Below are 72089 nucleotides of genomic sequence, written 5' to 3' on the forward strand. Positions count from 1 at the left end.
TACACATTTCAACCAAATCTCAACTTCCAAGGAGAATAACCCCAGCCCATTCCATTATTGCTGGGCAAGTGCATCTTTCCTATTAAGCAGAACTGCATGCAATAATCAAATTACAGCCAAATTAATGATGGTGCAGTTCCAACATAACCTCATTATGGTGGTATTTTATAGCAAAGCTAATAAAAGGACACTATTTTGTGTGCCATCTTCATCATCTTTTATAGACCTGTTGTGCTATTTTGACGATCAGTGAACATACAGCGCAAGGTTTCTCACTTCCTCTACGCCACTCATATTCCATCATTTATTGTATATTCCTTTAAGTTACTTTACATTTTTAATGTATCACCTCTTACTTTTCCAAGTTGGATTCCATTTGGCATTTTTTGCCGAGCTGGCCAGTCTATTGGGATCTTCCTGCAGTTAACAGATATCTTCACAATCAACCACATAGCCAATTTATACATCACTGCAAGCTGCTCAATTTACCCACATGCTTACATTCAAATTATTAACATATACCACAAAAGACTGGTGACCTAATGCTGAACCCTACAGAATTCTGCTTTTAAGTTGGCTTCTAGTCACAAAACACCTGTCAACAATTATCGTTTTTAGCCCCCAGCCAATGTTTGTCTTAGATAACAAGGTGTAGAGCTGGATGTCAAGCAGCATCAGAGAAGCAGGAAAGCTGACATTTTGGGGAAGGATCTAGGCCCAAAATGTTAGCTTTCCTGCTCCTCCTGTGCTGCTTGTCCTGCTGTGTTCATCCAGCTTTGCGCCTTGTTAGCTCAGATTCTCCAGCATCTGCAGTTCCTACTATCTCTGAAACAATTTTCATCTTATTTATTCACTCATGGGATGTAGGTGTCTCTGGCTGGTCAACATTTATTGTCCATCTCTAGTTTCCCTTGAGAAGATGATGATAAGCCGTTGCCTTGTACTGCTAGAGTTAGTGTGCAGTGGGTTGACCCACAATGCCTTGGGAAGGCATGTCCAGAATTTTGACACAGTGACAGTGAAGGAATGGTGTATAATACTAAGCATCCCATCTGGATGGAGTTACTTTATTCTACTTTGTGGACTGTCAACCTTTTGAGTACTTCCACTTAATTTTTAATATAACCAACATCACCACTGCTTCCTCTTTTATTTCTGTACTGGCAACATCCTTTATGTAAAGAGATAGATGTAAAGTATTCATTTAATGCATCAGTCATCTTCACTCTTAATTGGCCTCCTTCTTCATCTGCATGTTTATTTTAAATCAGTTGTCAGTTTTTCAAAACATTTGGGTTCTGTTTTAAATTAGCAACAGAACTATTTCATACTCTCTCTTTGTCCCTCTCATTCCTTTTTCGACAATTTTTTTGCACTTTTGATATTCAGCTTATTATTCAGAATTGTCTTCTGTAATATGAACATTTATGTCCCTTTGTAAGCCTCATTTTCACTGCTATGGGAAGAAATTAATTTACATGGTGCAGTGCTATGCAGGATTGCTTGTAATGTTAGAGGATGAGCTGCTGATTGTATGTTACGCAATCCACGGGAAATGTGGCCATTGGAGTTGCTTGTGAGTAAAGTTGGTGAATGTGCTAGACATTGATTTCACTGAAGTTAGCACTTGGGTGCTAAAATTGGTCAATGAATGTGTCATGCTTTTTGTGTCAAACACCACTGCCAGTATGGTCTAAACTTGTGTTCAAGTGACAATGTGCCCAAAATTGGGCCTGAGCGAAAATTGGCCAAACTAAACATCAGCCAGCAGCTATCAGCCACAGAGCAGTGGAAACCAAGGTCAAAGATGTCATAAAAGTTCACTGGGAACCAGATACAACCAGTCTGAGTGGTGTGCATTGAAGGAGTATCGGCCAGAATTTCTGGCACCTTGACTTTAAGCCAGTTCCTGAGGATGCATGCTTTACGCCTCTCCTGCAGTGGTAACAGCTAAGGGTGTTGGTACAATGCCATTGGATGTTTTGAACCCTGTTCGTGACCCCCTTGACCACAGGTTGTGGAACATTTCAGGGAGGTCTGAGGTGAGGAGAATAAAAACACAAAACTGGAAGCGACCCCCTCAGAGAAGACTCATAGCAAGACTTGAGGCAGAAGAACATGCAGCAACCCAAGAAGGCCCAGGAGAAGATAGTTTCTGAAGAAGGGTCCAGACCCGAAATGTCAGCTTTCCTGCTCCTCTGGTGCTGCTTGGCCTGGTTGTGTTCATCCAGCTCTACACCGTGTTATCTCAGAAGATATACCCTGACCTGTGAGACCCACCTCCATGGAGGAGAGCCAGCCTATATCAGAATGACCCATCCCAAACACCATGGATCAATGTGTGTAATATCCTTTCACAGGTGCATAGGGCCAGATAGAAAGTAAATATTGTGGGAATTTGGCAATTGCTCACATGGTGTGTTTAATAAGTAACATTTTGTTTACAAAATCAAGTTGGATCACAAACCAAATTCTATATCCCCTTATTCGCCTCACTGAGTGCTTGGGTAAAGTGTTCTTAATACAAACTGCGTGAGGTGTCTAAGGCATGGATCATAAAGTGCTCCCTGTAGATTAACCCATGTAAAGTAAACTATGAAGAATGTTGAGACAGACATCTTGAAGTTCATTGACACTATTGACCAATTATATCATTTTGAGATCTCCAACTCAAGCATATGGTGTTCTGTGTTTACTGGATGTATGGAGGAAATTTATAATTAGACTTGTACAAATTGATACTGAAGGGGAGGTTTATACTTTTTGTATTGGAACATTGCATGTTGTGAGGTCAATTAACACTTACTGCCTGTCTGAATGGAAGTCTATATGTAACACAGGAGTGTACAGGAAATGGCATTCTTGTTGCATCTGGAGTAAACCAGGTTTATGAAGATAGTTCTTGTTGTGCAATTGTTTTAAGGGGCTAGTCAACAGCTCTCACCTGAGATATGGCTCACTTCTGCTCTGGCAACGTTGGTGAGTTGCCGTGTAATTTGAAAGATTTGCCAACTGCATAAAGTCAGCAGATACTAATTTCTTCAAGGTTTGTAGCAACATCAGTGCTACAGAGGGAGACAAAAAGAAAAGCCTCTGTTCAGGGGAAAGGGGAAGGTATGCTCTTCTTCTCTAGAAAAATTCTGCACAGAGACTCTGCCAGAAGCTGTATTTTCCAAATTGCAAGCAGGTGGAAATCAGCCTTAGGAGGCCTCACTGTACCAAGGATGTAGTGCTGCAGTTGTCAGATCTGTCAGATGACCTGGAGCCTCAGAGTAGATATAGGATGGCCCTCCTAAAAATAACCAGAACACTTTTGTCCAAAAATAAAACTGGACACTTTCAGGTGGGAGCTGACTACACCAATACCATGCCACAAAGTGTGACACACATCAGCATTTGGGAGGTGACAGAGGCTCTCTGCAGAAAAAAAAGGGGTATTTCACCCTTTCGTGTAAACAAAGGAAAACCATCAGAATTGAAACTTGAATTTGCAAAGGTAATGGACTTTTCATTGGTGCAGAATAAAATTGCTGCATGGCTCTGGGTCCATTAGCAAAACTGCAAATGCGAGGTTCTTCTGTGCAGTCAATATACAGTTTGCCTGCTGCCACACAGAAATCTGTGTATGACACCTGCCACTTTTCAGTTCAAGCCTGAACACTGTTCAGGTCTTGCTGCATTTGGACATGGACTTCTTCAGCAGGTTGAAAAGTCACAAATTCTGTTATACATTATGTGGCTTCAGGTAAATGTTCCTCATTTCCAGTCTGCTCTTTCCATTCCTTCACAGCGAATTCAATACAGATTCCTGATCATAAAGTCCCTTTAGCCTACATCATCAGTCAATAAAGGATTTTCTTATTCATTCATGGGATGACGGCATCGCTGGTTCGGCCAGCATTTACTGCCCATCCCTAATTGCCCAGAGGCAGTTAACTGCCAATCATATTGCTGTGGTTCTGGTGTCATATGTAGGTCAGACTAGGTAAGGATGACGGTTTCCTTTCTCAAAGCACATTACTGAAACAGTTGAGTTTTTCCAACATTTGACAAGGGGTTCATGGTTATCAGTAGACTCTTAATTACAGATTTTTTTTTATTGAATTCACATTCCACCATCTGCCATGGTGGGATTCGAACCCAGGTCCCAGAACATTATGTAAATTTTTGAGTTAACTGTAATACCACTAGGCCATCACTTACCCTTAAACAGTGAAGACATTCATACATCACCACATCAATGATAAATTCTAGGACCTGTATACCTCCTTCATGCCTATTTGCAGGCTCCTTTTGCCTGGCCTTTTTGTCTTAGGCAGAGATACTTTCAAAGCTGCAGACAGTTGGCAGAAGACTACTGACTACAGGTGACCTTGTAAGACACTTTGGAGCAGCTCCAGGTCCCTGGGCCCAACTTCAGACCCAGCTGAGCTGACAGGCTGAAAGCCTAAATCTGTAGGGATAGGGGAGGATGAAATCATGAAGCATCTTCAACATGAGGGCCAATGTATGATGAATAAGACAGAGGTGGTGAATGGAGTTTGTAGAGGGTTTGATGAATTGGAGTTTAACAAAGTGGAAGATAGATGGATTGTCAGGGAAATAATGGAAAAGTCGAGATGGAATCGTTGAAAACACAGATAAGCATTTCAACAGCAGATGGGCTCGAATGGATAAATGATCAGTGTGAGGAGAAATTGAATGTTTAGCTGAAACAAATTGGGGCACATTCAAGATTGAAAGTCAGCCAAGTCATTTTAAAATTCACAGCCAATGGAAGGATTAAGGCACGTGCTGTCATCAGTGAGTAGGTGGAAGATGACCAATGTCTGTGGATGATATGCCAAGGCTAGAATGAAGGAAAAGGAAATTAAGTACCAAAAAATTGACCTTGGGGTAGAATTAGAATTAATAGTGGTAGGAAGAGAAGCTACTGCTTGAAGTGTGGAATCCAAAGTTTGTAAACATGAGTGAAACAGGCAAATTCAGTGTCTCAAATCTGTTTGCAAAATATTTAGTTTCTTTAGACATTTATAATGGTTATTAGGAATTTTAGCTGGAAAAAAAAGTAATCTATTTCTAACTGGTACAGTGATAAATTTGCGTAGATAAAGTCCATTATGAATATTCTTGCCAAAAAATGTTGTTTACAGAATGCGGTCGTTGAGCCAAAAAGATATACTGCCAATCACATATAATTGAATGTGATATAAGAGTTTTAGTACCAGTGTGATGCCAAGTATGCAGGCCGTATGTCCCAGTGATTGGTGGATCATACTAAATAGCATATCCCATTGCCTGCTCACATTAAGTGAGATACTGGTCATATCCCACCAATGTCTAATATTGAATGCAATTCACATTTAGACAACATTTGTTAAATAATCCCAAGTTGACTACTGGTTCAGAATTGTCAGGCTCATGTATTGGAAGTCAGATAGTAATATATCCCACTCATGAAAAATTATTTCATGCATTATACAATTAATTGATCTTTCACAGGAATACAGTATTTGATTTAGGCTTTAATTGTTTTGTATCTTGCATCATGCGTTCAGCTTGAATCCCTTGTGTGGCCAGTGTGCAGCCAGAGTACTTAAGCAATTGCTATTAGATGTAACAGTGATAATGGGAGCTGCAGATGCTGGAGAATCCAAGATAACAAAGTTATCTGGAGCTGGATGAACACAGCAGGCCAAGCAGCATCTCAGGAGCACAAAAGCTGACGTTTCGGGCCTAGACCCTTCATCAGAGAGGGGGATGGGGAGAGGGAACTGGAATAAATAGGGAGAGAGGGGGAGGCGGACCGAAGATGGAGCGAAAACAAGATAGGTAGAGAGGAGAGCACAGGTGGGGAGCTAGGAAGGGGATAGGTCAGTCCAGGGAAGATGGACAGGTCAAGGAGGTGGGATGAGGTGGTAGGTAGGAAATGGAGGTGCGGCTTGAGGTGGGAGGAAGGGATGGGTGAGTGGAAGAACAGGTTAGGAAAGCAGAGACAGGCTGGGCTGGTTTTGTGATGCAGTGGTGGGGGGGCGGGGGGGGTAATGAGCTGGGCTGGTTTTGGAATGCGGTGGGGGAAGGGGAGATTTTGAAGCTTGTGAAGTGCACGTTGATACCATTGGGCTGCAGGGTTCCCAAGCGGAATAGGAGTTGATGTTCTTGCAACCACGCCCGCCACCTCCTCCAGGACTTCCAATTCCCCAGCCCCCAACACCTCATTTTCACCATGGACATCCAGTCCCTATACACCTGTATTCCTCATGCAGATGGCCTCAAGGCCCTCTGCTTCTTCCTGTCCCGCAGACCCGACCAATCCCCCTCCACCGACACCCTCATCCGCCTAGCCGAACTCGTCCTCACCCTCAACAACTCTTTCGATTCCTCCCACTTCCTACAGACAAAGGGGGTGGCCATGGGTACCCGGAAGGGACCAAGCTATGCCTGCCTCTTTGTAGATTACGTGGAACAGTCCTTCTTCCGCACCTACACAGGGCCCAAACCCCACCTCTTCCTCCGTTACATTGATGACTGTATCGGCGCCGCCTCTTGCTCCCCAGAGGAGCTTGAACAGTTCATCCACTTCACCAACACCTTCCACCCCCACCTCAAGTTCACCTGGGCCATCTCCAACACATCCCTCACCTTCCTGGACCTCTCAGTCTCCATCTCAGGTAACCAGCTAGAAACTGATGTCCATTTCAAGCCCACTGACTCCCACATCTACCGAGAATACACCTCCTCCCACCCACCCTCCTGCAAAAATTCCATCCCCTATTCCCAATTTCTCCGCCTCTGTCGCATCTGCTCCCAGGATGAGGCATTCCACTCCCACACATCCCAGATGTCCACGTTCTTCCAGGGCCGCAACTTTCCCCCCACAGTGGTCGAGAACACCCTTGACTGCGACCCCGCATTTCTCGCAACACATCCCTCACACCCCGCACCCACCACAACCGCCCAAAGTGGATCCCCCTCGTCCTCACATACCACCCCACCAACCTCAGGATACAACGTATCATCCTCCGACACTTCTGCCATCTACTATCTGACCCCACCACCCAAGCCATTTTTCAATCCCCACCCTTGTCTGCCTTCTGGAGAGACAACTCTCTCCGCGACACCCTTGTCCGCTCCACACTCCCCTCCAACCCCACCACACCCAGCACCTTCCCCTGCAACTGCAGGAAGTGCTACACTTGCCCCCACACCTCCTCCCTCACACCCATCCGAGGCCCCAGGATGACCTTCCATATCAAACAGATGTTCACCTGCACATCTGCCAATGTGGTATATTGTATCCATTGCACCCGGTGTGGCTTCCTCTACATTGGGGAAACCAAGCGGAGGCTTGGGGACCACTTTGCAGAACACCTCCGCTCAGTTTGCAACAAATAACTGCACCTCCCAGTCGCGAACCATTTCAACTCCCCCTCCCATTCCTCAGACAACATGTCCATCATGGGCCTCCTGCAGTGCCACAATGATGACACCCGAAGGTTGCAGGAACAGCAACTCATATTCCGCTTGGGAATCCTGCAGCCCAATGGTATCAACGTGGACTTCACAAGCTTCAAACTCTCCCCTTCCCCTACTGCATCCCAACACCAGCCCAGTTCTTCCCCACCCCCCACTGTATCACAAAACCAGCCCAGCTCTTCCCCGCCCCCGCACTACATCCCAAAACCAGCCCAGCCTGTCTCTGCTTCCCTAACCTGCTCTTCCACTCACCCATCCCTTCCTCCCACCTCAAGTCACACTTCCATTTCCTACCTATCACCTCATCCCGCCTCCTTGACCTGTCCATCTTCCCTGGACTGACCTATCCCCTTCCTAGCTCCCCACCTATGCTCTCCTGTCTACCTACCTTGTTTTCTCTCCATCTTCGGTCCGCCTCCCCCTCTCTCCCTATTTATTCCAGTTCCCTCTCCCCATTCCCCTCTCTGATGAAGGGTCCAGGCCCAAAACATCAGCTTTTGTGCTCCTGAGATGCTGTTTGGCCTGCTGTGTTCATCCAGCTCCACACTTTGTTATCTGCTATTAGATGTAAACTGTTCATAAATTATTCAAAGACCCCAGTTTTGCAGATGGAAAAACATGTATAGGCAGAGCACCTGTTTCAACTCAACAAAATAGGTGACAACCGTTCTCTGGTTTATTGGTCAAGGCATTGCCTTGCATATTCAGTGTCAACCTAGCTGATTTAAAATTTAATTAAAGCTTCACTACTAACTGTTAGCCATCATTATCCAGAGTTAATTTCATTAATTCTCTCCTCCAGTTTAGTGTAGCCCCACTTCCCACTCGATTAAAATTCTCTTCAGTTTAATTGGGGGCTGTTTTCATTTTATTTTAGTATCTCTTATGAATTAAACTGTTCTAACATTTCAACAAAATGGGTCAGTTTTCAGTAATAGTGGAAAACATTGACAGTTAAAATTTGACAGTGTGTAACCATATCCAAATTATGAATAGCACCTAGAAATAGTGGTGATGCTGAGGCCAGATTCATATTCATTTACTGTGTGTGAAATTGATATAATTGACAAAGGAAAATGTATTTTCCATGAAGCATTTCCTCAACCAGATTTTCTGTACCTCTCATTTGGCAGAGGATGATTTGGCTTTTTGCACTTTAAATGGAAGTCCTATCTATTTCTGGCTTATATACAAAACATATCTAACTGCTCACAGAAAACCAATCTTTTGGAACTTGTACTCAGTATTCCAAAAAAAAGTAGGAAAGCACACATTTTGTGGCAGGTGGTCAGATTTTTATAATAAGCTTACCTGTGAGGCTAAAACAATTATTCTCATCAAAGCCAGTGACAAAATATTGCATGGTTATTTTAAATTTCTCAATCATGATCACAACTGACAAATTAACACCAGTCCCACATCTGGAAACATTTAATTACGGCCACTTAAATCATTTCAAAACAGTTTACATTTTAATAGCAATTGCTTAAATATTCTGGATACACTCTGGCCATATAGGTGTTCAAGCTCATTGCACGAAGCATGATACAAACCAGTTATTCAAGCTTATTGAATATTGTACTGTGAGGAGACAACTTTCCATTAGTGAGATTTTAATGGTGCAGGCCAGATTTTACAGAGAAATTAAATGATTTCTAAATGATGCGTGCTATTATTACCATGTATAGCAATACCATGTCGTCCGCAGCTTAAGGCCAGGAAGGGATGCCCTGAGTTTTATGTATCAGTATGAGTTGTTGGATAATTTGCTCTCTTTCATCACAAATCTCTCAAAAGCACCCTCTCCCTTCCATTTTTTTCACCATGTGTTCCATGAACTTGTTGCCTTTCTGTAATAGTTGTCCTGGGTTGCCACAGTAAGTCAAGTCTGGTATTTTAAATTTTTCAGTGCTCTATTAATGACATAATTGTTGTTGACTGCCCCAGAAGTAAAGAGTGATCCATGTGGCATTTCATGCCTTCAGGCTATGAATGGTTTGAGATTTTAGAAAAGGTAAAATATAAACTTGTCTTTATTTTTCATCTACCTCTCTCTCTCTCAATTTATTTCTCATCCCGCACTTGATACGACATTGATGTCATTCACTCAAATTCACCCTCTTTCTAAAAATCTTTAATTCTATATTTCTATGCTTACATCTTAAAATTTTCCAAGTAATTGGTTAACGATGCATTAAGATGATGGTGGAGAAGATGGGCTGAGCCCCAAGGCTTGTCAACTCTGATCACCTTCTCTTTTGTTCTTTTTTTCCTTTAACTCTTTTCTTCTTTTACCTATTCTTTCTTTCTCTTCGCTTTTAAATCTGGAGAGTGGCAGATGATGGAGGAGGCCTCCGGCAGCAACACTAGGATGAATAGGGCCCCAGTATCTTGGTGAGCAAGGAGCAAGTCCCAGGCTGAATCTCCCAGCCTGGATTTGCAGGCTAGGCCGAGGCTCCAGGCCCACGCATCTAGGCCTGTGTGCCCGAAGGAGGAAAAGTGGCAGTCTTGTCCTGGCATGGCAGCCTCTTCCCCATGTCAGACTCTTCTTCAACTTCCACTTTCAGGTATTCCAACGGCCTGGCAGGTGGTTTTGAGGAGGTGTGACGGTGGTGTTCTCGGTTGGAATAGTTGTCTTCGGCGGAGGCTTGCGGCGCAGTATTCAAACGAACTCATGTGGTTGTCTCACCCTGGCTGCATCTTCAGGGAGTTTCATTGTTCCTTACTTGGCTTTCCCTGAGCCCAGGTGCCATTAACTTTACTCATTGAACTTCGTCTTAACTTTTTTTATTTTTATTATGTATAACATCTGTCGTTGACTTGATGCCACGGTGGGGCAAATTATTAAACTTTTCACGGTATTTTTCGCATAAAATAAACATGAGAAATTTATTTTCTATTCTAATGCATACCCTACTATTCACCAAGATCCAAGGATCTCAGTTCTCATCATATCACAATTAACTCACACTTTCAGCATCCTTCGGAGTAAACATAATTGTGTTTTAGGTTAAAAAACATGTCTAAAAGTGCACGCCAGCTAGTATACTGTTCCTAAAAAATCTCAGCAAACTGTTTTATCTGCTATCTTTATTAGACACACAGCATAACTATGAACTGTCACTCAGTGTCAGAGTCTCTTGTCTCAGAGTCAAGTAATTGTGGTTTCAAATCACACTCTAGTGACTTAAGTACCAAGATCTTTCAAATAAAATATTAATCCAAAGGTTTGTCCTCTCTCTCTCAAGTGAACATAAAAGATCACATGGTACTTGTGAGGAAGATAAGTGCAATTTTCCCCAGTGCCCAACAGTTAGCCTTCAATTAAAATTGCTATCTGATCATACTTTATTGCTGTTAGTGGAACCTCACCTTGTGTGATTTGGCTGATGCATTTCCTCTGGTGCAGCTGTGACTGCATTTCAGAATGTAATTCATTGGCTTGAAGATATCCTGATTGCATGGCAGGCACTACACAATTTTAAGTTTGTTCCTTTTTCCTGAATGCAATGATCACTAACAAAAACAGCTGGAAAGCATAAATGTGCATCACTATTTCAAGCAAATAAAAACTGAATATTTATTTCATCCTTTCTTTCCACTCCTTCAATTGCCTTGTCTCCTGCATTGAGCTGCACTTCTTCCCTGGGGACATCAATATTTTGAAACCGTTCTATCGTTCATTGTGCAAATTCAAATTGAGCATTGGTTAGATTTACTACCTTAAAGGTATCACAGTTTGATCCAATACAACTCTGTCCTTGGCTGAATTCAGGCATGTTACTTTCCAGCAGCATTTAATGGATAGCCATGGAAACACTAAATGCTTTTAAGCCTCCTTGACACAAGGCTACAGAGGTTAATATGAGCACTGCTATCTCTGAGTGAGATGAGCCAACTTAGCAGTACTAAGCCTTGCTCCATTTCACTCTTCATTTCATTTTTTTGTCCCAATCATGGTGCAGAATCTTCAGTTCGGGGACTGGATCACTTTTCTATTACTGACATCCATTCACAGTATCAAATATTGCCAATGTATTTGGAAGCTGAAACTCCATCTGCCATCTCTTAACAACATATCTTAAAACATTTCTGATAATTTGTGCATTTATTTTCCACAGTGTTCCAATGTATTTTCCATTGGCTTGCAGGATATAATTCTTTCAAACTTTGAATTTTAGAAAATCTGAGTACTTTTTTTGAATAGAAGGAATTGCAGATGCCATAAATCAGAAACAAACGTAGAAATTTCTGGAAAAAAAAGCCCCAGCAGGTCTGGCAGCATCTGTGGAGAGAAGCGAGAGTTAACATTTCAGGTCACAGGTGTTGTGAGAAAGGGTCACTGGGCCCGAAATGTTCACTCTGATTTCTCAGCACAGATGCTGCCAGACCGGCTGAGTTTTTTTTCCCAGAAATTTCTGTTTTGTCACTTCTTTCTATTCATTTACTTACAGCTGATAGTGTCATGGCTGTGTAGAAATGTAGAATTTTGTATTATACCTCCAGTGCTGCAAATCTCTCTTTGTTGACTTTCTGCATGTTTCCACAAAATGGATAAAGCTGTCTAAAATAACTAGTCCATTGGTTATCACAGATAGCACTGATTATTCAGTCCTGTGGATAGAACCGGTATAGGTGAGGTCCTGCGATACAATGATAGTGTCCCTGCTTCTGAACTAGTTGGAGAAAAATGGTAAACCTGATTGAATACAAACTGATTGCAACTCATGCATTTCAACATTGACATTCAGTACGACCAGTACACTGACTTCCAAGCATTACTGTCTTTCTTTTCCCACTGCATCTAGGTTCAAGTCTTACCTTATGACCTGAAATAATGGGAACTGCAGATGCTAGAGAATCCAAGATAACAAAGTGTGAAGCTGGGTGAAGATGAAGGGCCTAGGCCCGAAACATCAGCTTTTGTGCTCCTGAGATGCTGTTTGGCCTGCTGTGTTCATCCAGCTTCACACTTTGTTACCTTATGACCTGATGGCCATAGGGCAACTTGTCCTGCAATGCAATCTGAGGGGTTAATTATCAATCTACAACCTGCCCTGACACACCTATGGTAGGTGCTGAAGAATAGGCGAACATACTGATCAGCTTGAACCATATAATAACTTCAGTGAAACAACATCCCCACATTGTAAAAGATTTTTCACACTGTTTCCTCATAAGCAAGCATCACCCTCATGCTGAGTGACTACAACACATGTACTCTGATGCACATTGAATGTGGTAAGGTACAGGCTGCCCTCGACACTCCACATCCCAGGGAAAATGCTGGTGTTCGTGTGGTATTGGTGAAGCAAATACATTCTGATCATTAACTAACTAAACTGATGCTGCATAAATTATTCACATGAGACATGACCAGAGAACTCACGAGAGAACCCATGACATTCAACAGTCAGCCGACTGATTACTGAGAGAAAGGCATTATATAGTTTTGACGTTGAAACATGGATTGTTTTCAGTGCTGTTCTGTTCCTGGAGCTGATTAATCAGGTCTCTTTTAAAATATACTTGAAGCTACTGTTACTTAGATGTGAGGAGAGAATATGGAGGTGACTTAATAGACAATGAATTATGCAGTTTACTCTTTATTTCTTTCGCGCATTGACTGAAAAATCGCTTCCTCCCGAGAACAAAAGGAAATGTCAGTTGAGTCGAGTTAAGAGTGCTGTGCGTACTGCAACTATAATATAATGCATGTTGGTCATTGTCTGAACACAATTCCTTTAACCACAGTAGGTAAGCTTAAGAGCGTTACTCACACAGAATGCCAATCTAATTTTTTGCTTCAGCGTACACGAGTGGTAGAAACCAAATTGCCATGAACTCTTCAGAAAATAAATCATCTAAGGTTTTAATCACATCACCAGTAGCCCTGTCTTCAGTTTCCAAGGCTCTAAGTTGGAGAATTTACCCCCAGATTTCTCTCTGTCTCTCTTTCCTCCTAAAAGGTATCTCTTTTTAAACTACCTCTTTGACCAAAGTGTGTGTCTTTAGCTTTAATGCCTTCTTAGATTAGATTCCCTACAGTGCAGAAACAGGGCCTTCAGCCCAACAAGTCCACACTGCCCCTTGAAGCATCCCACCCAGACCCATCCCCCTATAACCCACACATCCCCTGAACACTACAGGCAATTTAGCATGGCTAATCCCCGTAGCCCTTTGAATCAGTTCTGTATCCAAACACCTAGTTCTCCTTCTATTCTGTGCAATCTAACTAATCTAGCAGTCTACCATGAGAGCCCTTGTAGAACCACATATAGATCACGTTCAGCGCTGTGCTCTCATTATTCATCTTTGTCACTTCTTCATAAAACTCAATCAAGTCAGTGAGACATGATTTCCCACACACAAAGCCATGTTGACTATCCCTAATCAGCCCTTGCCTTTCCAAATACATATAAATCTTGTCCCTCTGGATTCCCTCCAACAGTTTGCCCACCACCGATGTGAGGCTCACTGGTCTATAGTTCTCTCCCTTTTCCTTATCACCTTTCTTAAATAGAAGTGCCACATTAGCCAACCTCCAGTCTTCCTACACACCACCTTTGGCTAATGACACACAAGTATCTCATCAAGGAGCCCAACAAACACTTTCCTACCTTCCCACAGAGTTCTAGGGTACACCTGATCAGGTAGGAAGGTATATCTACCCTTATGTGTTTTGATACATCTAGCATCTCTTCCTCTGCAATATGGACATTTTCCAATATATCCCTATTTATTCCCTCACATTTCTAGCTTCCATGTCATTCTCCACAGTAAATACAGATGCAAAATACTCATTTAGACTATAAGACCATACGGCATAGGAGTGGAGGTAAGGCTATTCGGCCCATCAAGTCCACTCCACCACTCAATCATGGCTGATGGGCATTTCAATTCCACTTCCCTGCACACTCCCTGTAGCCCTTAATTCTTTGCCAGATCAAGAATTTAGCAATCTCCGCCTTGTAGACATTTAACATCTCGGCCTCCACTGCGCTCCGTGGCAATGAATTCCACAGGCCCACCACTCTCTGGCTGAGGAAATATCCCCTCATTTCCATTTTAAATTTACCCCCTCTAATTCTAAGGCTATGCCCATGCATCCTGGTCGCCCCGTCTAACGGAAACAACTTCCCAGCGTCCACCCTTTCTAAGCCGTACATTATCTAGTAAGTTTCTTTTAGATCTCCCCTCAACCTTCTAAACGCTAATGAATACAATCCCAAGATCCTCAGCTGTTCATCGCACATTAAACCTACCATTCCAGTGATCATCCGTGTGAATCTCCACTGGACATGCTCCAGCGCCAGTATGCCCTTCCTGAGGTGTGGGTCCCATGGGGCTTAACTAGAGCTTTATTAAGTCTTAGAAGCATATCACTGCTTTTATATCCCAACCCTCTTGAGATAAACGACAAATTACATTCGTCTTCTTAATCACAGACTCTACCTGCAAGTTAGCCTTTAGAGAATCCTGGGCCAACACTCCCAGATCCCTTTGTGCTTCTGCTTTATGAATTTTTTCACCCTTTAGAAAATAGTCCACATCTGTAATCGTTTTTCCAAAGTGCAAGACTTCACATTTGCTCACGTTGAATTTTATCAGCCATTTCTTGGACCACTTTTCTAAACTGTCTAAATCTTTCTACAACCTCCCCACCTCCTCAGTACTAACTGCCTGTCCACCTATCTTTGTATCATTGGCAAACTTCTTCAGAATGCCCCAAGTCCCTTCATCCAGATCATTAATATATAAAGTGAACAGCGGTGGCCCCAACACTGAACACTGCGGGACGCCACTTGTCACCGGTTGCCATTCCGAAAAAGAGCCTTTTATCCCAACTCTCTGCCTTCTATCAGACAGCCAATCCTCAATCCAAGCCAGTAGCTCACCTCCAACACTAAAAGCCCTCACCTTGCTCAGCAGCCTCCCATGGGGTACCTTATCGAAGGCCTTTTGGAAGTCTAGATAGATAACATCCACTGGGTTTCCCTGGTCTAACCTACTTGTTATCTCTTTAAAGAATTCTAACAGGTTAGTCAGGCAGAATCTCCCCTTACTAAATCCATGCTGACTTGTTCTGATCCGACCCTGCACTTCCAAGAATTTTGAAATCTCATCCTTAACAATGGATTCTAGAATTTTACAAACAACTGAGGTTAGGCTAATCAACCTATAATTTTCTTTTGTCTTCATCCTTTCTTAAACAAGGGGGTTACAGCTGCGATTTTCCAATCATCTGGGACTTTCCCAGACTCCAGTGACTTTTGAAAGATCACAACCAAAGCCTCCATTATTCCCTTAGCCACCTCCCTCAGAACTCAAGGATGTAGCCCATTGGGGCCAGGAGATTTATCAATCTTTAGACTTTTTCTAGCACTTTCTCTTTTGTAATGCTTACCATACTCAACTCTGCCCCTGATTTAGTATCTCATTTCCTCCAGTTTTACACATAATAGCCTTGCTGATCTTTGAAGGGCCCTATTCTCTCCATTGTTACCCTTTTGTCTCTAATGTATTTGAAGAATCCCTTTGGATTCTCCTTAAGCCAATTTGCCCAAGCTATCTCATGTTCCCTTTTTGGCCTTCTGATTTCCCTCTTAAGTATATTCTTACTGCCTTTCTATTCTTCCAGGAATTCACTCGATCTCTGCTGTCTGCCCCTGACATATGCTTTACTTTTCAAACACTGTGTATAATTACTTGTTGTTGGAATTCTTTAACTTTCCTCAACTGAGCAGTGCGTTTTTTAAATTCAAAATCATTCCCCCAATTCCCTCATCCCCAATCTCCATAATGGCAATATTATGCACTCATATTTGTAAAATTAATATGACATTTTGTTGTAGTATGTCATTACAGTAAGCAATAAATCATTCTTTTCAATCCCAGGGAAAATATAGAGAGGTGAATAAAAATCATTGGAAGGGTCGAGCTCATAATCTGAGGTTTGACATATCAAGGAGAGTAAATCTGCAGTCACAAGTATTGCTTACATAATGATTGAGACTGATGTGGGAGACCTGTAAGAGAACATACAATTAGTGAGGATAGTGGCACTGGAGCTTCAGTTGCTCTTGGGTTGTATTACAGATGAGAAAACTCCCCTCTTCTGTGCTCCAAACATTTACAATTCTGATTGTTGTGAGAAAGCTTGGCAATGCATGCATTCAGACTGCCAAACCCTACCTTTAAATTAGGTTAAATGTTCAGCTTAATGTGAGGTGAACAAAGAGAAGATTCTGCCTGACTGGAAACTGAACTGCCTTGCATCATTAGCTTGAAATATGAATGTTCCTGAAACACAGAACTCTATCCATACCAACATGGTCAGAAATTATTTGACACCAGGCTATAGTCCAACAGGTTTATTTGAAGACACAAGCTTTTGGAGCTTGTGGTGCCATGTGATTTCAGACTTTGTCCACCCCAGTCCAACACAGACACTTCCACATCATACATGCCAACACAGATTGAGCTGATTGTGATATTTTCTAGAGTGACCACTGCTGGCATATCAATGTTGCGGTCGGTTGGCTCACCGAGCTGGTTTCTTGTTCCATAGACGTTTCATTACCATGCTGGGTGGCATCATCAATGTAGCCTACGATGAAGCACTGTTGTGTTTTCCCGCCTGGTTTTTAAACTCTGGGGTCCTTTGAGCTTGATCACCTCATTTCCGGTTTTCATTCGCAATGGAGTGTATATGGGGTCAAATTCTATGTGTTTGTTGATGGCTTTCTTCATGGAGTACCAGGCTTCTAGGAATTCCTGTGCTTGTCTCTGTTTGGCTTGTCCCAGGATCCTGGTGATATCCCAATCAAACTGGTGGTTCTCCTTATCCATATGGATTGAAATGGGTGAGCATTAGTCATGTCTCTTTGAAGCCAATTGATGTTTGTGTACTCTTGTGGTTAGTTTCCTTCCTGTTTGTCCGGTGTAGAGTTTGTCACAGTCTCTGCAGGGGGTCTCGTAGATGACATTGGTCCTGCCCATATACAATCCATTGCAAAGGAAGACCAGGAGTGAGGTAATCCAGGTCAACGGACTCCACAGTTTAAAAACCAGGCGGGAAAACACACAGACACTTCATTGGAGGCTGCGCTGATGATGTTGCCCAGGATGGTAATGACACATCTGCGGAACAACGAACCAGTTCGGCGACCCAACCAGCCACAACATCCACAACCTGAGCTACAAATCTACTTTAAAACCTTAGAGACATATTGAAGTAATTGCTGCCTCTACCATTGTGCAATGTTGGATAAAGTTGGTTTAAAGTATTTTTACTCCACTAATCTTCCCTTCTCTTTGCCTTGTCTTTGGCCTATCCAGTGATGAAGAATATACCACTGTCCTGTATTTATGGAAGAATCAGTGTTCTTGGGTAACAGGAAGGTTTATCAGATTCCAGCAATAAGTACAGTGACATTGATAGAAAGGGTTCAATCGGTGTAACATGAACATTAACTTCTTCAGAATCATTAACTTAAATGATCTTTTTCAATCTCAGGGCAAGTGTAGATAGAGCAGCAAAACATTCTCAGTTTTCATTATTCTACATCAAGTGCATGATTATAGCATTGTCCCTAGCAATTTCAGCACTGCTATCTACTCATCAGAGCTGCTTGCAGCCAATGTACACATGAGGGGCCTGTGAGGATCACTTACTGATCATAGACTGCAATGATTCTCCTCTTCACGCTGTAACTTTATTATAAATTTATTGGAATTATTACAAGGTAATAACAATATCTTGGGTTATTGGGCTAACAGAGGGCTTCAGATTGAGGAATGCAGTACAACAGACAATGGTGTTTGAGGTGCACAGGAAGAAAAATATCATAAACACAAATCCTCTAAATATTCCAGAGATGGTAAATGTGATCTGTTCCTAGATATTGCACCTGATGTACAGGCAGGAACCCACAATAAACCTAATGTCCTCATTCATCTGATTAAATGATCTATAAATCTTCACATCTCCTTCTAACCACATCGCTGGCCTTTCATGCAGTTTGGTTCATCTGGCTTCTACCAATTGCCCAGAGCATCACTCAGGAGTCAAGTTGAATACGGCAATCATTGCCATCAGCCTCATATTCAAATCTTGCTAGACTCACATTTTATTTGTTCATGCAATGTGAGCATCATTAGCATTTATAGTCCATCCATAATGTAAGGGTTCTGGTTTGCGATCAGTAATCTGCTAATTTTTAAGTGGCTCAAATCACCCCTGAGATCCCTAGTTCTGACACTGGACTTAATTTAGGAATGTGAAGTGAAAAAGGCAGTAGACAGGGTGTTTCAGGGCAAAGAATCTCTGTTTATTAAATGCAAGGGTGAGTATATCACAAGAAATAAAAAGGCAAAAATAATAAATGGATCAATAAAACAAAGGTGAATAAAATCATAGAATCCCTACAGTGTGGAAACAAGCCCTTCAGCCCAACAAGCCGACAGCAAGCCTCATAGCATCCCACTCAGACCCAAGCCCCCCTAGTAATCACATATCCCTGAACACTGTGGGTAATTCAGCAAGGCCAATCTGCGTAATGTCCACATCTTTGGACTGTGGGAGGAAACCGGAGCACCCAGAGGAAAGCCACACAGGCATGGACAGAATGTTCAAACTCCGCACAGATAGTTGCCTATCGGTGGAATTGAACCTGGGTCCCTGGTGCTGTGAGAAAGCAGTGCTAGTCACTGAGCCACTGTGCCACCCTAAATACACAACATAAAAAGACAAGTGAAACTGACACTATTAGTTATTAACTGAATACAGGCTAATTACTATTGGGAACTAAACAGTAGTTTCAAACACAGATACTTTAATCAGACTTCCTGACCTCAGGGTTCCATGTACTGTCACCAACTCACCTTCCCCTTCCTGCTGGCTAGGTTGGATATTTTGGGTCTTGAGGAAATAGGCTCACCACTGGGAATGAACACAATTTTGAAATACTGCTGGCTGTTTCCGTTTGCCGTAGCCAGTGCTTTGCTGAAGGCTTTGATGGTGTAGGCCTTCAGTCTGGTTTGAGAACTTGGGTTTTTATTACTTTGTGGTGTTTTTAAGAGCCAATTTTCACCTCAGGATGTGTCTGAGGCTATGTCAGTTGTGCCAGTAGTTTTTGGAGGTTGTCGGTCATCAGATCTCCTGGTTGTGATCGGCTGCAATTGGTTCCTCGGATACAGAACCGACCTGTGTCAGTAGGTTTCAAGGAGATAGCTGTGCTGATAGTTCTCAGGGAGATTAGCTGTCTGAGATCCCTCTTCTATTGGTAGCTGCAGGGATGGTTCTCTCTGTCTCTCTCTCTCTCTCTCTCTCTCTCTCTCTCTCTCAACTCGCCCTCCCAGATCAGGGCCAGCAGTTTTACTGAGATAACAAGGTGTCGAGCTGGATTAACACAGCAGGCCAAGCAACATCAGAGCAGGAAAGCTAACTTTTCGGGTTTAGACTCTTCTTCAGAAAAACATCAGCTTTACAACTTATTGTTTCGGTTTGGAACCTTCATCAGAAATAGGGGAGGGGAAGGGCATTCTGAAATAAAAAGGAAGAGAGGTGGTCCTCTGGTGCTGCTTGGCCTGCTGTGTTCATCCAGCTCTACACCTTGTTATCTCAGATTCTCCAGCATCTGCAGGTCCTACTACCCCTACACATTGTTAGTTCAGATTCTCGACCATTAGCAGTTTGCACTATCTCTGCAGCAGTTATACAAACTGTGTACTCCATTATCACCTCACAAATCTGTGTTCTCCATTGTGTTTCTGTTGTCCCCTTTGAGGTGAATTGGCTTCCTGACAGCTTAGAGTAGGTGTAAGTGTGTTTTGATGAAGGGAAATGTCCAGTATTTCTGCAAATGAATATTAATTGATGTTGAATGCCTTGGTTCCTCTGAAGAGTCCAGGATGTCTGAAATTATTGTCTCGGGTCTGGTTTGGTGTTTCTTTAGGCCTAAGGTGTGAATAGGGTTTCTAACTGAGCTATGCTTCCAGACAGCTCTCCCTATGATTGTCTATTCCAGGGCATATCCCAGCTGCCTTTTTTTATTTTAAATGTGCTGTTAAAAATCCAGGATTTTGGTCCAGCATTCTAAATTACAGGGATTTTGGTTCACTCCTACACTAATTGCATAGAGAGCAATTAAACATCAACCGTAGATGGTAAGAACTGCCGACGCTGGAGTCAGAGATAACACAGTGTGGAGCTGGATGAACACAGCAGGCCAGACAGCATCAGAGGGGCAGGAAAGATGACATTTTGGGTTGGAATATTTTTAAGAAACATCAACGATATTGTGACTCTGCAGTCTAATTTAGTTCAGATCAGGTGAAGATGGTAGATTTCCTTCCCCAAAGGATATTAGTGAACTAGATTTATAAAAAAAAATCAATAATGGTTACATGGCTGCCATTAGACTAGCTTTTTCTCCCCTTAGGCTTTTTACTGAATTCAGGTTTCATCATTGACCATGGTGAGATATGAATCTACGACCCTGAACATTAATAAAAACAGCATTTTGGAGAAACTCAACAGTTCTGGCAGCACCTGAGGATAGAAAAACAGTTAAAGTTTTGAGTCCAGCATGACTCTTCTTCAGAACTGAAGCACAGAAGATAGAAGCAGGAGTTGGCCATTCGGTCCTTCAAGCCTGCTGTGCCATTCTTCACGATCACGGCTGTTCATCCGACTCAATTGTCTAATCCTGCTTTCTCCTCATAATCTTTGATCCCATTCACCCCCCAAGTGTTATATCTAATCGTGTCTTGAATACATTCAATGTTTTGACCTCGGTGTTGGAGAATGCTTTTTGAACACTTTTTGGCATGCAGAGGAGGAGTAAGGGAGCACTTGATATTGAAACTCATTGCAAAAGACAATGGGATTATTAGTGATGTTGAAAAACAGAGATGTAAAATGGATATAAATTACAACATGGAGGGGAGTCAACTGGATCCTCTCTACGAAGACCAACATGAACAAGACAAGGCTGTGAGTGGGTGGAGGACAATGTATGAAAAATGGAGAACAGATATAATCAACTCAGTTCATGAAGTTATGAATTCAATGTTGAGACTTTGAGGCTGTAAAGTGCCTCAGTGGAAAATGAGGTGTTGTTCCTTGATAACAAAGTGTGGAGCTGGATGAATACAGCAGGCCAAGCAGCATCTCAGGAGCACAAAAGCTGATGTTTCGGGCCTAGACCCTTCATCAGAGGGTCTCTGATGCTCTCTGATGAAGGGTCTGGGCCCGAAACATCAGCTTTTGTGCTCCTGAGATGCTGCTTGGCCTGCTGTGTTCGTCTAGCTCAACACTTTGTTATCTTGGATTCTCCAGCATCTGCAGTTCCCATTATCACTGTTGTTCCTTGATGTTGTGTTGTGCTTCATTGGAACATTGCAGCAGACCAGGAAAAGAAATGTTAGCATGGAGAGCAAAGTGTGCAATTGAAATAGCAGACAACTGAGAAGACAGTGCCATTCCTATGAAGAAGGCAGACTCAGCAAAGCAGTCCTGAAGATATTTTTATTGCAAAACATTAAATTGTGGCTCTGGATTATTGTTCCAGTGACAGAACCACTGCACTAGGACCTCCACATCCTTTCATCTAATTAGCAGGGGCAGACATGTCACACAAACACATTGCTACACAATCAATTATTTTCTGCAAAAGAAAGGAATTAATGACAGAAGGAAGCAGAGTAGAACTAATATGGAGCTAAGATGCTAGCATCTGCCAAACCCTATGTTTGATATTATCTTCTTCTCATAGACACAAATGTACAAATCTCACGTGAAGATTACTGAGGCTATAACATGGGTTCTTTATTAGAAAGTAAGATGATTTGCAGATAATGTCCTCTGGGAGATTAGGTTGGTGCATCTGACTTTGATCACACTTGCTTTACTCTGACTAAACAACGTCATGAGGTGAATAACTTACATTCTATTGAGATTTGTAATGATTGACTGCTTTTTAAGACATGCACTTTGTGGGTGTGTGAACACCTGATCATATGAATGGAGATAGTTCTTCACATCATGGGGCTGAACCTTAACATAAAGCTTGGCATCTGATGTTAAAGCTAATAACATGTTTCTACTTTATGACCCTTCTCAGATCCTAGCACATCCTTACAGTGCAAACTATCGTGATTAGTAAGAAGGTGTGACCACAAAATCCCTCTCTTTCCTGAAAGCAATCTTCTCCTTCTGATTCCAGCAACAGTAGGCAAGAGAGACGGGGGAAGTTGTGGTTGGAGTGGCGGGATGGTGTGGGGGGGTTATGCAGGATGCAGAACCCAATGTCATCTAACCTTCTGAGAGGAAGGAATTCTCCTCAGCTCAGTCCTAGAAGGGAAATCTATGTTTAAATACAATGCCAGTGCCTACTTCTGACCTCACTACCAAGAGGAAATATCCTTTCCACATTTACCTTGTTATGAGTATTCAGGATCGTGTATACTTCAATCAAGTCATCCTTATCTCTTCTAAACTCCAGTGGAAGTAAGCTCAGCCTGCTCAACCTATCCTCATAAAACAAAGCACTAATTCTAGGTAGCATTCTAGGAAACCTCTTCTACACCATCTCCAACACATTTCCATCCGTGCTCAAATAAGTAACCAAAAATGCATGCAGCACATGAGATATGAGGCCTTACCAATACCCTGCATAACTGAAATAAAACATCCTTACGTTTATGTTCAATTCTTCTCATGGTGAAGGATATCTTCCTATTAATTGACTTAATTACTTGTTGAACCTGCATTCTCATAAGCTCAAAAACTTTGGACATGTTTGCATCAATCTCTGAGACCATAAATCTAGCAGAGAAGCTGCCAATTTCAATCAGTTCCCATCCCTACTGAGAAGAAGATGATATGAGCCATCTTGTAATTCATGCATTAGCACATCTAGATTCCTCTACACCTTGAAAACCCTCAGATGTTCTTTGTTTAAGTAATATTCTGTTTTTTTTTAAGCTTCATGCCAAAGTGAACAACTTCATGTTTTCCCACATTATGTTTCATATGTCAGATTTTTGCACACCCACTCAACCTATTCATATCCATCTATAATCACGTTCTATCTTATTCAGTGCACACTTTCCTACCTATCATTGTGACGTCTATGAAGTTAACTCCATGTTGTTTTCCTGTCATCCAAGTCATTCTTGCAAATTTTAAAACTGGAGACCAAGCAGGCAATCCTACTGAACTCCACTCACCATATCCATGCTAATATGTTCCCTTCACACTGTGAGCTTCTATTTTCCTAGTATCTTTTTCCCCTGGAATTCCTGGTTTATTTGTTGACTCACCAGAGGTTAAGGTGGCCTACAGGTTCTGCTGGCCAGGACAACGATGTGAGCCTCAAAGGGGTGCCATACATGACAATATTGAAAAGCATGCATACTGAAAGGCTGGGTGCATTTGTAAACTTAAAGACAGTCTCCTATCACTCCATGGAACATCGTGGAGTTGGTGGCATAGGACATCACACTGGGCTTGTCCTCTCTGCGGGCTTTGTTCCACCTCCTTTTCATGCTGCAGACCCAGGAACACTGCCGTTGCTGCCCCATAGCCATGTAATGTTTGCCTGGACACAGGACCAAATCCTCTGGTGCCACCAAATGAGAAGATGCAACTTCACTCTCTACCAAATCCAGCAATTTACCAAAGCACCTCCAAAACGACTTCAAAATACTTGGCATTAAAAAAAATCCAAAATCATCACCTATCCACATTTTTAGTGCATGTTTTCTTAGACTAATATTAGCACAGGGCCTGATTTGTAGCTTCATGTTTATTGCTTGACAGAAACATTACTGAGTTCACACTTGTTCTTTAAGTTAGGAACCATGGAATCATGTTAGCCAATTAATATTGTCCATTCACAAAGGGTCACCACCCACATCATACTGTTTGTGTGTTTTTATTTTATTAACAGAGCTGCACATGCACAAACCAGTAAGTGAGGAAACAGATCAGCATGAGGTTTTCGTAGAATCTGGCTGGACATTTTTTGTTGTAAATCCTAAGACAGTCTATGTAATGTAATCCCATTCTCATGAACAGCAGCAGCGTTCTGAAAGTGATTCTGAGGCAAAATCAATCATGTCTCAAGAGTATAAAATGCCAGCCATTAAATAGATAATGGGAGCTCTGTAACAGTAAAAGATTATTGAAGTTTATTGCCTGTACATGAGTGCAAATTTCACTATGAAATATTATCACTTTTATATCAAACTCCTCTGGCCAGCAGTTTAATGGAGATATTAATTCAGTTACTTTGATTGAATGAATATCTCTATTTGAGTAGCAATGGAAGTTGATAATGTGGATAAACTAAAATCATATCCTGATCTGCCAAAAGGTATTTTTTATGAGATTAGAATTGAATAATGCGGTTGGAGAACATTGTTTATTACTAATACAAGATGCTTACAAAGGAAAAGCATCCAAATCTCTGATATACATGTTCGCAATAAGTCAGCTTTTAAGATTGGGCTTCCACTTGATCAGTAGATGAAAGAGACATTTGAATTTTGTATAGCTAAATGCAAGAAAGGTAGAAAACTAAAGAATGATATTCTCATAAAGGCTTCAATAATTTCAATAGAAAATAAAAATCTTATGGAGGTGAAGAAATTAAGGAAGGCAATTGCAAACCTAAGGACTGAGTCAGCTGATGGCACACCATTTACTGTTGTAACAATAAGAATTGAGGATGTTTGTAAGGTAAGTGTATAGAAAGGGTTCAATTCAAATGCAGATGAGACATTGAGGTCTGCAGTGATGTGACAGGGACCTCAATGTTCATGCGTGAGGAAGAATCTGCTAGAAGGTTGGAACTAGTGTAGCTTAGTATAGAGATGTCCACCTGAAAGGCCAACATACATGTTGTATTATGATCAGAGATAATGGGAACTGCAGATGCTGGAGAATTCAAGATAACAAAGTGTGGGGTTGGATGAACACAGCAGGCCAAGCAGCATCTTAGGAGCACAAAAGCTGACGTTTCGGGCCTAGCCCCTTCATCAGAAATGGTCTAGGCCCGAAACATCAGCTTTTGTGCTCCTGAGGTGCTGCTTGGCCTGCTGTGTTCATCCAGCCCCACACTTTGTTATGTTGTATTATGAAGTGTGTTTGCGGCAATACATACTGAGACAGTCAAGAATTGGAGGAATGTGGAGGGACCTAGAAGGATTTATAAATACAGTTCAGAATTTAAAACTGAGAATTTTGATTCAGAATATTTGTTGAACAGGGTTTCTAAGTTTTGACATCTGCATATTTGCGATTACTTAATAAAATTTATAAAGGCTGATGAACAATTGAGATTAATGTTCCAAGTTGTAGCTGTACTTGTGGATAATCATGCACACTCCTAATCGTCCAGTGCTCGGGAGAAATGGGAACTGACTGAAATGAATAGTTTCTCAGCCAGAGTCATTGTCTTAGAGATTGGGGAAAACATGGCCATTGTTCTCGGGTTCAATGACTTCTGTCTTTTCCGAGTGTCGAAAAAAAATCATGCAGATAATCTTGAAGTAGGAAGAAGTAGGAAGATGTCCTTGACCAAAAAATTCACAACCTGTCCTTAGAATTCTTAATGTGGCTCAGTATCAAGCTTTCTTTATGTTCCTTTGAAGCCACTTGGACCAGCTTACTGTGTCTAAGGAGTTTTATAAAAGTAACAGATAACATGCTGTAGAGCTGGATAAACACAGGAGGCCCAGCAGCAACAGAGATGTAGGAAAGCTGATGTTTCAGGTATGGACACTTCTTCAGAAAAGTAAGTTGTTTTTGTGATGAGATAGGTAATCAACTGCCCTTTATATACCAGTAGGAATTCCCTTGGATTGATGTGCACTGGGCCATTGAGGGCTGATCTCAATGGATTTCCATGGTCAGTCTCATTCATAGCAATGACAAATAGCTTCAGGTGAGGCATTGGTGGAGGCAAGATGGTGCAGATGAACAGCGATTTTAGTTCCAGTAGCAACGGGGTGGCGAAGGAGTCTTATGCCTGCCACCAGGCCCATGTCCTATGACAGACCACTTAACAAGGATGGTAAAATTGGACACTTCCTTTATTGCTTCATTTTCTGCCTTTTATTTTCTATGTTTTGGCTTATATTTCTGTATTTAAGATGGTGCCAGAAAGTGGCGACACTAAACAACATTTTTCACTGTGTTCTCCTTTAACTTGTTACAAAATAAAGAACAATATAACACAGGAACAGGCCCTTCAGCCCTCTAGGCCTGTGCCAACATGTTTTGTCCTTCCATACAAAAGCTGTCTTCACTTAAAAAGCTCTGTATTCTTCTATTCCCTTCCTATTCATGTATTGGTCCAGGTGCTCCTTCAATGTTGCTACTGTGCCTGCTTCCACCATCTCCTTTGAGAGCGCGTTCCAGGCAATCATCACCTTTTGTGAGAAAAACCTGCCTCATACATCTCTTTTAAACTCCCCCTCACCGCTGATCTTGAACCTGTGTCCCCTAGCAATTGACCCCTCCACCCTGGGAAAAAGCCTCATGCTTTCAGCTCGATCCATGCCATTCGCAATCTGATAAACTTTTATTAGGTTCCCTCTCAACTTCCTGCGTTCCAGTGAAAACAAACCCAATCTATCCAACTTTAGATTCATAGCTAAAATTGCCTATACCAGGCAACATCCTCTGTGATAATAAATAAATCAAAGAGTATGTATACAGGAAATGGCATGTAATTAATGTAGCAAAGTGTCCCACGGCACTTTACTATAGTAACGAGATTGCACAATACTCCCTGAATCTCTGCCACAAGGTCTTCTGATGTAATGGGTAGCATGCCTACCTCTGAGTCAGAAGGTACAACTTCAAATCATATCCCAGAAGATTACTGTCAAGGAAGGATTATTTATAATGTTACCAAATTTGAGTATCAATTTTGTAATGGAAAGAAAATTGGAGCCTCTACTGTCATTATTCATAGCTGTGGGCCACAACATGTATATAATGATGTATGCTGCTGCACTGTCTCAAAATCTTTGGGGGAAGAGTTGTTGGTTTAATGGCTGACATGGATCAGATTGGTGCCAGCAGCAGGGAGTTTGAGCCCTGTTCTCAATGTTTTGAATATTTGGGCCTGTCTGACTGCGCTGCCTGTGTCGATAATTAGATGGTTGTGGATTAGAACTACCATCAAGCAAGGATCTCAAGAGGATTTCACCCATGCACCAGTCTTTATAGATGTGCCTTGTGCTGTTATCATGACTAAATGGGGCAGCACGGTGGCTCAGTGGTTAGCACTGCAGCCTCACAGCGCCAGGGACCCAGGTTCGATTCCAGCCTCAGGCAACTGTCTGTGTGGAGTTTGCACATTCTCCCCGTGTCTGCGTGGGTTGCTCCGATTTCCTCCCATAGTCCAAAGATGTGCAGGCTAGGTGGATTGGCCATGCTAAATTGCCTGAGGTGTTCAGGCGTGTGTGGGCTATAGGGGGATAGGTCTGGGTGGGATGCTTCAAAGGGTAGTGTGGACTTGTTGGGCCGAAGGGCCTGTTTCCACACTGTAGGGAATCTCATCTAAAGTTTGGTTAACATTAACTGGTAACTATATAGTCCCTTAAAAACAAAGCTAACTGATAATGTATGCAAAGATGATGGGAACTGCAGATGCTGGAGAATCTGACATAACAAAGTGTGAAACTGGATGAACACAGCAGGCCAAGCAGCATCTCAGGAGCACAAAAGCTGACGTTTCGGGCCTAGACCCTTCATCAGAGAGCGGGATGGGGAGAGGGTTCTGAAATAAATAGGGAGAGAGGAGGAGGCAGATCGAAGATGGATAGATAGATGGAGAGGGGAGTATAGGTGAGGAGGTAGGGAGGGGATAGGTCAGGCCGGGGAGAACGGACAGGCCAAGGAGGTGGGATGAGGTTACTAGGTAGGAAGGAAATGGAGGTGCGGCTTGAGGTGGGAGGTGGGGATATGTGAGAGGAAGAACAGGTTAGGGAGGTGGGGATGAGCTGGGCTGGTTTTGGGATGCAGTGGGGGAAGGGGAGATTTTGAAGCTTGTGAAGTCCACATTGATAACATTGGGCTGCAGGGTTGCGGTCCTTGATGAACACGGACATCTGGGATGTGCTGGAGTGGAATGCATTATCCTGGGAGCAGATGCGGCGGAGGTGAAGAAATTGGGAATAGGGGATGGAATTTTTGCAGGAGGGTGGGTGGGAGGAGGTGTATTCTAGGTAGCTGTGGGAGTTGATGGCCTTGAAATGGACATCACTTTCTAACTGGTTGCCTGAGATGGAGACTGAGAGGTCCAGGAAGGTGAGGGATGTGTTGGAGATGGCCCAGGTGAACTTGAGGTTGGGGTGGAAGGTGTTGGTGAAGTGGATGAAGTGTTCAAGCTCCTCTGGGGAGCAAGAGGCGGCGCCGTTACAGTCATCAATATAATGGAGGAAGATGTGGGGTTTGGGGCCAATGTAGGTGCGGAAGAGGGACTGTTCCACGTGCCCTACAAAGAGGCAGGCATATCTTGGTCCCTTGCGGGTACCCATGGCCACCCCCTCTGTCTGTAGGAAGTGGGAGGAATCAAAAGAGAAGTTGTTGAGGGTGAGGACGAGTTCGGCTAGGCGGAAGAGAGTGTTGGTGGAGGGGGACTGGTCAGGCCTGTGGGACAGGAAGAAGCAGAGAGCCTTGAGGCCATCTGCATGAGGAATGCAGGTGTGTAGGGACTGGACGTTCATGGTGAAAATGAGGTGTTGGGGACTGGAGAATTGGAAGTTCTGGAGGAGGTGGACGTAGGTGGGGAGTTCCTGGACCAAGGGGAAGAAAATGGAGTCCAGATAGGTGGAGATGAGTTCGGTGGGGCAGGAACAGGCAGAGACAATGGGTCGATCAGGGCAGGCAGGTTTGTGGATTTTGGAAAGGAGATAGAAGCGGGCAATGTGGGTTTGGGGAGCAATAAGGTTGGAAGCTGTGGGTGGGAGGTGACCTGAGGTAATGTATGCAGTCAGGTTGCGATATTAATACACATGCAAAGGATTTAGTTACAAAAGTCACAATAATGCAGGTAAAGGAAACCAAAAAGAACATTCAAGTGCCTCAATCATTTGTTTTGCAAGTTACATTTGCTACAATAGAAATACTGGGTTAAAGGTAAAATGGCAATCAGAGGTGGCTAAGAGTGAACTGGAAGGGTTAGAACACAGAAAAGTGATGATATGTCAGGAACCCAACATCTTTTTGCCATTTGTGTGTTTGAGCTGGGCAAGTGTAGAGCTAACTAAGACATAAATCAAACACCCATTCCGGTGGAACTATGAGACAAGTAATTAAAGTATTCAAACAAATCATTGAGTTAAGTTTCACTTTAACTTAATTAATTAGGAGGTGATGATTTAGTAGTATTTTCGTTGATAATCCTGAGGCCCAAGTAATGTTCTGGTGACCCAGGTTTGAATCCTGCCATGGCTGATGGTGGCATTGACATTCAATAGAAAAAAAATCTGGAAGTAAGAGTATAGAGATGACCAATAATCTACTACTGAATGTTGAAAAAAAAATCTGGTTCACTAATATCCTTTAGGGAAGGAAACTACCATTTGTGTTCAGGTGTGTGTGGGTTATAGGGGGATGGGTCCGGGTCCGCCTCAAGGGGCGGTGTGGACCTGTTGGGCTGAAGGACCTGTTTCCACACTGTTGGGAATCTAATATATTACTGATTGTTGAAAAAACCCATCTGGTTAACTAATACCCTTTAGGGAAGGAAACTACCATTCATATCTGGTCTGGCTTAGATCTGACTCCAGACCCACAGCTGTGTGGTTGTGGAGCAAACAACCACTAATGGCGACCTTGCTTATGCTGCTGCTCATGCATTTTCTCCTGTTTAAATGTTGCATACTTTCTTTCTATTCCTCATTGAAGGTTGGCAGCAAAGAAGCTGAGATGAAACTGCAAATAATCCAAGGCACTTAAAAGTCACTCTCAAAGGGTGTAATTAACATTCAAAACAATGATTTCAAGCTAACAGAAGTAACCCTGAAAGCATAAATCATAAACTGTGGCTAGCAAGCTTTCAACACTTTTTCAGAGTTTAAAATTTTTCCAGCGTTCATTAAACAATTACTCCACTCTTTGTTCTCACTTGGTGGACCCAAACAAAATGTCAAGAGCTGAGGCAACCCAGGCAGTGACTTTTTTCCTTCATTGGATGTGAATGTCACTGGCTAGACCACCACTTATTGCACATTCTTAATTGCCCAGAGGACAGTTGAGAGCCAACCAATTGCTGTGGGTCTGGAGTCATCTGTAAGCCAGACTAGATACAAATGGTAGTTTTCTTCCCAGAAGAATAGTAGGGATTTGGAAAATTTTCTAGTGTTGGGTGCACTTTCAATTTTAACCGTTAATACACATGAGCAGCTGGGTTCTCTTGTCCCACTGGGACTGTAATGCGAACATGACAGACCAGCTTACTTATTCAGTGCCAAATCTTGCATATTTACCACATGAAAATCAAATCAGTGACTGATCTCAAGTATATACACATTTGCTCGTGCATTCACGAAGCTTATTGCTAGCAAGTTTGGATTCGGTTGCAAAGTATGAAGTCAAAAACTGAGAAGAAAATGGGGAACTGAAAATTGCCAACACCTGCCAGTCTGAAATTAGAACATAGAACAGTATAGCACAGTACAGGCGCTTTGACCAACACTGCTGTGCCGAAATATTGTCCTACTAAGATCAAACTATCCTACATACTCTACATTATACTATCATTCATGTACCTATCCAAGAATCGCTTAAAAGTCTCTAAGGTATCTGACTGTAAAGACACAAAATTTTCAAGACACAATGCTTTCCAAAAATGATAGTTGGAATGATTTTGTTTGGGGATTGGCAGCACAATAGTCAAACTGAATGAAATCTACAGTCAGCACAAATTGATTGTCACCTCCCATTAATGAATTAATTTTGCAAAAAGACACTGAGATGCTAGCATTCTCTGTAACAGCCATGACAGCACCAGGAAAACTAGAAAACTCTGAAGGATCAGTCATTTGGGATATTGCTGAGGGATGGTGTTAGTTTATCGGAGGTGTTAAAAGTGATTTTTAAATTAACCTGTTCAAATATGCTATAACATACTTCCATAGCAGATGGAATTTAAAGCCAATTCTTCTAGAGAGAAGGATAGCACTACTTCTCCAGGACCCCTGATTAAAGTCTAGAAGCAACAAATTTCTTATTGCTAATAAATACAAACAGGGATGTTACAGTCGGAAATACTGTTTAACAAACAAAATTTATGATGTTTCTTTGTTTGTGAGTTTAGGCTCCATATTAACCTTTATGTTTTAAATGGGTCAGTACTGCTCATAAAGTTATCAACGTAGGATTCTTCTTTATAAAAGGCATTAACTACCCTTCTGCCAAGCTTCCAATGGAACATGAGTATTTTCTCATTTGTCCAAAACTATGTGCAGTACTGTCAAACCATCGCTGATATTTTCCTTCAAGCATTGTCATTACAAATTATATTTGAGATATCCTATCATCACTTAGATCCTTTGGGAAAATTCCTGTTCATTTTCAAAAATATAACATTCATGTAACCAGGTGCTGAAGGCATTGTTAGGGGATTGAATGAATGCAGTCACTGAGTCTCTGACAGGATGAGGAAGTAAAATTATTGTCGACAGAATTATTTATTTTTTTTTAGTTACTTGAAGTCTGTATAGATAAAGTTTCCCTCTCTGTCAATTGTCGCAACAATTCCCAGAGAGGTCATCAGAGCTACCATGTCAATATTTGCAGGAAAAAAATGCTCAGTGCAAGGTGTCATGAAAGAAAATCTAATTATAATTATGTTCAACTATCATTACTTTATAGGAAGATACCCATCATTATGTCACAGAGTCTTATTGAAAATGTTTCTGAGTGATTTGTGAAAGTCTCTGGCTAATTGACTAGTTGAGTGTACAATTAATCTAACTAACAAACTGATCAGAGAGGCTCTTGTGGCACAATGGTAGTGTTCATACCTCTGGATTAGGAGGCAAGAATTCACAGTCAGACCATGTAGAAGCACATATAGAAAGACTCTAGTGTCTACTTTTTCAGCTTTATTTCTTATTTTCCTAACATATCTGATGTATATCTGTGACATAGTATAATTTTTTTTCTTTATTTTCTGTATTTTTTTGTAACTGAGATCGTCCCTAAGGTACTTTGTGCCTAAGATGGCACCATATGTTGACAACAGTGTACACTTTTCACTGCAGTCCTGTTCTTTTGTAACTTGAGTCCGCACGACAATAAATCAAATTCTAATGTTAATTTCTCATCTCTTCAAGATACATTTCACAGCTTATCTAAGTAGGTTGATTAGAAAATGAATAAACTAATTAGAGACATGAGCTGGTATCTAAAGTGCTGTGGATATACCTAAACTAGATGGACTGTAACCGTTCAAGAAAGCTGCTCCTCACCATCATGTTACAGGGAATTCGGGAAAGGCAACAAATGTGGGCCTCTCCAGGGATACTTGGATCCTCTTTAGAAAAGGAAAAAAGAAAATCTGATTTTCTGGATATTTAATATCCGCAACCACGGAGAAGCTATCAACCTATGGTTCAAAGAACTAATATGGTAGACTTTTCTTCCAGCCCCTGAACAACATAGGCAATAGCAATTCAATGGAAAAAGATGCGAAGACTAAAAAAATTTAGATTCTTGATATTAAGATAAAGAAGGCTGTACACAACTTTTCAATTGTGATTTAAACTTTGAAATACGCATATTATTTATACATGTTTTAAAATACAATCTATTGTACCTCTAGTTATCAAGTTAGTAACTTATGGGTTTTCTATGTCACAAAATGAACTCGTAAAATTTCCTGTAACCATGGAGATTTCCTTTAAAACAGGTTTTGAGATCTGGCTTTGGTATGAATGGGTTTGTATGCACCTCCATTTCTTTGCTGATCTTCAGTTTTTATTTAAACCCAGCGATGTAAATAACAGGGCCCTAAGGTTTGCTTAAAAGTAAAACAATTCTCAGAATTTTCTCAGCTTAAGAGGTTAAAGAGATAAATGTTTGGTTTCAGCTTTACTTTGAGTTTTAGAGCAATCCTGAGAAGTCCTTGGAACAGGAAGCCTATTTAGATCAGTGGTCCTGAGGTAAGAACTACAGTGAATTAGACTGACTTAATAAGAGTTAGAATCAGTTTTAGAACAAAAGTGTTCGAACAAAACCTTGAAGAGATTGAGTGCATTTAACGTAAAGTGTTATAGCTGCAGGAAGAAGTCATTCATAGTTCCAGTCTAAAAGTTGAAATCACAGACGCTTCAAACATACCAAGGTGCTAGACAAAGACACGCTGGAGTGAGTGGTTAATTTGGATATTGTACCAGAATGTGTTTTGGGGGATCATATAAAAGCTATTTTGTTCCTTTTCTTTTCAACTTGTGAGGATCATTTTTAAATTAATTGGATTGGACCTTTAATGGGTGTTTAAAAATCTTTGAATCTGTGTCATAAGTAGGTGATATGTTTACTTCCATTTTATCTGAAACAGTCCATCTTCACATAAAGCAAGACCTGGACAATATCCAGGCTTGGGCTGAAAAGTAGCAAGAAATATGTCTACTTCAACACCAGGAGCATCCGGAATAAGGTGGGTGAACTTGCAGCATGGGTTAGTACCTGGGACTTCGATGTTGTGGCCATTTCGGAGACATGGATAGAGCAGGGACAGGAATGGTTGTTGCAGGTTCCGGGATTTAGATGTTTCAGTAAGAGCAGAGAAGATGGTAAAAGGGGTGGGGGGGGAGGTGTGGCATTGTTGGTCAAGGACAGTATTACAGTTGCAGAAAGGATGTTTGGGGACTCGTCAACTGAGGTAGTATGGGCTGAGGTTAGAAACAGGAAAGGAGAGGTTACCCTGTTGGGAGTTTTTTATAGGCCTCCAAATAGCTCCAGAGATGTAGAGGAAAGGATAGCAAAGATGATTCTCGATAGGAGTGAGAGAGACAGGGTAGTTGTCATGGTGGACTTCAACTTTTCAAATATTGACTGGGAACACGATAGTTCGAGTACTATAGATGGGTCAGTTTTTGTCCAGTGTGTGCAGCAGGGCTTCCTGACACAGTATGTAGATAGGCCAACAAGGAGTGAAGCCACATTAGATTTGGCACTGGGTAATGAGCCTGGCCAGGTGTTAGATTTGGAAGTAGGTGAGCACTTTGGTGATAGCGATCACAATTCTGTTATGTTTACTTTAGTGATGGAAAGGGATAGGTGAATACCACTGGGCAAGAGTTATAGCTGGGGGAAAGGCAATTACGATGAGATTAGGCAAGATTTAGGGAGCATAGGATGGGGAAGGAAACTGCAGGGGATGGGCACCTTAGAAATGTGTAGCCTATTCAAGGGAAAGCTCCTGTGTGTCCTAGATTAGTTTATACCTGTCAGGCAGGGAGTAAGCTATAGAGCGCAGGAGCCTTGGTTTACGAAGGAAGTGGAATCTCTGGTCAAGAGGAGGAAGAAGGCTTATGTTAGGATGAGATGTGAAGGCTCAGTTAGGGCGCTTGAGGGCTACAAGGTAGCCAGGAAAGACCTAAAGAGAGAGCTCGGAAGAGACAGGAGGAGACATGAGAAGTTGTTGGTGGATAGGATCAGGGTAAACCCTAAGGCTTTCTACAGGTACTTAAGGAATAAAAGAATGACGAAAGTAAGATTAGGGCCAATCAAGGATAGTAGTGGGAAGTTGTGTGTGGAGTCAGAGGAGATAGAGGAAGCGCAAAATGAATATTTTTCAACAGTATTCACTCTAGAAAACGACAATGTTGTTGAGGAGAATACTGGATACAGGCTACTAGACTAGGTGGGATTGAGGTTCACAAGGAAGAGGTATTAGAAATCGTACAGAGGGTGAAGATAGATAAGTCCCCTGGGCCGGATGGGATTTATCCTAGGATCCTCTGGGAAGCCAGTGAGGAGATTGCTGAGCCTTTGGCACTGATCTTTAACTCGTCGTTGTCTACAGGAATAGTGCTAGACATAGCAAACGTGGTTCCCCTGTTCAAGAAGGTGAGTAGAGACAACCCTGGTAAATATAGGCCAGTGAGCCTTACCTCAGTTGTTGGTAAAGTGTTGGAAAAGGTTATAAGAGGTAGGATTTATAATCATCTGGAAAAGAATAGATTGATTAGAGATAGTCAGCACAGTTTTGTGAAGGGAAGGTCGTGCCTCACAAAACTTATTGAGTTCTTTGAGAAGGTGACCAAACAGGTAGATGAGAGTAAACCGGTTGATGTGTTGTATATGGATTTCAGCAAGGCGTTCGATAAGGTTCCCCACAGTAGGCTATTGTATAAAATGCGGAGGAATGGGATTGTGGGAGATAAAGCAGTTTGGATCGGAAATTGGCTTGCTGAACAAAGACAGAGGGTGGTAGTTGATGGGAAATGTTCATCCTGGAGACTAGTTACTAGTGGTGTACCGCAAGGGTCAGTGTTGGGTCCACTGCTGTTTGTCATTTTTATAAATGATCTGGATGAGGGCGTAGAAGGATGGGTTAGTAAATTTGCAGACAACACTAAGGTCGGTGGAGTTGTGGATAGTGACGAAGGATGCTGTAGGTTGCAGAGAGACATAGATAAGCTGCAGAGCTGGGCTGAGAGGTGGCAAATGGAGTTTAATGCAGACAAGTGTGAGGTGATGCACTTTGGTAGGAGTAACCGGAATGCAAAGTACTGGGCTAATGGTAAGATTCTTGGTAGTGTAGATGAGCAGAGAGATCTCGATGCCCATGTACACAGATCATTGAAAGTTGCCACCCAGGTTGATAGGGCTGTTAAGAAGGCATACAGTGTTTTAGCTTTTATTAATAGAGGGATCGAGTTCCGGAACCAAGAGGTTATGTTGCAGCTGTACAAAACTCTGGTAAGCCGCTCTTGGAGTATTGCGTACAGTTCTGGTAACCGCATTATAAGAAGGATGTGGAAGCTTTGGAAAGGGTGCAGAGGAGATTTACTAGGATGTTGCCTGGTATGGAGGGAAGGTTCTTACGAGGAAAGGCTGAGGGACTTGAGGCTGTTTTCATTAGAGAGAAGAAGTTTGAGAGGTCACTTAATTGAGACATATAAAATAATCAGAGGGATTAGATAGGGTGGATAGGGAGAGCCTTTTTCCTAGGATGGTGACGGCGAGCACGAGGGGGCATAGCTTTAAATTGAGGGGTGAAAGATATAGGACAGATGTCAGAGGTAGTTTCTTTACTGAGAAAGTAGTAAGGGGATGGAACGCTTTGAATGCAACGGTAGTAGATTCGCTAACTTTAAGTACACTTAAGTCATCATAGGACAAGCATATGGACGTACATGGAATAGTGTGGGTTAGATGGGCTTCAGATCGGTATGACAGGTCGGCACAACATTGAGGGCCGAAGGGCCTGTACTGTGCTGTAATGTTCTCTGTAAATATTCATGCCACACAAGTGCCAGCCAATGGGAATCTCTAACACAAGAGAAACTAAATAAAATTCTTGGCATTCAATGGTATTGTCATCACTGAATGCCCACTACCAACATACTGAGGGTTGTGATTGACTAGAAATGCAACGTGACCAGCTACATGCATATTGTTCCTACAAGAGTAGATTAGAGTTCAGGAATACTGAAGTGAGTAACTCACATCCTGACTTCCCAAATTCAGCGGACCTCTAGAAGGTGCAAGTTATCAGTGTGATGGAATACTCCGCACTTGACTGAATGAGTGTAGCTCCAACAACACTGAAGACACTTGATGTCATCCAGGGCAAAGCAACTATTCCCTCCACCACCAAAATTCAGTAGCAGCACTGTGTACCATATACAAGATGCACTGCAGAAATTCATCAAGGTTCCTAAAACAGTAACTTCCAAACCCACGATAATAAAATGTGAGGCTGGATGCATCCAGCCTCACATTTTATTATCTTGGAATCTCCAGCATCTGCAGTTCCCATTATCTCTGATACTTCCAAACCCACAACAATTTTCATCGATGAAGACAAGTGCAGCAGATACATGGGAATTCTACTATCTGCAAGTTCTCCTCCAAGTTGCTCACCATCCCTTCTTGGAAATATATTGCCTTTCTTTCACTGTAGAGTCAAAATTCTTGAATTCCCTCCCTTGCAGTATTGCAGGTCTACCTACAGCGTATGGATTTTCACAGCTCAAGAAGTCAGCTCACTACCACCTCGTGACAAGTAAACTATGTGTCTACTTTCTTGTATTTGCAGTTACAATGACAGTTGATCAGACAGTCGATGATGGTAAACAGCAATACCTTTATGAATGTAAACTTTTATTTCCAATGAAGTGTCATCAATGCAATGTATGTGCCATCAGAACCTTTTCTTTATCTTTCTCTCCAATTATGTATATTTTGAAGGGCTGTTCATGGCTGATATAGGGATAAACCTGATGCACAGTTGGGCTTTAAATAAGACACAAGAATCAGAAATCCTAGAGAGCCCCAACAATGGCAACTATTTATGCCACTGGATAGCATAGGGTAGTGAGACATCATCGAGGTGTGGCACATAAATAATGAAAGTAAGCAGCAGAGAATTGTGTGAAAGAGCTCATTAGAGCTCATTGTCTCATGGACACGATAACAAATTCCTGACTTCCTCATCATGCCTACAGCACCTAAGCATAGGATGATAAAGTAATCTTTGAATCTTTTTTACAAATAAAACATTGTTTTTGTGGGAGACTACAAAACACTGAGGGCATCAGCTCTTCTTCAGCTCCAGCGTTTTTTTTTCATTTTACACTCCTTTATTCATGACTTCCTGATATTTTAAATAGCTCTGTGAGACCTTGCTGAATGTGCATGCACCTTGGATGTGGATAGGTTAGTAATAATGTTCCTATCTAGTGAGGCCTCACTGTCAAACATAAATATCCAGATATGAGGGGGCTGAGGACTGATCAAAATTCTATAAAACGTGCTGTTTGGTTGAAAAAAAAATGAGTATTGCTGTAAAAGGCTGTTTCATTTAAACTTGTTAGTTTTGCAGTCATCAGTACAATTTACAAAAATACCAGATCTCGGGGTAAAAAACAACATTGATAGTGCATGAGAGGAGAGTTGTAAATGGTTGGCAAGTGAACTCCGGGAAACACTTTGTGGAGAATGCAAACATGCGCTATTGGCTTTCGTCATGAATTGGTATTCTTGCAAAATACCTTGATGAGTGCAAGATGAAAAGCTTTGATAAAATGTAGCTTTTTCAGCAATACTCAAATTTGTAATATTGCTGAAACTATAGAGAAGTTAACCAAAATATTACATTAAATGAATCTGCAGAAATAGAACAAGAGCAGGAAGATACTGGTTGATAAGAGAAGTTTAATACAGATATCCACAAATTCTTCTTCAAACAAAATGACGTTAAGGAAGAACATTTGTATTCTGACTCACAGCTAGATTATTAACTTTAAGAGACATGCTTGTGTTATCATCTGTGTCTCGTAACCTGGGATCTAAGAATATAAATATCTCAGTTTCCATCTTAATGGGCCATTTGTAGCATGATTTACTGATGAAAGTGAACTGCCATTTGTAACTGAAAAGCTTAGTATTAGCTCAAACAGTGAAGTGCCTGTGACAATTATTTGTACGAAGGAGCTCTTATAAATGTCTTCTGAAATCTTTCAATACTATTCTATGGACACTTACTTATGTCATGGGAACTAACATTAGTAAAGACCCAACACTACTCTGCTGGAGGCAAATTGCAAACAACACAGTTGCTGCTCAACACTCAAGAGTTTGCATGAATTAGTTTTACAATAACTTAAGAAATGTTACAATGAATTGACTTAGACACCTCTATGGATGGGTGAATCAAAATGGTCCACATTATTATCTTCTCCTTTTACTTTATGACATTGTGAAATATATTATGTGCAAATAATGGGCCTGTGGCCTTCACAATATTTGGAATACAGTTGGATTTGAAGAATGAATCTCCAGGTATGAATGAAGTACTTGTAAATAGCTTATTTACTCAGTCAAAGGCAACCTGAAGCCATTCAACCTGTGAGGCGAATTAGGTGATACAAAAATCCACCAAAATGACTAATGGTTTAAAGAGGCACCTTCCTGCAAGGTAAAGACTGTGCCTGCAACTCCAGTCACTGCTGTAAGTTGAATGTGTATCGTTCTAGTTTCCCAGATGGCATACCATACAAGCACTTTGTGCTGCCCACACTAATCAAATTTATGTCTTCCAACACAATGATGCACATTCAGAAATATTTTATATTATCAATAGGTTTTGAGAAGTGACTCTTTTTCATACATAATACCCATAATCAAAAATATTATATATGCAAACATGGCTCATACATTGTATAAATTGTGATAAGACAGTGTTGAAATTAAATTACTGTGCCAGTAACCTGGAGGTCTGGATTTATAATCCCTCAAAATATTAGCTCAAATGCTGCCGTTTGAGTCGAGTTTGCTCCTTGAAGTGGCCATCAAACCTCTCAGGTGTGTTCCATAAGTGGTTCAAATCGGCAATCCACTACAACATTTTCAGACCCAACTGGACTGTAAATACCAGCCCTGCCAAAAGCCTGAGAATAAATAAAATTTACCCAATAGCATTTTATAAATATATGAATCAGGAGCTGATAAAGGACATTTGGCATCCCAAACCTGCTCCACTGCTCCTTAAGGTCTCAGCTGATCTGTTCTCAATTACTTCCCCACCACCGGGTTCCAGTGAAACAGCTTGTCTCAGGAAGCAAAGTGACTTAACCCCGAGAGAAAAAAAAAAGTACATACTACATATATCTTTTGTAAAAGATGACCACTAATTTTTGGCCTGGTCCAAAAGAGAAAATATTATTTCAATATTCACCTCGTCAAGATAATTTGGGAACACATGGTCTTCAATTAAGTCACTCCTCACTGTTCTAAATTCCAGTAGAAATAAACCTATCCTGTCTAACCCTTTGTCGTAAGATAACCCACTCATTCCAGGTCTAAGTCTCCATCAAAATCACCTCAAACACATTTACAATGTCCCTTAATAAAGGAGACCAAAACTGCACACAGTATTTGAGATGAGATCTCACCTATATACCCGAAAGATAACATCCTTACTTTTAAGTTTGTCTCATCTCATAAAAATAAACAGCGTTCTATTTAGAGATAACAAGGTGTGGAACTGGATGAACACAGCAGGCCAAGCAGCATCTTAGAAACAGGAAGATGCTGCTTGGCCTGCTGTGTTCATCCAGCTCCATACCTTGTTATCTCGGATTGTCCAGCATCTGCAGTTCCCTATTATCTCTGATACAACTTTCTATCAGCCTTCATTATTTCTTGCTGCACTTGCATGTTAACTTTTTGATTCATGCACTGAAACACCCAGATCCCTATGTACCCTTGATTTCTGGCTGATAACCAAGTATTGCATTAGTCCAATAGCAAATGGAATCAATGCATATTAGAAGAGTTTTCCTTTCATTTAATGGAAGATGTTTGCAAATATTTTATCAATGACATTGTGCAACATGTTGTACCTTTTAAATTCAAATCTACATGGAGATGACAGCAGTTGCTTTATGTGTTATAGGCTTTATTGACAGCGCTTTCAATTGACAACTCCATCATACCTTCTAACTTTATTTACTATTCCCCTAGACCATGTTCAGACTTCATCAGTAACGTACCATAGTTATCACTTTTAAACAAAATCACACACGATAACCTTCCAAAAATGGTTGCTTATCCCTCATTCTGACCTCTTACACATTCATAATTTTCTTTTTTCCAGTGTTTGTGAGTATACTTCAATCTCCCAAGGTTGTAATTTCTGGAATTCCATTCATAAACTCTCCCACCTACCTGATTTGCTCTCATCCTTTCAGGAACCTCTTTAAGACTTATGTTTTTGGCCATATTTACATTGCTTGTTCTGATATCTTCTTAGATAGTGTACATCTCTTTTCAATGCTCCTGTGAAGTTGCTTGTAATTTATTTTACTGTGTAAAAATGTACATGATTGCAATTAGTTGGGGTTTTTTGTAAGATTTGCAACAGCAGCCAAACATTTTAAAGTTTTTACACGAACCAATATTAATAGCTGAACTTGGGGATAGCTCATCATCACTGCACATTACCGTCTTTTGTATTGGATAGCAGGAACTGATCATCATATCAGGCCTTAGCAACCCAAGGTAACTCCACAATAGAATTAGAATTCTCTTCCAGCACAAACTTACTTGAAAACCAGTGCTACATTTTGGTAGATTTTCATGTTACCTAATTCACTTGCCAGGTTGATCAGCGTCAGGTTGTGTTTGACTGAATGTTGTATGAAAGTAGTTGCATTTATACCTGGAGATTCATTCTTCAAACCCAACTGAGTTCCAAATATTGATTACAATGCTTATAGGTGGTACAATTACCGTTCTTAATTACAAATTGTTTCTTCAATTTAATTAATTATTACATCCTCAGTGGAGATGCTACAACAATTAACCTTTCGTTATGAATGTCACAGAACATCAGCATGGGAAAAGTGAGAGTGAGTGTCAGTTTGTGCTCTCTAATCTCAGAAGGCAAGGCTCTGAAAAAAAGAGCTATAATCCACTTCTCAACATTAACTAATTTCATGCAAACTGAGATCAGAGTCACTTAGCAAGCTGACAGTCACTTCAAACATGTAGCAAAAAGACGTCGGTACATTTGAGCTGTCAGGAAAAGATCTTGCGCCATTTAGTGTACTTGCCCTTCATTTATCTGTGCAACATTTGAAAGTGTCAAATCACACCTTTCAATATCCATCACTATGAGTGATATTCATTCTTGTTACATATGCATAATTACTATTATATAATTAGGAGATTACAAATCCAGCAAAAAAGAAGAGTATGTTAGGAACAGGCCTCTGTGATTAATTGCCAGCATGGCTTAATTTTAAGTTGAATTTTTGACAAAATGATCAACATTTCGCTTGATAAAAAAAAAGCATTCCTCACGTAATTAAGCCTAAGTAAAATGTTTGGAACACTCAAACCATAATCCATAGAAGTTATTTCCCACGCAAAATTCATGGATTGGCCTTTGGTGGCCTTCTGTTAGACCGACAGTAAATCGGCAGTTAAATGCTCTCACATTTACTGACCTAAGCAGTGTTAACTTTCTCAGAATGACTGCCACACAAATAGATCATTCTATCTGTCACCTGCTGAAAGTAGCAAGCCAGGCACGTCAGGAAATACATGTTAAGTTTGAGCTGGATGAGCCAAATCCACAGGTGATAAAGAACTCATCAAAGGTTCATTTAGAAGTGAAATTTGATGGTGGAATGAGCTTACCCAATAATCAGTTGTGCTGCGTAGATCATACAAATCCTAATTGTATCTCCACAACTTTCTTTGCCTTATAACCTAGTTCCACTTAAAAATTTAGATATATAACCTCCTTGAAGCATTTCATTGCTATAAATGGTGAGAGGCCAAGGCCATGTTTTTTGATTAGATTTGATTTATTATTGTCACATATACCAAGATACAGTGAAAAGTATTATTTTGTGTGATATCCAGATGAATCATACCTTACATAAGTACATCAGGATTATAGAACAGAATGCAGAATATAGTGTCAGTGATAATGGGAACTGCAGATGCTGGAGAATCCAAGATAATAATATGTGAGGCTGGATGAACACAGCAGGCCCAGCAGCATCTCAGGAGCACAAAAGCTGATGTTTCGGGCCTAGACCCTTCATCAGAGAGGGAATCAGAGGATATAGTGTAGTGTGACAGTTGCCAATAACATGCAGAGAAAGATTAACTCTTATATATGAGAGGTCAGTTCATAAATCTAGTAACAGAAGGTAAGTAGTTGTTCCCAAATCTGCTGCTATGTGTTTTCAAACCTTTGGATCCTCTGTCTGCTGGAAGAGGGTGGAAGAGAATATAATGGGTGTGGGAGAGGTTTTTGCTTATTCTGGTTGCTTTCCTTGAGGCAGCAGAAAGTGTAGATTGAGTCAATGGATGGAAGATTGTTTTGAGTGATGGACTGAACTGTGAGCAATCGTTCAAAGCAGTGATGCATCCGGATAGCAATTTTTCAATGATGGATCTATAAAAATTGGTAAGAGTAAGTGTGGACAATCAGAATTTCCTTAGCCTTCTGAGGAAGTAGAGGCACCGGTGTACTTCCTTGACTTTAGCACTGATGTGTATGGACCAGGATAGATTGTTGGGATATCTACTCCCAGGAACTTGAAGCTTTTGACCACCTCCATCTCAGTATCATTGACGCAGACAGTGCTGTGCCCTCCACACACTTCCTATAGTCTAGCATACTAAGGAACATTACTGATTTATGGCAAGTTATCGTAGAAAATATCATCTTCTACCCCCTAAACAGTTACAAACCCATGTCTGCTGTCACCATGGTGGAGGAAAAGAAAGAACACGTTGATAAGCAGGGCACTAAGAAAGCAGTGGAGATGGTGCCAGCAAAGAATGGAAAGAAGAGGAGAAGGTTCAGGAAAGAAAGTTACACTTTTGCATCTACAAAGAGACGAAGCTTGTTCACCCTGACACTGGCATCTCCTAGAAAACCATGAGCATCTTGAACTTGTTCATTGACAAACGGTTTGAGCACTTCTCAGGGGAGGGGCTTCCTGACCAGCCCATTATACAGATTCGGGAACCATCGACTTCTTGGAGATCCGAATCACCACGTACCTGGTGCTGCCTTGAGACCTATCCAAGCAGTGTGTGTTGGAGAGTTTAAAGGCACTGACCAAGCACACCAGCTCCAAGAGAAACATCACATTTTACTGAAAACAATCCCATGTTACAAATTCCTTTAAGAATGATGGGATTGGATTTTTGGTAGTACCATTCTGCAATACAACATGGAAGTCAACGGTTCTTGAATGCCTTAACCAAGTATGCATTTGTAGGTTTGCCTTGACAAGAAGTGTTTGTAAGCAATGTAGTTCGGCCGGATGTGCGTCTTGCTAACCCTGATGAGACCTCTTCCAGATACTCTCAGAAAAATATTGTCATATTCTGCATCGGTTTCTCAAGGCAGTGCTATTATCACTAGATTGTTAAACCTGAGACCCAGATAATGTTCTCGGGACCCAGGTTCAAACCCCGTCATGGCAGATGGTGGAATTTGAATTCAATTAATATCTGGAAGTAGGAATCTAATGATGACCATAAATCCATTGCCAATTGTTGGGAAAAATCGATCTGGTTTACGAATGTCACTTAGGGAAGGAAACTGCCACCCTTACCTGATCTGGCATACACGTGACTCCAGACCACAACATTGTGTTTGATACTAAATTGCCCTCTGGGTAATTAAGGATGCTGCCTGGCCAAAAGATGCCCTCATCATGAATGAGTAAAGAAATTTTAAAAAAACACACTGGATTGGGAAGTGACGAGGACCATAAGACCATAACAATTCAAGGGCAAAAGTAGGCCATTCAGCCCATCGAGGCTTTCCTGCCTTTTCTTCATAAGACTTGTTTTCCTTACAGGTTAACAAACTGACTATTGCAGCTGTGAATATTCTTAAATATCCTAGACAGCTCTCAATGGTAAAGAATTCCACAGAATCACAACACTCTACAAGAAAAAATTCCATCTCATTGTGTCCTAAATATATGACATCTTATAATTTGAGAGTGTATTTTCTGCTCCTGTATTCCCACAGGAGAGGCAACCATTTTTTCTCATCTACCCCATCAAATCCTCTAAAAACCTTGTAAGTTTCAAATAAGTTGCCTCTTGTTCTTAAATATTCCGATCATTATAGACCCAAGCTACTCCCCATGCCTGGTATCACCCCAGTAAACCTTCTCTGGAACGCTTCTAATTCCAGCATATCTTTCCTTAGCTAAGGAGCCCAAACTGCTCACTTTATTTTAGTCATGGACTGATCACAGCCTTGCATAATTTCAGCAAAAGCCTCTTACTTTTATACTCCATTCCCTTTGAAATAAGATCAACATTCCATTTGGCTTGTTTATTATCCATTGAACTGGAATGAAAGCTTCATGTTCCATGGATGAGGACTCCCAAATCTAAGCTTTCTGCAGTCTTTCTCCATTTAAATAATATTCAGCTCTTTTATTCTTCCGGTCAAATGACATAACCTCACATTCCCCCACATTATATTCCATCTGCCAAGTTTTTGTACACTCTATTAATTTGCCCATATCCCTCTGCAGACTCTGTATCATCCCCAAAAATGGCTACAGTACATTCTCAGAGATAATGGGAGCTGCAGATGCTGGAGAATCCATGATAACAAAGTGTGAAGCTGGATGAATGCAGCAGGCCAAGCAGCATCTCAGGAGCACAAAAGCTGACGTTTCAGGCCTAGACCCTTCATCAGAGAGGGGGATGGGGTGAGGGTTCTGGAATAAATAAGGAGAGAGGGGGAGGCAGACTGAAGATGGAGAGAAAAGAAGATAGGTTGAGAGGAGAGTATCAGTGGGGAAGTAGGGAGGGAATAGGTCAGTCCAGGGAAGACGGGCAGGTCAAGGAAGTGGGATGAGGTTAGTAGGTAGGAAATGGAGGTGGACATGAGGTGGGAGGAAGGGATGGGTGAGAGGAAGAACAGGTTAGGGAGGCAGAAACAGGCTGGGCTGGTTTTGGGATGCAGTGGGGGAAGGGGAGATTGTGAAGCTGGTGAAATCCACATTGATGCCATTGGGCTGCAGGGTTCCCAAGCGGAATATGAGTTGCTGTTCCTGCAACCTTCGGGTGGCATCATTGCAGCACTGCAGGAGGCCCATGATGGATATGTCCACCCCTCTCACCCACTCCAACCTCTCCCCCGCAGAACGGGCAGCCCTCCGCTCCCTCTACCCCAACCCCATCCTCACCATCAAACCCGCAGGCAAGGGTGGCGCATTGGTAGTATGGCGCACTGACCTCAACATCGTCGAGGCAAAACGCCAACTCTCCGACACCACCTCCTACGGCCCCCTCGATCATGACCCCACTCCCGAGCACCAAACCAACATCTCCAACACCATCCATGACCTCATCACCTCAGGGGACATCTCCTCCGCCTCCGCCGCATCTGGTCCCGGGATGAGGCATTCCACTCCTGCACTTCCCAGATGCCCAAGTTCTTCCAGGACCACAACTTTCCCCCCACAGTGGTCAAGAACGCCCTTGACCGCGTCTCCTGCATTTCCCACAACACATCCCTTACACCCGCCCCTGCCACAACCGCCTAAAGAGGATCCCCCTCATTCTCACACACCACCCTACCAACCTCCGGATACAACACATCATCCTCCGACACTTTCACCATCTACAATCCGACCACACCACCCAAGACATTTTTCCATCACCACCCTTGTCTGCTTTCCGGGGAGACCACTCTCTCTGTGACTCCCACCCACAGCCTCCAACCTTATTTTTCCCCAACTCCCCACGGACCGTTCCTATCTCCTTCCCAAAATCCACAAACCTGCCTCCCTGGTCAACCCATTATCTCAGCTTGTTCCTGACCCACCAAACTCATCTCACCTATCTGGACTCCATTTTCTCCCCTTTGGCCAAGGAACTCCCTACTACATCCTTCACCTCCTCCAGAACTTTCAATTCCCTGGCCCCCAACACCTTATTTTCACCATGGACGTCTAGTCCCTATACACCTGTATTCCGCATGCAGATGGCCTCAGGGCCCTCCGCTTCTTCCTGTCCCGCAGGCCCGACCAGTCCCCCTCCACCGACACCCTCATCCGCCTAGCCGAACTCGTCCTCACCCTCAACAACTTAGAACATAGAACATAGAACATAGAACAGTACAGCACAGAACAGGCCCTTCAGCCCACAATGTTGTGCCGACAAACTTCTCTTTTGATTCCTCCCACTTCCAACAGACAAAGGGGGTGGCCATGGGCACCCGCATGGGCCCAAGCTATGCCTGCCTCTTTGTAGGTTATTTGGAACAGCCCCTCTTCTGCACCTATACAGGCCCCAAACCCCACCTCTTCCTCCGTTACATTGATGACTGTATCGGCGCCGCCTCTTGCTCCCCAGAGGATCTCGAACAGTTCATCCACTTCACCAACACCTTCCACCCTCACCTCAAGTTCACCTAGGCCATCTCCAGCACATCCCTCACCTTCCTGGACCTCTCAATCTCCATCTCAGGCAACCAGCTTGTAACTGATGTCCATTTCAAGCCCACCGACTCCCACAGCTACCTAGAATACACCTCCTCCCACCCACCCTCCTGCAAAAATTCCATCCCCTATTCCCAATTCCTCCGCCTCCGCCGCATCTGCTCCCAGGATGAGGCATTCCACTCCCGCACTTCCCAGATATCCAAGTTCTTCCAGGACTGCAACTTTTCCCCCGCAGTGGTCGAGAACGCCCTTGACCATGTCTCCTGCATTTCCCACAACACATCCCTCACACCCCGCCCCCGCCACAACCGCCCCAAGAAGATCCCCCTCATTCTCACACACCACCCCACCGACCTCCGGATACAACACATCATCCTCCGACACTTCCACCATCTACAATCCGACCCCACCACCCAAGACATTTTTCCATCCCCACCCTTTTCTGCTTTCTGGGGAGACCACTTTCTCCATGACTCCCTTGTTCGCTCCACACTGCCCTCCAACCCCACGACACCCGGCACCTTCTCCTGCAACCGCAGGAAGTGCTACACTTGCCCCCACACCTCCTCCCTCACCCCCATCCCAGGACCCAAGGTGACTTTCCATATTAAGCAGAGGTTCACCTGCACATCTGCCAATGTGGTGTATTGTATCCATTGCACCCAGTGTGGCTTCCTCTACATTGGGGAAACCAAGCGGAGGCTTGGGGACTGCTTTGCAGAACACCTCCGCTCAGTTCGCAATAAACAACTGCACCTCCCAGTTGCGAACCATTTCAACTCCCCCCTCCCATTCTTTATATGACATGTCCATCATGGGCCTCCTGCTGTGCCACAATGATGCCACCCGAAGGTTGCAGGAACGGCAACTCATATTCTGCTTGGGAACCCTGCAGCCCAATGGTCTCAATGTGGACTTCACCAGCTTCAAAATCTCCTCTTCCCCCATGGCATCCCAAAACCAGCCCAGTTCGTCCTCTCCTCCCACTGCATCCCACAACCAGCCCAGCTCATCCCCTCCACCCACTGGATCCCAAAACCAGCCCAGCCTGTCTCTGCCTCCCAAGCCTGTTCTTCCTCTCACCCATCCCTTCCTCCCACCCCAAGCCGCACCTCCATTTCCTACCTACTAACCTCATCCCACCTCCTTGACCTGTTCGTCTTCCCTGGACTGACCTATCCCCTCCCTACCTCCCCACCTCCCCACCTATACTCTCCTCTCCACCTATCTTCTTTTTTCTCCATCTTCGGTCCGCATCCCCCTCTCTCCCTATTTATTCCAGAACCCTCTCCCCATCCCCCTCTCTGATGAAGGCTCTAGGCCTGAAACGTCAGCTTTTGTGCTTCTGAGATGCTCCTTGGCCTGTTGTGTTCATCCAGCTTCACACTTTGTTATCTGCAGTACATTCTCTTTCCTTATCGAAGTCATTGATATATATTTTAACTAACTGTGAGCCCAGCACTGATCTCTGTGGAATATGATATTGGTTCAATCTATTTGAAAAGCCCAGGCATATTGATTTAAGAGACCTATGGATTGCTTGCAGTTACAAAACAACTTACTTCACACTCTACCTCAAGGCAGCTCCTGACTGGGCTACATGCATGTTAATGTCGATTCTGGAATTCTGAAACAACTAAAGAGAATGCTGAGGAGAGAGTGAAGAAGTCACATTGGACTTGAAACCTTAACTCTGTTTCTCTCCACATAGATTCTGCCAAATTTGTTGGTTTTCCCCAGCATTTTCTATCTTTGCTGCTGAATGGACCACTCATGACTGCTGATGATGTGTATGCATCCTAACCTTGGCTCATTAAAGCAATGGCACAACACACATGACCAGCTACAGAGCAGGAGTGACAGTTCTTTCCAGTATAAACCCAACCCACATTCCCTTGAGTTAAGAGTTAAGGCCTTTAAAATTATGAAATGATTAAATATGGAAAGGGCACAAAACTATTTGCTCAAGTAGGGGAGCCTAGAAGAAGGGAGAATAATCAGAAAATTCATTTAGGGGTTAAATCATGAAATAGGTATTGAAATACTCTTTACCAAAGGGCTAAGGAAGCTGAATGAAATGATCTGAGAAATAGAAGACAAGATTTCATTTTTCTGTGGTCAATTGACCACAGGCCCAAAATTAGACATTCCAAATTCACCCACAGCCAGAGAAATCTGGCCTGACAGAAAATTGGCCAACTTAAATTATACAGCACCTGTCAGATACAGAGAACAGTCAACACCAAGATCATGAAGGTTTGGGGTGGGGGTTGGGGAATGGTGGTGGGGTTGGTGGGATCCAGTTACAATCAGCCTCAGGTCTCCACTCTACAGGATTATTCATCAGATTTTCTGACACCTTAACTTCCAGTCAGTGCCTGAGGAAGTACCCTCTATACCTCCCTGGCATAGGTAACTGTGATAAATGTTGGTACGATCCCATTGCATACTTTGAACACTGCTCATCGCATATTGTTCTGTGGTCCTTGTCTATTCAGGAAGATCTGGGTTAAGGGGCAAATAAATGACATACCTGGAAGCCCATGTAGCAATGTGACCATAAGACTGTGCAATAACCCAAGATGACCCAGGAGAAGATCTACCCTGACCTGCGAGACCCCCTTTGTGGAAGAGAGCCAGCCCTACATTGGAGAGGGAGGAGATTCCAATTGCCAAGCTCCAACATGTGGAGTATTGTGTGTAATATCCTTTCACAGGGGGATGGGGCCAGATAGAGAGTAAATATTGTGGGAATTTGAAAAATGCTGACATGGTGTTTTTCATAAGGATTGTTTAAAACAATAACATTGAAATGAAGTGCAAATCAAATCCTGTGTCCATCTCACCAACAAGAGTGCTTGGATACAATGCCTTCAATACACCAACTGGTCTAAATGTTGAAAGCCCAGATAACATTCCAGTTAGGACATCAATGAGAGAGAGGTGGTAAATAGTGTTGAAATAAAGGACCCTCATAATTTGATTGAATAGTGAAGTATGTACATGTGGAGTTGATTGAATTTTCTGCTGATAACAGTAATAAGCTTTTAATATGTTTTATTACATTTATCTGACTATTATTTTAACAGAAGCAATAATCCATTTTGTTTTAACCATGTTAAGCATTTGCATCCTAACATCACCAATGGTTAATCTGAATTTATGGTATGTTCCCTAAAAGGCAAGTCATTAACTGATAGACTATGAGGTGGAACTGTGGGTCAGTGGTTAGCACAGCAGCTTCACAGCACCAGGAACACAGGTTTGATTCCACCCTCAGGTGATTGTGTGCAGTCTGCATGTTCTCCCCGTGTCTGCGTGGATTTGCTCCAGTTTCCTCCCACAGCCCAAGGATGTGCAAGCTAGGTGGATTAACTATGGGAAAGACAGGATTACAGGGATATTGGAAGGAAAGGGGTCTGGAGAGGACGTTCTTCAGAGTGTTGGTGTGGACTCAGTGGGCTGAATGGCCTGTTTCCACACTGTAGGGACTCTGGCTCGATAGAGGGCTGCGATTAAAATTGCATGATAGTTACACCACTATTGAGTAATAGAACATCGAGAACTATATAAATCCCCTGTAGGATCAGTAAATATTTACAACAGTCAGAGTGAAGAACACCTAAAGAGTTTAATTTCTACCTCAGGAACTTGCATGAAAGAGTAGTGATTGAATAGGTGGAGTGTATTAAGTGATAATAGGACTGAGAAAACATGGATAATTAATTGAATGAACAATTGAGATTCACAGCCAAATTGTAGAGCTGGAAATTTTATTTTGTGCAGCTACCTGCACACAATGGTGTAGTAAAAATGTATCTGCCCTTTCAGGTGCAGCTATTAAACAGGGTGAACAGATGCTCTGGTGTAATGTATAGACAATGTCAGGGAAACAGGCTTTCTCCTTTGCGAATGACCTCGATAAGTGCAGTTAAAGGTTTGACCCTCAAGCTTCAAGATTGAAGTTGATGACAAGACCTGGAAAGGAATTGAAGAAAGTAACTGGCTGTTTCTGGCAAGTCATTTGCTCCTCCTTATTAGTCCAAGAAAAGTGCAGAGTTGGGATAAGGCTTTCAATTTTTTGAGGGAAGGTGCAGTTGCAAACTCATTTTTTCTTAAAATGCAAATAAAACAAGCCCTGTAAGCATGAAATAAAACTGGAAGATGCTCTGTTTCTCCCACTGTCATTGTCTGATCCTGTAAGTATTTCCAATATAATTCTTGCACGCGTTTCAGGTTTCTAGCACCAACAGTATTCTGCCTTTTGTACTTCAGTTACTGAGAGGTGCCAACTGTGACTCGGGCTCACAGCTCTAAGATTGTGTGCTCACAAGTCCTAGTCCGGAGATCTGAGTACAAACCATAAACTAATCCTCCACACAATGATGAGGGAATGCTGCACTGTCAAGTTATTGTCCTTTGGTGTGACAGTAAACCAAGGCCCTTTCACCTTGATTGCGGACTCCTGGTTCCCTTCGGCCCTGGGAACTCATTGGCCATTGGCTGCGGTGGAGCTTGGTGGCCAGAGCGGGACTGTGGTAGGCCCATAAGGAGCACTCCATGGGTCATTGTTGCACATGTCCTGCAGACAATTTATTATTCCTCCTACCTTTGTACTTTGTTATGATTTTTCTTTCATGGAGTCATACGGCAAGGAAACAGACCCTTCCTGTTGTACAGAGGGCAGGTTTTCTTGCTGTACTATAAACAGCAAAGACTTAAACCTATGTGCAGAAATGAGGATTTTCTCATATGTGGGGCACACAGATTTTTTTTAAACCAGGAGCAAGAATAAAATGAAATGTTTGAGACAAATTAAAGAACTTAGTTTAACAAAAATACCGAAATTGATGTACCATGAGACCCTTCATGACCAGAATTAGCACAATGACTCATGATTATACTTGGCACTGGTGAATTTCTGTGCCCTATTGACATTGGACCTAATGGGTCCTGCTGCAATTATGAATATAATTGGCACCGTTGTTCCTCACAAATGACTTTGCTGTGACTCACGAGGCAATAACATTTTTCCTTGAAAATTACTGGACTAATAGCATTCAGTCTCATACTAATGGAGAGCATGTATTCCCTGCATATTGCATAGTACAGCATATAATAACCCACTTTAAATGACCCATCCATTTGCTACAACTGAATTAGTTTGCAGGTTACCAAGAGCTATTTGTGTTTATTGTAATACAAAAAAAAAGATAACTATGGAAGAATTACAAGGAGATAATCATATTTGACAGGGAAACTCTACTTTTTCTTTAAAATGAGGAGTCATTTTGTTGGATTCCAGAGATAAAGTTAGCCCCAGTTTCCCAACTCACATTCACATTTATTGAGGCACTTGCAGGCTCTCAAAATTCTTCCTAACATTTTATTGCATAAAGTTTGCATATTAATTTAAGATTGTAATTATGGCATTTAGAATAATGTTCTGTTACATGGAAATTAGGGGTTTCTACATTAATAGCTCTGTATTGATGTCTTCAATTAGCCCCCATGTAACTCATGCCATTTGTGATTCATAGTATAATTGAAAGCAGTGAATCTAAAATATACCGGCTCATATTCGTTGATTTTTTTACATATAAATGTAATAAAACAAGGCTCTGGGCTGCTGCAGGTTGTGAAATAAAATAGTTCCAAAGGAAACAGAGCCTTGGATATTCCAATGGTCAGATAGTCATTAGAGAAGTGTACACTGGAGATGTGTGTTGGGACCTTGCATCAGACTGGGAAATAGAAGTTTCTGATGTTTAGGGGCCTGCATTTGGAACCCTCCAACCCAGAGTGCTCTGTTTCAGTTAAAAAGGATAATTGATTAAACGATTAAAATCTAGCATTACTCTTAAGTAACTATTACGCAGAGCCCCACTGCTCCACTAAACCACAACTATCCTCCCTGACCCTTTGTTCTTTTAAATTCCAAGAGACAGAGAGTTATTCCACCTAAACTCTCCTCACACAACAATTCTGCCATTTCAGGAATCAGTCTGGTGAAAATTCATTGCACTTTCTCTATGCAATGATACAATTTCATACAGATTTAGTTAGTTCATTTGGCTGGTTTGCAAAGCAGTGATGCCAACAGTCTGGTGATGTGGTAGATCATCACAAGTTACCTTTAATTCAGCTACTTATTAAGAAATCTCAGTAAATTAACTCGTGATACAGTCATTTAAACTTTATTGCATGTAGCAACCAAAATAAGACCCCTCAAGTAAACAAGTTTAGCCCCACAACTCAACTTGGTTATTACCCGAATAATGATGGAATTAACTTGATGATTCAGTAGATTCTTTCATCCCCAACATTGATTATACTTCTGGAGACTTCACGCCTATGGCTTGCCTTCTTATCAGACATTGCCTCCCTGTCCATGTCACATTCACGGTTACCTGTCCGTTTAAAACACACATTCTCCTGCAGTTAACCCCTTTAATTCAGGGTATCACTCCTGCAGACCGACTTAATTGCCCATTTGTCACGAGGCAGGGACTTATCGAGCAGTTGTCATCCCCTCCTTCCCAGGAAACAGCTTGTTTAGGATACTTCAACCAGAGCTCCTCTGCTCCTTCTTTTTATTCCCTGTTTCCTTCTCTTACTTTTCCCCTTTTTGGAATCTTGCCCTAATATAGGCTGGATGCAGGGAGCTGAGCAGGGATGGCCAGCGGGCTGGATGCTATAGCAGGGTGGGAATAGTTATTAGACTGGTGCGGGTGATCAGTGGCCTGCAATCCCAGTCAGGCCAGCCTTGCACTGATCTACTGTAAGCTCTTTATGGAAAGACTGCAATGTTTATCTTTTTAACTTTATTTCTCATTTTATAACTTATGCTATGAATAATTGTAAATAATGTAACTTGTTCATTTTTCCCTTTATTTCTCTATTTTGTATCTCAGATGGTTCCCTATGGGCTGACATTGCAAACCTTTAACAGTACATCTGTACTTGATTGCACTTACAATATAGGATATTCTATTCTAATTCTTCCCAGCAATTCACAATTGCTTTTAATTGCTTTATAACAGTTTCTTCTTGCTCCTTTCATCTCAAGAAACAGCTTATTCCAGAAAGAGTTATTACTGATTCTTTCAATGCATGAATGGAGATTAAATTTGGGAAGTTTACATTATCACGTTCTGTTCAATTTTCCACTACCTGCTGAAGTTAACATGAAGAACTCTCCTTCTTAGCCTTTCCCCTCACCCAAGATATGGTGACCCTCAGGGTGAGCTGTCACCAGTTGTCTCTCTAAAATGAGATAGCAGTCCTGTGGCCTGATAAGAAAAGTAAAATTGTCATAGTCTTAGATAAGAGAACCAAAGCTGCGCACAATATTGCAAGCTCATCTCACCCATGCCCTGTATAGCTTCAGCAAGACATTCTTGCTTTTGTACTCAAATCATCTTGCAATAAAGGCAAAATACCATTTGTCTTCTAAATTACTTGCTGTACAGGCATGCTTGCTTGCAGCAACTAGTGCATAGGACACAAAATTCACTTTTTACATCAACATTTCTCATGCTGACACCCATTAAATAATACCCAATCATTCTGTTTTACCAGCTATGTGGATAAATTCACACTTATCAAGTTATACTGCCTCTCCCAAGTATTTCATTCAACAAGCCTAGTTTTTTTTGTAGAATCCCTGCAGTGTGAATACAGACTATTTGGTCCATCAGATCTGCACTGGCCCTCTGAAGACCATCCCAAACCGACACATCCCATCCCCATGATTCCACCTTTACCTTGGCTAATCCACCTAGCCTACACATTCCTGGACACTATAGGGTTAAATTGACATGGCCAACCCACCTAATATGCATGTCTTTAGATGGTGGAAGAAAATCAGAACACCCGGTGGAAACCCACACAGACATTGGGAGAACATGCAGCCTCCACACAGACAATCACCTGAGGCTGGAATCAAACCTAGCCAGCAGTACTAACCACTGTGCCACCATGCCACCCTCCTTTCAACTTTCTGTGCATCTTCACCCCGCTTATAAACCCACTACTTCTGTGTTATCAGCAAACTTGGAAACATTAAATTTCGTTCCCTCATACAAATCATTAACACGTGATAAAAGGCTGGGGCCCAAGAACTAAACCCAAGCACTTGTGAACTTCATTTTGCTCTGAAAAATGCTCATTGATTCCTACAGTTTTTTTCCTGCTTGCTAACCAATTGTCTATCTATGCTGGTATGTTACCCCCAATCCCAGATGCTTTAATTTTGCACACCACCTAACTGCTTACATGGAGCTTGAAAGCCTTCTGAAAAACCAAGTACACCACATCAAATGATTCATTTAATCTATTCTACTAGTTATGTCCTCTAAACCTCTAATTGATTTGTCAAATATAATTTCCCTTTCACAAACCTATATTGACTCTGGCAGTTGACAAATAGCGTTGACATTTTCAAAGTTGTCTGTTACTAGATCCTTTACAATAGCTCTAACATTTTCCCTATTACTGATGTTCGGCTAACTGGTTTGTAATTCTTTGTTTGATCATTCAATCTTTTTGTAAACAAAACGCTGTGGCCATATTTGCCACCCTTCCATCTACCAGGACCATGCGAGAATTTAAATAATGGCAATCAGCACATCTTTATTTCCATGGGAACTTCCTTTTGCAGCCCAAGATGTAAATTGTCAGGCTCTGCAGATTTAACAGCTTTCAGTCCTATTAATTTTTCCAGTCCCATTAATTTACTCAGAATAATTTCTTTCAATTCTTCCATCCCATAATCGTTCGGTTCCCCATCATTTCTGGCAAGTTATTTGTGTCTTCTTCGGTGATTAATGCTCATGCCACATTGAGTCCCACTCAGTCTGTGGATAGAAGCAGCAAGTTCTACATCAGCCTTCATATGGAACAGATGTATTCTGCACAGTGTTTGAGAATTCTAGGAATCATATTTGATTAATAGGCAGTTTTACTTATTCACATCATGTAATAACTGATCTCAGAGAAGAAGGTCTTTCTGTAAAAACTCAATAGTAGTATATCCTCTTCTACTAATCATTCAGTAGGCCCAACAATGTGCAGATAAAGGAGCAAAAACTGGAGTTCTGAGGAAGGGTCATAGACCCGAAATGTTAACTCTGTTTTTTCCTTCACAGATGCTGCCAGACCAGCTGAACTTTTCCAGCAATTTTGTTTTTGTTCCTGATTCACAGTACCTGAAGTTCTTTCAGTTTTTATTTATGCAGGTAAAGGAGGATTGGTCATAATGTAATACATCAAGCAATCTTTACTCTAAATGGCATTCGATGAGAGCTAATAGATACCACAAGGTGCTAGTAGTGATAATCATGGAAACACCACATAAAAACACAAGTTCCGGAAATGCTTTTTCTTGGATACAATCTTCTTTTCCCAAACATTCAATTTATTGCGTTCTTCTGATCAGAAGTGATATTATGTTTAATGTGGTTCCTTAGATCAAACACTGTGTAAGTTTTGATATGGTTTGAATGCTTCCCTATAAGTCCATGCAAACTATAACACGGAATCTGGGTTTTTGTTGAGGCGGATGTTTTGAAGTTTATTCATAACATGAACTTCTTACACTGTTTTGCTATCTCAGATCTACATGTTGTCTGGGTTCCTTGTCTATTGACTATTCCTGTCATATTACACATACATAACTGAACACATTACACCGGCTCTGTTGCACCTAACCCAGATTAACAAAAGTCAGCACCTTGATATCAGAACGTTATATGCAGCAATATGTGTAACTGTCTCAAGCAGTCTGGAATCGATACAAAATAGAGTTTTCATTCTTCCCTTGAAATAATGGGAACCAACAAAGTACAAAGATGGAAATACATACTATGGGTTCATCTTTATTTGATAAGTACAATTTATGCCAAGTATTCTGGAAGGATACTTGTCGTGAGGTCCAGAGATCTCTTGTCATATCCTACCAAATGTACCTCAATTATCCACCCCACCCCATGGTGCCCATCCAGTCTGATTCTAGATCCATCTATCATACACGATTCCCAGAGTAAATCATCACTCATCCGATATCCATTGAAAGGTGAACATCTCTTACACCCACACTATTTTGAAAGGCTGCCAGGCACCCAGAAAATCATTAGTAATCTAACAGTCATGGTCTGCTGTTAGTGTGGATGCATGTGTATCATTTATCGTAGATGTGTGATTGGCATTTGGCACCTTATCATTAGTATCCAATTTGTCGAACCTGTGTGACACGTGCTTGATTATTAAATTCAGGCCAGGTATATTGCCTATTTCTTAACAGAACTTGAACATCGGTTGTTACAGCGCCATATGACGTGGACCAGACACAACAACATAATATCTTACCATAAACCTACATGTTTCAGATGACAAACTTGAACTCTTGTGCTTAATCCCGGTACAAGTTGGGTTAACTATCTGCAGGCTCATATATTAAGCTGAAGGTGCTAAACCATCTACTTCTCCTCCTAATTCACATCCTTGTAAGTATGATCAACTCTTGTATCATTTTCTCCCGTCCTTCCAACAGTGCGTTGCTGAAATTTGGGGTGGGGGAGGCGGTAGTTAAAAGTGTGGCATAGGAGAACGGTGTGAATTTCTTTTCAAAACTTGTCAGTGAGGATTAATTATTGCCTTGAGAAGTAGCATGTTGATATAGCACAATTATCCAAAAATCTTAGCATGTTGCTTTACATTTGACAATCTTTGACACTGGAATACAGACAGGGCCTTTTGTGAGATTATTTGACTAACTGTAGAAAGGAAGGAAACTATAATGTTTGGAACCCAATTTTCTGACAAGCATTGGAGGTGTTCTTGGTGCATTGTCGACCACTGACAAATGCAATTTGTTGAGGAACAGCCAACACCCCAAATATGGTGGTCAGTATGTTAAAAACATTTCACTACTGGCATCATTAAATTTCCTCTTCATGTGACAATTTAGCAAAGCACTCCACTACTAGCATTTAATCATTTCCTTGGACATAGAAAATATCAATGACAATCACCCACAATGCATCAGAAGGAATTCTACATGGGGAGAGGATCTCTTCATTGTTGTGGTACATGGAGTTTTACCCAACTTGGCTAGTTGATCAATGTTCTGCTTGAAACCTGGACACCAAAGGTGCCGATCTTATGTTTTGTTTTACTGCACTCCGTGACCTATGTATATGTATCTAGTGCAGGACTCTTGTCCTGCTATGGTAGAGTTCCTGCCTTGAGGCTGAAAAAAAACTCATGCTCTTGTTGCCACTCCAAGATTTGACTTGTGTGAATGCTACATACTGGCGTGACTTGGCTACTTCTTTTAAAAAGGAAGAAAGCAGCAACTCTAAACCACCAACAAAGGCTGAAACAAAAAAAAAATCAGAACCCAATTGCAAAAACAAAAATTAAGATAAAACATTATACTGCAATACAATTTTTAACACAGGTATTTTAAAGAGCCAAGAATTCCAAAGGAAAGACAGAAATCAAGCAGTTGAGCATGAATTGGATCTCTGTGATGCATCATCAGAATGTCAGTTACTTAATGAAATTATCAACCTTTACTCACTGAGCCAACAAATAACTAACAAAGAAAAACGAGCAAACTCCCCATTCGGATGGGAAATTAAGAGATATTTGATCTGATATGACCTACTCATGACAATCCCTAAGATAAATTTTGATTCATAACATCAAATGCAGTCAAGAAATAAGAACGGTCAAATCCTCGGGTGTTTCTAATGATGGCTGCAAAGGCACAGGCAAAAGTTACCAGATTTTAGAAGACCAAATCAAATTTAAATTCAATTTCAGGATGCAGAAGCCACAGGTCATACCAATGAAATCCAGACACAGCTTTTAGCCAATCCATAGGCAAGTATTAATGCCAAGATGTTGGGAGGCCATGGCCAACTGATATTATCACTGGACTGTTAAACCAGAGACCAAAATAATGCTCCGGACCCCCGGGTTCGAATCCTGCCATGGAAGATGGTGGAATCTGAATTCAATAAATATCTGAAATTTAGAATCTAATGATGACAATAAATCCATTGCCAATTGTGAGGAAAAACCCAACTGGTTCACTAATGTCCTTTAGGGAAGGAAACCGCCATCTTTACTTGGTCTGGCCTACATGTGACTCCAGACTCACAACAATGTGGCTGACCTCTGGGCAATAAGTGCTGTCTTGCCAGTGATGCTCCCACTCTGTGAAAGAATTAAAAAGAAAAGTGAATTCACTCATGTAGATGAAAGGCTGATAGAAAGAAAATTACATTTATTGTCATTAAATCCTTCAGTAAGCCATTTCCAGACCAACTGCAAAATTATACCACTGAAACACTGAAGGAAGATGGATGCCAGTAACATCTTCATCAGCTTGACTGCAGGCACAATTGTGGCTGTGAACAGGCTCAACAAAACATCTAAACCTTGAGAGATCTGGATTGTCTCACCTGCCAAAAGTGCCCAACATTTTGTGACAAATGCACACAATGTTCTATAAGAGAACATTGAGCTTATCAAAGCCCGTAAGACACCTGCTATGATACGAATCAGACAGGACATGTGGTAAATTTTACATGCCACACAGGCTCTTTCAGAAAACCTGAAGAAATTACTCCTTAAATAAGATATACCTCAACAGAAATGGAAAACATGGGCAGATCAAGAGACCCTGCTACAAGAGGATGAATGATCTGTTGCACTCTGCCAGGGTATAAATCATAACCCACCCAATGTTTTATTGCTCTATGCATGTGGGGCAGCATTGGAAGGTTGCTACCACAGAGGACTGTCAAAGCACAATTAGCTGGCAGGCATTTCCATCCGATGCTTCTTGTGCAGTCAATACCTGCATTATAACCAAGGCTGGAGGAGCGCACCATCATTTTATTTCAACTTCTTATGAATCACAACATAAAATAAAAATGTTTCTTCCTGTTACCAAGATGCCCAGGAGCTAATTGGTATCACACTTTAAATATTATTAGTTCCCAAATATATTCGTTACAAATAAAATTATGGGTTTATTATCAAAACAAAACCTTTTTTTGCATATTTGTTGAATATGTTAACAGCCAGTAATATAGAAATATAAATGCTTATCCTTATAAATATCCCCTAAACATACACACAAACATTTCTCAGGAAGGTAAAAAAAAAATTCCTCTGCAGGTTGGCTTTCTGAAATATAATGCTTTGACCAAAGGTTTATTCTTGAAGTCAAAAGAATAGTGTGTAGAATGTTTGAAAGCTTGTTGCTTTGATGTTCTGGCATATGCGGTCAAGTCACTAATCATGCATGATTGAATTTCCTGAGGCAATCTTAAGATGTTCTTTCAATCACTGTGCAAAAAGCAAATAGTTTTCAATGAACTTAAAAAAAACTTATTTTTTTCGACGGGAATTATTTTCAGAAATGAAAGAGGCAAACTGAGCAGCTTGTTCTTAGATGGTTTTCCTTCAACTGAACCTAATAATACCTCTCTAAATGTGCTTCTAGTCAAAATAGGCAGTTATTCATCTTCATGTGATATCTGAATGCCTGGTAGAGGATAAAATCTCTAAAGTACATTCTGGGATTTCAATTATCACTTTTTTAAAGAAACCACTCCAGACATAGTCATATAATGTGAAATATATTTGTTTTTCCATAATCCTTCAAAACCTAAGTCCTCTAAGTGATATTTTAAAAAAAGCACCTTTATGAGAGTGTGTCACTACATGTGGCTGACAATGTAGCACCATATACATCCCAGCATTTTCTGTGAGACTACATTTTGCTTTAGCAGAAGAATGGACAGAAAATCAAATTCATTTGATTTTTTCATTCTTTTAACCATCCTTTCCTCCCTATCATTACAAATGGCTTTCACTTCTCCTTTGGTATCGCCTAAGTCTGCCCTCAGTCTCCTTCTATGACAATCATCCCTTTCACTATCTACCTTGATATTCTTAATCTTCCCTCTGCTCCCACTCATCTCCAGCTCCCCATTTCTAGCCTTAGCCTTATCCTCATGCCACTTCTTAGTCAATTCACCTGTCTTTTCTTCCTCTAGATTGCACTCAATTACCCAATTGTGTTTCCCATCCTCAATATGCAATCCCAAAGCTTCCTTATCCCACCTGTTTCCATCTCGGTGTGCTGCCATCTGTGTCCCAGTTTTCCTTCCTCTATTTGACAGTACTCTTCCAGTGCCCCCAGCCACTTCATCTTTTAGTTCCCATTCCATAACATTCCTCCCTATTTGATTCAATCAGGAAATATCACCGCATTCTACACTATGTAAAGCAAAATGCGTAGATCAACAGAGTCAATTTAATTTCAAAGGGTTGCTTATTCTGATAGTAAGACAAAAATAGATTACCAAAACTTTGAGTAATTTGCTTTGCAGAAATGAAATTTTTGACCCTGGTATACATCTCTTTAGTATACACTGCATTTGGCAGTTTCTCTATAGGCCATCATAAATTTTAATTCAACAGCAGGCCAAGTTTTCATTTTATAAAGTCACAATGATATGGTCCTCAAGTCAAACTTTTAAGATGCTGTAGCATGGTTAATAATTTGAGAGTTTAGATGAAATGCTGCCTCGGGAACAGTGGCTGTCTAAATTTTAACAAAAAATAAAGAAGTATTTCAAAGTGACATTTAGCTGGTTTCAGTTTTTCCCTCCAACATTTTGTTTCTAGAGATTCTCTCAACAAATTTTGCTCTTCTGCTGTTTCCCTAAAGAAACAACATGTTTAATGCCATGGGACAAAGCGACTCGATAAGACAGAGCTGCAAGTACCAAAGGATTGAATTCAACTTTTGCCATTTATGAAATTTTTCGGAATTCATGTGGAAGTAAATTGTAGATGTTGCTCTAAACTAGACAACAGAGAAAGGTTTTCATATCAACCTTGCAAAGTTCATTTTGTGTAATGTGAAAATACAAACTCAGTGGATCTCTACTTTCCCAGTTCTCCATTTTTTTATACTGTGGTTATGGAAATAAAGTTCAAAAGACATTATAAGATTCTGTATGAAGAACACTTGTGAATTTGGTTTTGAACAGCAAACTTGGGCAGAGCAGATATTGTAATTATTGCTGTTGCTGTTGAGATCACCAGAACAGTGTGTGTGCATGTGGCAGCATTAAAAGAGAAAACAATTGAGGATTATAATAGTTACGAATAGGTTAAAGGCTATTAAATACTGAATTTCCAAATCTCTGCAGGTTAGTCGATTCCATTTGACATTATGGATAAAAATTTGCCTTGGGGGTTGGCACAAATGTGGGTGGTGTCTGATCAGATATTGCAGTCAGTATTAGAAATAACAGGTGGCGGATGCAATACAGCATCCTTTGTGACACCATCTGTCTTAAGTTTCAAGTCCTATCCATTTTAATTAAGTAGATTTCCATTTCAGATCCAACTTGGATCGATGATACCAAAAAAAAGACTGTTGAAAATTGCAAATGGAATAGGTTCAGTACATTTCTCCCATTGGATTTGAGACTTTAATATGCAGATCAACTGAATGAAGTCATAATCTTGCTGCTGGCCATCGGTGTTCTGGGCGAAACACAAGTCCCACTGCAGCTCCAACTGCGTGCAGGCCTATGATCTAAACTCTGCATGCATTAGCACTGCCTTACTCACTGAGGCTATGAACTTGATTGAACTGGAAAATGGAAATGTAACACTGATTTCACAGCTTGTCTGCTGCTGGGGTGAAAGTTAGGTCACATTATTAGGATAGTGCACAGGGACCCTTACCCTGAATCAAACCTGTGCTGTACTTGACTCACAAATGTTTTATGAATACCAGAAGAGCTCCTTTCGCCTAAAATCACACATTCAAAATCATCAGTTGACTGATAACATCATGTAATAAGAAGGTATAAGTTAATGATATGTTTTGTAGTTATTTTAATTAACCTGTTTGGGTAGGCTGTGATACACATTCAGGGTAGGTGGGACTTGAAGCTGGCCCTTGTGGCTCAGTGGTAGGACATTACATTAGATCACATTACAAAATCCTTTAACAAATGCATGAATGAAATGATTTGTGAGATGGTATAACCATTGGCATCAACAGTTACATGCTAACAAGACTCTGAGAAGAGGGATGGAATAATCTGCATCTCAGCAATCAGTACTATGTACAATAGCCCACAAATGAGAGTTTACTAGAAGGCCTGAGAGTTGGACAATAGCCAATTGGTAAGGCAGAAACTAACATTCAGCAAACCAATAATGGAGAATGTACAGTCTAAGTGAGCATTTTTTCATCAATGCAGGTAGATTTTGAGCTCCACACCTTATCACTACCTTACCCATCGAGCGAGATCTGTAAAGGCGGATCAATCAATGGTGGCAGCTAGGAAGCCTCCAATTGGAGAAAGAGCTAAAATCTGTGAAGACTAGCAGCAAGCTTCATTGAAAAGAAATTCAGTAGATTTGCCATGTTCAGATATGATCTGAACCTGTGGTGGCTATAGCACCAACTGAGTCACTGCCACAGTCACAGCAGTTTAAAAATGCAGAAGGTCTACAGAGTGGTCAATTTCCAAATTGCAGGCAAAGCTGTTCCAATGATATGAAACAGCTTCAAGATTGCATACCGAACATCAGAAAAGCCAATCCGAGATAACAAGGTGTAGAGCTGGATGAACACAGTAGGCCAAGCAGCATTAGAGGAGCAGGAAGGCTGACATTTCAGGCCTAGACCCAGAGTCTAGACCCGAAACATTAACCTTCCTGCTCCTCTGATGCTGCTTGGCCTGCTGTGTTCATCCAGCTGTACACCTTGTTACCTCAGATTCTCCAGCATCTGCCATTCCTGCTATCTCAGAAGAGCCAATCTATTACTTTCCAGTATGCAGTCAGGCCTATGGTTGGCAAGGCCCTCATTAGACAGGGGTAGAAGAGATCAAAGCAGAACCTAGGTCCATCCTAAAGGCATTTGATGCATATTTCAGGCCAAAATGGAGACTTAGAATGGAGCAAACATGACTTAAGTCAAAGATTTCAGAGGCCAGGATAATCTATTCAATTGTTTCATAGCAATGAACTAGCTGGTAAGTACTGGGTACGGATACGAAACATTAAAAGATGAACTAATTCATGACTGCAGGCTCCCCCAATGAAAAGTTGCCTGATTTTCTACAAAGGACAACTACGTTTTGAAACAAATGATCCATTGCAACAAATGATGCAGGCTAAAGTCAGAGTTCAGAAACCAAGTTTTCCATTAGTGAAATACAGAAGTTGTGGATGAATTTGTGATAGGGTAGGCCACAAGATGACAGCATCACCCTCACAAAGGAAAAGCTTGCCAAAACAGCAAAGAAGTGGGAAACTAGTAGAGCGGCCATATTGGAATATTCATGTGGGGAAGCAAAGCGATATCGCAGCTAGCATTTCCTTCCTGCTGGGTAGTAACTTTTCCAGTGTGGAAAGGTTAACCACTTCAAGTTGTTTTACGGATTTATACACACAATTATCAAAAAGCTTCAGAACATTCCAAATAAAAGGAGAATATTCCCGCGAAAAGACAATGCAAAAAATTCAAGACATTGCAAATAAAGTGCAACAGATGAAAATCTATTTCCTTGGGCAAAATAAAGGAAGGCAAACAAAGATTCTGGGCAGTTACACTGAAAGTAAAAGACTTCAAGACAGAATTTAAGCTAGGAACTGGTGGCACAGTTTCAGTTACAGACTACAGCTCATCATGTCTTAAATCATTGGATGTTTAGCAAGCAAATATAATGCCACAAAAGATCTGACTTACCAAAGATGCAGATCTTCAAGTGCAAAGTCAGGTCCTAATACACTTAGTAACAAAAGGTGCAAAATCCAGAAGACTATGCCTGAAACAACAAAGCAACATCTCTTTTAGATAGGAATGTATTCCTGAAATTTGGTCTTTTAGAATGGCATAATGGCATTTCAACAAACACTTTGGAATTTCTTGTGTAATCAATGATTTGTGGTGTATCTCAATTTGAAACTTCAATCCTATCAGATGGGTTCATAAGTTCATATTTCCAAGTTACAGTTAAAGCTTCTTTCTTTATGTTTCCATAATATTGTTCTGTTTCAGTCAGTGTTTTGGAAGTGAAATAGTCTTCTTTTCTTTCATCACCATCGTTCTGGAACTGGATGATTACTGCACCTAATCCTGTTGAAGATGCATATAAACCACCATAGACAATATGATGTTGTAATGAGCAAAAATATCAGGAATGCTATGGTCTTCTCTAGACTACTGATTTTATCAAAAAATTATTTAAAGATTGTGTAATTGTACTCACATTTTTGATGAATTTCTCTACTCACTTAGCTATGAGAAATTAATGAAAATCACTGACACATTTTCAGAACATCACATAATCCACATGTATAAATTTGTCATCAATTTGACAGATTACATCTTCGTTCCCATCTAGTATTTGAGCTGTTTCATGTTGACATATTTCTGGGGCTTCTGATATACCAAAGGGTAGATGGTTGAAGAAAATTTGGCTGAAAAGCATGAAAAAGGTGGTTAAGAATGTTGGCTTTTAGTCAAAACTTTGTTTGTCAAAAATGCTTTTAAGATCTGACTTACTGAAGATGATAGAGGTTATCATTCACGGAAGACATTCAATGGACTTCTCTCTGGATTGCTTTATTTAATTGTGTGAGATTGCTACCCAACTGGACTCCACCAATTGGCCAAGAAACTGTAAGCCCCGAACATCACCTTGCTCGCTCTGTGATGGGTGATCTTACTCCACTGTCTACCATTCCATCAAGTTCTGCTTTGACTTTCTCCAGAAATTGATAAAATATCCTCCTGGGAGTGCAAGACATTTTGGCTTGAAACCCTGCAGCAAGGTGGTAATTTGATATTCTTCCTTGAACTTTCTTTGACCTTGATAGAACTGTGGACGGTCTTGATAGAATTCTGTATCATTGTCTTCCTGTACCAGAGTGATTTTCTCAAAAACAATTTCTTTTCCCCCAAGCTTAAGAGTTGTCTCAGTAAAGAGAGATTACCATAGAATCCCTACAGTGTGGGAGCAGGTCATTTGGCCAATCGAGTCCACACCGACCCTCAAAAGAGCATCCCACTGAGAACAGAGATAACCAGGTGTGGAGCTGGGTGAACACAGCAGGCCAAACAGCATCTGAGGAGCAAGAAGGTTGACCCCTCTGGCCCAGACCTGCTCCTAAGATGCTGCTTGGCTTGCTGTTTTCATCCAGCTCCACTCATTATTATCTCAGATTCTCCAGCATCTCCAGTTCCTATTATCTCTCCCACTGAGATCCAATCCCTGTAGCCTTGCTTTTCCCATACCTAATCCACCTAACCCTGCACTTCTTTAGACTATGGGAAGACACACACACAGACATAGGGACTGTGCACAGTTATCCATCATTGGAATCAAACCAGGTCCCTGGTGCTGTGAGGCAGCAGTACTAATCACCAAGCCATGATACCACCCCTAAAATCAGATGGAAAGAAGGGAGTTTATTCCTCAATAGTCACTGTGCTTTAAACAAAATCAGCACTTATACCAGGCGCTGAAAGGGAGCCGGGTAGCCAAAAAAACAGATATCATTTACATTAGGGGAGATAAATTTGCCGTTCAGTTCTGGTCGTTATTCAGCATAATTCACCCAAAATTGGCCAAATCACTGTAAAGGATCAAGGAATTTCAAATATAAAATTAGTTCTAATAGAAAACAAGTTTCTTCAGAGTGATCTTTAGTACTAAAAATCATTCTGAAAGCTCATGTCTCCCATAGACCTAATTAATGAGCATGGAGAATATTTGCTCTTTTTTTGTAGTCCATCAAGCAGTCTCTTCAATTTACCTTTCATTGGGTTCACAGGTGTCAGTGTGCACTGTTCTAATGATTCTAAACATTCAAAAATACTATTAAGTAAAAACTACACTAATGAAGCTAGAAAGTGGTTCTGTATTTGGTTTTACTAGATGCTGGTAAAATGGCACAGATGCATTAGAAGGGAAGCCATCCCTTTGCCACATTACCTTTGATAGGGGGCTCAGTGGAATGATAATCACTGTGAGCAGTCAATTGTACCATTTAGGTATTTACTTAATGGCCACTTCTATTTTTGGAAGGTGGCGGCTTTAGGTTTAGCTTCTTGTGGGGTTGTTGCTGCATGGAATAACACCCAGATAAGCTCACACAGTGTGCTGGCAAGAGAGAGTTCTTTCAATATAGCCATGAATGAGCATCCAGTGACAATGTCAATCATAGGACGATAAGAAATAGGAAAAGGCGCAGGCTTTTTTGCCCCTCGATCCTGCTCCAACATTCAATAGGGTCACAGCTGATCCAACACCATTACACAAGAGTCATAGAGCCATGCAGTGCGGAAACAAGACCTTCAGTCTAACTCATCCATGCTGACCACTTTTCCTAAACTAAACTAGTTCCTCTTGCATGTATTTGGCCCATATCTCTCAAAACCTTTCCTATCCTTTTACCAGCCAAATGATTTTCATATTGTAATTGTACCCACCTCTACCACTTCTCCTGGCAGCTTGTTCCACACACGCAACACCCTCTGTGTGAAAGAGTTGCCCTTTAGCCCTTTTTAAATCTTTTCCCTCTCACCTTAAACCCGTGGCGCATTGCAAAAGATCAAGGCAGCCTGGGAGGTTTGACTTGATGTGAGTCATGACTAACTTCTTGAAGTTCTTCATAATTATGTGGTCAGACAGGCAGTAGTCATTGAGGCACAATGCAGTATTTATTTTTATTGGCATAGGATAACGGTGACCTTTTTGAAACAGGCGGGGGCTTCAGATCATTGTGAGGAGATGTCTGAGAACACTCCCGCCATGTGGTCCACACTGGATCTGAGTGCACAGCTGGGGCCTCCATCCAGGTGGGCTGTTTTCCATGAATTCACTCTCAAGAAGGCCAATCTAGTATCTGCAACAGTGACTGTGGGTACAGGTTCATTCAAGTCTGTTGGGATAAGTGACATTTTTTCACTGACTTCAAAGCGAGCATCGAATGCATTGAGCTCATTGGTTGGGGATGTACTGTTGCCCACAATTTTGTTCGGCTTTGCTTTGTAACCTGTTATGTCACGTAGGCCTTGCCACTAACGACAGGTGTCAAGCCTCTTGGCGTCTCTGATGGCCTTACCAAGGTAATACCTGGATTTCTTGTATAGGTTAAGGTTCCCTGACCTGCCTTTGGAGTCTGGCTACCCACTTGGAGGTCAGGTCCAGCCTTAGGTCCCAGAAGATACGCTTCAGATTCAGCTTACTCGATGTGAGTAGACATGATATCCTTAAATAAAGAGCTTATACCTTTGGGATACCCCATTCTTAACTGGATTGGTAAAGTGTTATATTTCTTAAATACATCTAACAATAATGTATAAGAATAAAATAGACAACAATGTTCTAAAACACAGTTCAATTGCACATTGTTGATGGAAGATGCTCCTTCAGAAAAAGTGCAATATTGAAAGCAACTTGCACCTGGATTGTTAATTGCATTGAACAGAGCAACTCTATCCTAACATAGACCAAGGATTGCACAATTAAAGCTGATGACAGGATCATTCATTCAAAATTTGGTTATAATTTCCTGCAGAATAGCACACCTCAGGAAGAAAGCCAAGACTAGTATTAGTACCAGAAAAAAAGACGACAATCCCTCAGTCTGGTCCAAAGAAATAAATCTAAAATGATAAGGAAATAAAGACATAAATTTAATTTCTCTCTTTGAACCACTGGAGATCCCATGGGGCTTTGGTGACCAATGTTTATTTGCTGTCTGATCAGGAGTATAATGTAGGACAATAGCAGTAACTGGCACACAACAAAACGATTTAATAATGATCAGATAATGCATTTTCTCATGATGTTGTTTAAGGAAGAGGATTTGACAACAGCACCAGAGCTACTTCTCGTGCCCCTTTACAGAATAGGTGGTCACTGCAGATTCAATTTAATTTATCTTAAAAACAGCATCTTAAAAATATAGTATTCCATCTACACTGTAGTGTCAACTCTAAACCTTTACACTCAGGCCTTGAAGGGGACTTGAACCCACAATTTCCCTTTCTCAAAGGCAAGAGTACAACCATGTGAACCATACTAACCCTAACCAAACGTGCCAATTAATAAGTGATGAAGAAGCAGTGCTCTGAATGCTTATGATTTCAAACAAACCTGTTAGATTATAACCTGGTATTGTGTGACTTCTGGTGCTATCTACCCCAGTCCAATACCAGCACCTCCACATCATTAAAAGATCAAGAAATAAGAAAAAAAAGCTGGAACAAATTGAAGCCTGTTGCTCCATAATCTTCTGGATTCCATGTGATGTAGTTTGAAGAAAAGAAACACATACATATAAGAGAGCTACCACTCTTCAAATGCCTTCTCTCTATGTTTACTATAATTCTCAAGTTCTTCCTGAAAGATAGCTATCTTAGACAGTGCCACTGAAACTGTTGATTGTCAAATCACTTTAAATTTGAGGAAAAAACTGTATGAGTCACTGGGTGATTAATCAGCATTATCATTTTACGATAGACAATTGTCCAACATAACCAGGAAGCCATTCTACCATTTCTACATTCTACCTTCTACAAATAATTAGCTTGCCCTGCAAACTCCCTTGTTAGTAGCAAGACAAAGTATCACTTTTCTGCATTTTCTAATAATCCATGACTTTGGCTGACTTACAAAGCAAATAGAGTAAGTACTCACTCTCTATTTTTAAACACAAATGTATGTTTAATTATGACCAGCATTGGCAGGAGATAGACAGCTATTAAGTTCCTGAGAAAAGTCCACTATCAATTAATTATTTGAACAGACTGGAAAAGAAATCTATTCGAAAGAAATTACTATTTTAATGTTTTCATGAACTGATTAGAAATGCTTTGCTATTCGAGCTCACATCAAGGTACCGGCTGTTAATGTACAACACCCCTTGCGAATAGACCTACTTAGTAATTCAGTCTGGTATCCAAGTGCCTGTTGTGACTCATAATAATGATTCTCTGAAGTGACATTGATATCTTGTAGCAGTCCAATTACGGAATCCACGAACAATAAACAGGTATCTTGTTTGCCTAGGGCACACCGTCCCAGATTACTTTGCTTGAAATCATCGCCAATGAATATGCTTGACTAATAAAAGAAAAGCATCTGCTGAGAGTTTGAAATGTTACAAGGACATTTGATATATAAACCAAAATGAAAACATGGATTATAGTTCCTTAAGTATCCCTAGTAACTCTACAAAGTTGATGGAAAGCCATTAGGTTATTATACTTTTCATTAAGTCTGCAATAAACAAGTTTTGTTCTTCACTGTTACCTGTACCTGCAGTCTATAGGAATAAAGCTCCCAATATATTTAGCAGAGGAATATAGAAGCAGAGCTGCAAAATATTTCAATTGAGCCGTTGAAAAAATAAGAACAGGTGTATTATTGTAATGACTCAGGCTACATTGTGTTCCCAGTTAGAGGTTTCATATAGAAAACTCATCAACTTTAATTGCTAGAACCACTTTGGAACCTTTTTTAATTTAATTGTCTGTTGATCACTCAAAGTCCAACAGCGCACTCACATAGCTGCGTGTAATAAGAAATTACTTTACAACTAATTGATTTGCAAATAACTGAGAAACTAACTGTCTGTTACTTTGTTTGCAGCACAACAAAACATAGGATATTAGGATAATATGGATTCTACATAAAAGTTAGAAAATAATATTTCATTCTTAAAACTCTCAGACATTGCTACAAATCAAATAATGGCAGTTTCAAAGGTGAAAAATAAAGCATGTAGCATAGACTTACATTCAGCAAAACTAACAGAATAAGCCTAACATCCATATTTTTTATTAGGAAATTGTCAGGAGCTCTCAGTTAAAATATGGCATTCCTGGTTTTGAAATTTCCTTTGACTTCATAGAAGATTTCTGCATAAAATGAAACCATGGAGACTTAGCGGTTAGCACTGATGCTTCACAGCGCCAAGATCTCAGGCTTGATTTCAGACTAGGGCGACTCTGTGTGAAGTGTGCACACTCTCACTGTGTTTGCGTGGGTTTCCTTCCGGTGTTCCAGTTCCCTTCCATAGTCCAAAGATGTCCAAGTTCGGACAATTGGCCATGCTAAATTGTCCGCCGTTGTCCAGGGAAGTGCAGGCTAGGTTGGTTAGCCATGAAAACTGCAGAGTTACGGGGGTCTCAGTCTAGGTGGGATGTACTTCAGAAGGGAGCTGTGAACTTGATGGGTCAAGTGGTCTACTTCCATACTGTAAGGGTTTTAATGTATGATTCAAGCTTATGTCTGCTCTTTTCAAAGACAACATAGTTAATCCTA

This window comes from Stegostoma tigrinum, chromosome 24 (genome assembly GCF_030684315.1).
Source record: "Stegostoma tigrinum isolate sSteTig4 chromosome 24, sSteTig4.hap1, whole genome shotgun sequence".
Lineage (NCBI taxonomy): Eukaryota > Metazoa > Chordata > Chondrichthyes > Orectolobiformes > Stegostomatidae > Stegostoma > Stegostoma tigrinum.